Below are 56,485 nucleotides of genomic sequence, written 5' to 3'. Positions count from 1 at the left end.
TTTTTTTTTTAGATCTGAAGCAGTCTTATTTCCAAAATATAAGTCACTGTATTTTACTGTATGACTTTTCTGTCACAACCTACCCATGGCATGGAACATCTCTGATGCAGTCAGTTCATCCTTACTGCCTTTCCACAGATCATCAGATGGTTTTGGAGAAAGAACACATCTCTCTGTTACTGTAATCCCTTTCTCCATTCTCATTCTTAATCCTTAATGTGTTTCCAAATTAGAAAATTCTTTTTATCTCGCCCTTTCAGAATGTGATTTAACAGCAGGTCAAAATTTTAACATCTTTGCCATGGATAGCAACTATGAGGAGCATTTTGGAGGCACATGTCTAAGCTGTCTCCTTCCATTTATATAAAGTAAAAAATCTGGCCAGGCATGGTGGATTACACGCATGTAATCCCAGCACTCTTGGAGGCGAAGGCAGGAAGATCTCCTGATATCGGGAGTTCAAGACCAGCCTGGCCAACATGGTAAAACCCCATCTTTACTAAAAATACATAAATTAGACTGGCATGGTGGTGGGCGCCTGTATCCCCAGCTCCTTGGGAAGCTGAGGCAGGAGAATTGCTTGAACCGGGGAGGTGGCGGTCGCACTGAGCCAAGACTGTGCCAATGCGTTCCAGCCTGAGACTTCATCTTGGAAAAATAAAATAAAATAAACAGATGTCATGTTACCTGTGAACAAAGGCAGTATATTTCTTCCCTCCCAATCTCTCTCCGTGTGTGTGTGTGTGTGTGTGTGTGTGTGTGTGTATTGGCGTACACACACATTTTTTTGTTCTTTCGAGACAGGATCTCACTGTCACCCAGGCTGGAGTGCAGTGGCGTGATCATGGCTCACTGCAGCCTCGAACTCCTGGACTCAAGCCGTTCTTCCACCTCAGGCACTGCCCCTGTCTAATGGTTTTTAATTTGCTTTTTTGTAGAGATGGGGTCTCACTCTGTTGCCCAGTTTGGCCTGTAACGCCTGGGCTCAAGCAATCCTCCCACCTCAGCCTCCCAAAGTGCTGGGATTACACATAGGAGCCACCACAACCAGCTAATTTCTGTAACTTTTTTAGAGAGGTGCAGTTTTGCCATGTTCTTGGCCTCCCAAGAACAATTCTTTTTACTCTGAGATGTTTCAAACACAGAGAAAAGTACAGAGGGTAGTATCACAGACCCCACATGGCCAGTACCCAGCACTGTCAAATCATCTTCTGAATGCTAACCCTTCAAGCTGACTTGCCTGCTCCAGAGAGGTTAAAAGTCAGACTGCCTGGGCTCAAATCCTAAATCCACTTACTTAGCTTCCTGTGCCTGTTTCCTCTTCTGTCAAAAGACAGACATGAGTGTGCCCATCTCATAGGGCTGGGAGCAGTGAATGAACTCATAAGCGCAGACGATTTCGAGCAGTGCCCAGCATGCAGTGAGCACTCAGTGAATGCCAGCTCTTATCGGTTCATCTTCTCTCTTGACTCAACGGAAGAGATCATAATCTGCTTATAAGACCAACCCCTTTGGAGGGGTTCCAGATCCTTCCCTTCCCATCTACTCCAGGATTGCGCTCGTGATTAACCCCTCTCCACTGGAGGTAATAATTGGCATCTAAACAGGTTTGCTCCCATTTCAAACACACTCACACGCACCTCCCAATACGCCAAACACCTTCCAGCTTCCGCCCTCTGCCTCCTTCCACCTCTTACAGCCATCGGGACCAAGTGGCCGGCACGTGCTCTCTCCATTGCCTCCCATCCCACTGGCCCCTCAGCCAGTTGTGAACCCCTTCCAGCTCCCCACTCCCCTTACCCGCTCTTCCTGATGTCATTAACCTCCTCCCTGAGACGCTGCACAGTGGGGATGCCTCAGTCCTCACCCTGCCCTGACCACAAGTCACAGCAAGATTTGACCTTGCTGACCCCTCTCTCCTCCTTGAACACCCCCCTAGCTCTCCCCCTACCCAACTCAGGGTACACTCCCTCTGCACTGCCTCCCACCCCACTCTGACCCCTCTCTCACTGGTACTGCCGGGAACTTTGCCCCGTGTCCTCTCCCTCCTTTCCTGGACCATTTCACCCATGCCAGTGGCTCTGCTTACCACAAGAAGCCAAAATCTCACAATTTACATCTTCAACCCCAGCTTCTCTACTGATGTTCCAGATCCATGTAGCTAACTGCAGTTAGGACTGCTCTTCCTAGATGTCTCAAAGACACTCAAACTCAGCGCGATCACAAGTAAGCTGATGGCACAGTCACTTTGCAGAACTGCCTGGCAGCCCCTCCTAAAGCCAAACATGTACCCACCGGGGGCACACAATTCCACCCGTAGGTACCCAACAACAGCACAGATGCAGGCACCAACAGACATATACAAGAATGCTCACAGCAGCACTGCTCATGATAGCCCCAAACCGGAAAGTACCCACATGCCCATCAACAGTAGAACAGAAAAATAAATCATGATATATTCGTATGAGAAAATATCCACATTACAGCAATGAAAATGAACAATCAAAAAAAAAAAAGAAAGAAAATGAACAATCTATAAGTATAGCCAACAATATGGATAAATCTCACAACATAAGGCTGAGCAAAAGAAGCCAAACAGAAAAGGCCACAGCCCTCCCTTGTTCCTGGGAGACTGGCTCCAAGACCTTCCTCAGATACCAAAACCTGTGGACGCTCAAGTCCCTGATATAAAAGGGAGCAGTATTTGCAGATAACCTATGCACATCTTTTCCCAGATACTTTAAATTATCCCTAGATTATTTACAATATTAAATAAAATATAATTGTTATATCAGTAATTGTTATGTTATATTATTTAGGAAATAATGACAATAAAAAAATAGTCTGTATGTGTCCAAGCACAGAGGCAATTATTTTGCTGAAGAATTTCGATCCAAGATTAGATGAATCCATGGATTCAGAGCCCGTGGCTATGGAAGAGGGCCAACTGGATATACTATATGCTTTCATTCATATAGAAGTCAAAAATATGCAAGCCCGATCTACCGTGCTAGGAGTGGAGACAGTGTTTACTCTCAGGGTGTAGGAACTGAACGGGAGGGCAAGGGGGCTTCTGAGGGTTGGCTGTCGTTTCTTAACCTGCTGCTCAGCCTTGGTGCTGCTGTACAGCTATGTTGATTCATGCCAAGTCTTTAATTAGGATTTGTGCACTTTTCTGCAGGTGTGTTAGACTCCAGAGGGGAAAACAAACAAACTGACACATTCTTTTTCCTAACAAGCATCCCCTCTTTCTGATGTTCCCTTTCTTTCATAGAACAGCCCCAGCTTTCCACCCAGTTGCCCAAACAAGAAACTCAGGGGTCATTCCCCTCCACCCCACCATTCCCTTCTCCCTGCCATTCATGTCCAGCCCACCCCCAGCCCTGCCCCTCTTACCTCCTCACTGGCTCTCAAATCCACGCACGGCTCTCCACTTCCACCCACGTCTCTTCTCTCTGGCACTGGCTCTTCCTTGACCCAGACTCGATTCCCTTTGCTTGAGCTTCTGCAGTAGCCTCAGACCTGGGCCCCTCGCCTCCAATCTTATCACTTCCGTCTCCACACAGCAGCCAGAGGGATCTTTCTAGAATGAAAACCCAATCATGACTCTCCCCTGGTTAAAATCTTTCAGCGGTTCCCTGCAGCCTCTAAATAAAGCCCATTCTCCTGCTTCAGGCTTCCAAGTGCTCTGAGTCCTGGATCCCTGCTTCACCTTTAGGTACCCCCCAGCCACCCCCACAAATGCTATGCTTCACCCTTGAGAGACAAGAGTCTCAAAATTTACAATCGCGAGCAGCAGAGGCCATCTAAGAATCCACTTTTTGATTTACATGTGAGAAACCCAAGGGAAAGCGCCATTGGCTGGTGGGTGGGGGAAGGGGGAGGTGGCAGTCCCATGAGCCTTCCCAGGAACTTTTCCAGGGCCTGGGAACCCTCTCCTTCCCCTCATCCCTGTTTATCCAGCCAAGTCCCACACATCCTTCACGTCTCACTTCAGCTATCCTCCTGCCCCCTGAAGGGTTCGGCCTCCCTTAGGCTGACATGGCGGCAGATGCTGGCCCATCACGGCACACATCACATGATGGCGAAGCTGTCACTAAGTGTCCACACCCAAAGCTGGCATGTGGGCTCCACTGAGAGGGGCCTGGTGTCTGTCTTGTGCATCAGTACATCCCCAGCACCTACAGGAGATCAGATACATGGCAGAGGTTCAGCAAAGATCTGTTGAATGAATGAAGGACTCTGGAAGGAAGTTCAGGCTGCAAAGTGCCGGAAGCCTTAGGTGTATCTCAAAGGGAGTTGGTGGAAAGTCGAGTTCACCCTTGAGAGACAAGAGTCCTAGAATTTACAATCACAGAACATCAGAGCTTGGACGGACCTCAGAGGCCACCTAAGAATCCGGTTTTTGATTTACAAATGAGAAGCCCAAGGGTAAGAGCCACTGGCTGTTCAAAGATGGGTGGGAGGAGGGGGAGGTGGCAGCCAAGGAGCAACACAAGGTGATGATGAAAAGTGAATATATAATGCCAGTAGGGCTCCTCAAATAAGCAAATTCCTCCTGAGCATGATGGCCCTGCTCCTTCAGGTGACCCACTTCCGGGTCTCCCCAGGGGAGCTAGGCACGCTCTTTCTTATAATTACCACTAGATGGCGCCACTCCCCAAGGCAAGGGAGAAAGCAGGGTCAGCCCACTAGGGCTCGGTGCTCCTTCCTGAGTTCCTCCCGAGGCCTCCCTGTGAGCTTCTCTGCTATGCCAGTGCCCAGGTGGCATGATGCCTGGGTTCCAAGAAATAGCTTGCTTCAACCGGGTACCTTTTCTCAGTGCCAGAGACAGGGTGGGCAATGGGCTGTGACCTTGGCATTGGCCGGCACTGCCCTTTCACCCTCCTACCAGACTCCCAGAGGCCCCTGACACAGGCTGCCCCACGTCACCCCTCCACCAGGGGCAGGACCTGGCCAGGCGGACACCTGCTTGTTTTGTTATCCCTGGCGACGTGGGGTGGGTGGCACTGGTCCCACTGCATCCTCCCGCTACCTCGCCATCCTAAGCTTACAGATGTCCGCCCAGCAGTTGGTGGCTCCAGTCCTGCCGGCCTGACAAGACCCTTGGGGCCTGCCCCTACCCTGCAACCCAGCGCCTGCCCCATGCTTCCGACTGTCCTGACTCTGCTCAGCATGCATGAGCCTCAGCCAGGCGTCCACGGGAGCTGGAGCAAGATGATCCAGCCCCTCTTCAGCATCAGGAAGCTTCATTTATTCATTCAACAAGCATCCACTGAGCATGGTCCTGGGTATCTGGAAGGTAGTGGTGAAATGGATGGACCCACTCCCTGGCATCTTGGGGCATGTAATATAATGGGCGTAGGGGAAACGTGCTAACCTCACATTAGCAAGCGGTGGTTTAATTGCTTATCTAAGTTTCTACTGTTGCAGTTTCTATGAACTATGAACCATTTCCAGAACTCTTAGAATTTCAGAGCAGAGTGGAGCTTAGAAATTCTCCTAGTATAATCCTCCACCACTGCCCTTTCAAGATTCCAGGATTCCAGAATTCACCCTAGGGCTCATTCTCTTTACTAAGGAGACAGGGCTAGGGGTGGGAGTGAGGAAAGAAGAGTGAGGCTTCTGTGAGGGCCTGCGGAGGGAGGGAGGTAGACTCCCAGCTCTGAGTCGCCTGCCACTTCTTGATCTCGGTTGATGAATGAATGAATGAATGAACCCCTGAGAAGGGCTCGCCCCACGCTGTCTGTTCTCTGTGGGGAGCTACAGTTAGCGAAAACAGGGCACCGTCTGCAGGGCAGGGCAGGGGAGCTCCAAAGCAGGCCCTGAACGCCTCCCCCGCTCCCATCCTGGGAGGGAGCCGGCCCGCCCAGTGCCCTTCCTGCCCCCAACGCCGCAGGCTCTCTTGGCGCCCTCTTGGCAGCAGAACAGAGGGCACCCGGAGCGGGTGGCAACTCGCCTCGCCACGGGCTCGTAGCGGCGGGCGCTGGGCGCTGGGGGGACGCGGAGATAGACAGACAGATAGCGCTCCCCTCGCTCGCCCCCGCCCCCACCTTTCCCACGCGGCGGCCTCCGGGAGCGGCCCAGACCCAGAGGGCATCCACCCCTGCCCCTCGGCCCTTGGACCGTGCCCTCTATTTCTGCGAACCGCAGCTCTCAAAACCCTTTGGACCCCCACCCCACCCCCCGGCAGCCTGCTGCGCGAGTCTGACTTTGGAAAGAGGCACACTGCTCGGCCGGGCATGGTCTTCGGAGGTGACCCCTCCCCGGGGCTCGGCAGGGCGCCGGGAGCTGCAGAGCCCGCCGGAACCACGAGGTGGCGCGCTAGCACTGAGTTTGCCCCGCGAGGCAGGGCCTGGGGTCGCGGGGGAGCCAGCGGGGCAGGCTGGGAACTGAGACTTGGATTGTCTCCCCCAGAGAAGGGCGAAGACCAAAGTAGGGTGTGGGAGAGAGGAATGAGCTAGACTTTGGGAACAGCTAGCATGACCTAGAGGGCCAGACAGGACTAGGAGCGAGGGGTACCCACGGAGGGGAGCCATTCTTCAGGGCTTGTCTGGTGGGGGAGGAGTTGGGTGGAGCAGCCCAGCTCCCAGCTACTGGGGATTCGGAAGGTACTGAGAGGTCTAGACACGTCTGCAAACAACCACACATCCACACGCGGATGGCCCTCCGCTCACGCCTACACCGCGTACACACGGCCACGCGTCCTCACACACACTCCTGCACGCGTGTACATCCATGGATACTGTGGAACACATGAAGTCCTCACAGCACACACCCCAAGTACACGCGTCTCACGCACCCGATGCCTAAAAGGGTCCCCAGTCCCAGCGCCATCCCATGATACACAGAATCTGCCCTCAGACTTATCACAGAGCTAGGCTGTGTCCACCCAACGTCATGCGGACCCCAGGTCCCTTGCTCCCTTCAGCAAGACCGGGCTATCTCTGAAACTGCACACACATAGCTTTGGAGACAGCTCTGGTATCACCAGACAGGCTGTACATACCCATCAACCCCTAAATCCACGCAGGCCTGATTCCCCTTCTCCAATCCCCTCTCCTTCTCCCAGGGCTAAATTATGTCTCTTGTAGGCTCAAGTCACTTTTGCCTGGTGGGCCCCTTCCTCCATAAAAAGAAAATTTTAAAAATTACTTTTTGTAATTATGTAATACAATAATACAATAGCAATGACTGCATTGACATTAAGATATTAATATCATACATTCAAACATTCTCTTCCACCTAAAAGGTGTTTTTCTTTTCTTCTGATTTTAAGATAAATTAAACCATTTTCAGGGGCCCTGAGTCCTCACCACTTTGGGCACGTTGGTGTGCCTGTCACTCGCACAGTGTATGCACACACACACACACACAACCATACCCCACCTTAGACCACCTCCTTCCACAAACACCCAATGGGCAAATTCCCCTCCTTCCCCACCTCCCCCAAGCCCATCTCTCACCTGCCAGCCAGAGAAACAGACTGGCAGGTCCTGGGGGCTCCGCAGAACGACCCTTCCCCTCCACCTCCACCCCCTCCTTCAGAGAACTTATCTGAGCTGGAGCTACTAGAGTAGCAAGGAGAGTGTGTGTGTGTGTGTGTGTGTGTGTGTGTGTGTGTATGTTAACAACAAAGACTGGGGGAAAGAGGAGAGAGAGAGGGAAGAGAGAAGGGAAAGAGAGAGAGAGAAGAGCACAGGAGCGAGAGAGCAAGAGCGTGTTTTGCCTGGAAGGCAAGACTTGCAGCCAATCAGCGCGTAGGAGCCTCCCTCGGCGACTCCAAAATTGAGTCTATAACCGGCTGGCCGGGCGGAGCTGGCAGCATTTGACTGTGGCTTGGGACGCGAGGAGAGGCGCGCAGCGACCGCCTGACGGCCGGCAATGGTGTAAGCGCCTCTCGGCCTCCCCCTCCCCCAGACGCAGCCGGATCCTCCCCTCGCCCTCTGGACACACACCCCTGCCTCGTCTCCTCCGCCTTTCCTGCTCTCGGGTCAGCTCCTGTCCTCCGCGGAGGTCAGCGCTGGGGAGGTGCAGCGCCCGCCAGGATGAGTGGCTCCTTCGATCGCAAGCTCAGCAGTATCCTCACCGACATCTCCAGCTCCCTTAGCTGCCATGCGGGCTCCAAGGACTCGCCCACCCTGCCCGAGTCTTCTGTCACTGACCTGGGCTACTACAGCGCTCCCCAGCACGATTACTACTCGGGCCAGCCCTATGGTCAGACGGTGAACCCCTACACCTACCACCACCAGTTCAATCTCAATGGGCTTGCAGGCACCGGCGCTTACTCGCCCAAGTCGGAATATACCTACGGAGCCTCCTACCGGCAATACGGGGCGTACAGGGAACAGCCGCTGCCAGCCCAGGATCCAGGTGAGGACCACGGGGTCACCAGGACAGTGGGAGACACTGGAAGGTTCCCGAGGGAGGAAAAGGCATGGACTGGAACCCAAAGTCTAGGAAAACGTCTAAGAAAAGTACGGCCTGGAGTTAGAGAAGTTGGCCTAGATGACCCCCAGAGGGACCAGGCGACCTTCCAGCCCCGGGTCTGCGAGCATTTGGGGCGCGATGAGCGCGGTGCGCCGCGGTCCCAGATGAGGATCGGGGTGAGCTGAGAGAGGAAGGGAAAGGCTGTGTGTTGTCAGGGAACCTCCGAATCGAGCTGATTTCCTGGGCATTTCAGCAGGAGATCCTCGATCAGGTCTCAGAGGGGTTGGGGGTAGGCGGCGGGGGGCTGGAAGCTCTAGGGTCCTCCTTTGGATAAGAGATGAGGAGACCGGGAGTCGTGAGGGGGCAATTTGAGCGACCCACGGAAGTTGTGGGAAAGCGGAGGGAAGCAGCGACTGAGAAGCAGAGAAGCTGAAAAAGGGAAAAGTGAAGGCAGCAAGAGAGAAGTGTGGAAAGACAGTGAAACAGGAAAGACGGCGGGCGGGGAGGAAGGGGGACAGGGAAAGAAAGAAAGAAAGTCTGCACTATTCTCGCAACTCTTCGGAAAATCTAAATTGATTCTAAACTGAAACGTTTTTTAAAGGGCGGGGGGTGGACGGGAAGGAGCCAGAGAAACAACCGACGGCAATGGGGCTGGGCAGGGGGCGGCCAGCAGCCGGGCGGCGAGGAGCCCTGAGGCCGGGAAGCGAGCCGGGAAGGCGTCGTGAGCGAAGCCGTGGCGGTCCTCGCCCAGGAGGCGGGTGACGCCGGGGACAGTGCTCCTGGGGCCGCGCGCGGAGCTGGGAGCGCCGCGTCGTGGGCGGCGGCCGGGTCCGGCTGTGTGGCCGCGGCTTCCTCCCGGGCCGCGGGCGGCTGAGCGCGCGGCCGGGAATCCCGCAACGAGTCGGTGGGCGGAAGGGAGGGGCGTCCCGCGGGGCCCTGGAGGGTGGTAGGAGTAGCAGGCCGAGGCTGAGCCGCCCCTCTCCCGCCCGTGCGTTCCCCGCAGTGTCTGTGAAGGAGGAGCCGGAAGCCGAGGTGCGCATGGTGAATGGGAAGCCCAAGAAGGTCCGAAAGCCGCGCACGATCTACTCCAGCTACCAGCTGGCAGCCCTGCAGCGCCGCTTCCAGAAGGCCCAGTACCTGGCGCTGCCCGAGCGCGCCGAGCTGGCCGCGCAGCTGGGCCTCACGCAGACACAGGTTGGTGTTTGGCCGTCTAGGGCCATGTGGGCCCGCGGGACCCGGTAGTTCCCCAGGCGCCGCCGAGCCTGGCTCGCCATTAAGGACCCTGCAGGCTCCTGGGACTCTTGCCTGTGGGATGGGGGCCTGCGAGGTTCAACTGCGGTCGGAAAGTTCTGCGTTAGCACGTGTACAAGTGAGCGTAGTTGCGAACCCGTGCAGCTGTGTGTATCCGTCCCGCGGAGAGGTGCCCTCCTTCCTCTACTCCACAATTCCCAGCTCCCAGTCTCCCAGCAGTGCTAGTCACTTAGTAGGAGTCCACATCATGTTTTCCCTCCACACTAGGTACGTGTGCAGGGTGTCTGTGTGCACGTCGGCGAGTGTGTTCGCACACGTACTGTGTGGATCTGCACCACGGGGGGAGAATGCTCACATAAGGAGTGCGATCCTGCCAGGGTCATTGTGCGTCAGGATGGGCCACGTGTGTGTGGTTGTGTGCCTGGGTGAATGCAGGTACAGAAATACATGCTTGCATCAAAACACCACGTTCCTGCTCAGCACCTCAACACTCGACCCCTACCTCTGCCAAGAGCAGAGACGCGAGAAATTCCCTACCAGGAGGAGATGGGGACTTAAAATGAGTGCCACACCCCCACCCCCAGCCAGTCCCTGAAGCCCCCAGCAGCCTGTCACGGCTCAGGGGAGGGGCAGTGGATGCCTGGCTCGCTCCAGGTGTTGACAGGCGGGCCTAGGTTGCGGCTGTGGCTGCGTGGGGCCCTGTCCGCCGGGAATCTGGGTCACCTGGTGAGGAGCTGATTCATTGTTTGTACCAGTCATGGAGTGGGGAGTGGCAGGGGGAGGGGGAGATACCCCAGGGGAAATTTGGGGAATCATGGCTCACCTGCTCCTGAGTCCCCAGGTCACCCCCATTACCCAGCCTGAGCCCAGGAGGAGTTCCCCACGCCTGAGTGCGTGAATGTGGGTGCTCATGTTGTGGGGTGCTTATCTGGGTGTATGTGTGTCTGTGTGTATTTTTATAGAATGGTGTCTGTGTGTGCGGCTGTGAGTGGGAATGTGGCTGGGTATGGAGATGCGTATGTGGGTGTGTTTGTCTGTGTGTATCTGTGCACCTCTGCTTATGGGTGTCTAATGTGAACTAATGCCACCAAACCAACCATCTCCCACCTCAGCTGCCTTTTTTTTTTTTTTCCAAAATGAAGTCTTGCTTTGTTGTGGAGACTGGACTGCAGTGGTGTATCTTGGCTCACTGCAACCTGTGCTTCCCAGGTTGAAGCCATTCTCCTGTCTTAGCCTCCGGAGTATCTGGGATTACAGGCGCCCGTCACTGCACCCAGCTAATTTTTGTATTTTTAGTAGAGACAGTTTCACCATCTTGGCCAGGCTGGTCTCGAACCCCTGACCTCATGATCCACCCACCTCAGCCTCCCAAAGTGCTGGGATTACAGGCGTGAGCCACCACGCCAGGCTCGACTGCCTTTTATTGAGTGCTTACTACATACTGGGCTCCCCAAGTTTTTTATACGTCGTACCTTATTTGAGCCTCAGAGTTACCCTATGAGGCAGGTAATAGTGCTGTCCTCGTCCCCATTTTGCAGACAAGAGGAAGGCAAGAACCAGAGAGGTTAAGTAACTTGCCCAAGGTCACCCTTAGTAAGGGGCAGAGCAGAATTTGGACCCAGGCAGCTGAATGTTCCTAGCCACAATTCTACCCCAGGCCGAAGAAACGATTGGTGTCCTGGGAGTCAGGGGGCCGGTTTTTGCCTGACTCTTATGTGAAATTGGGTGCTGGCTTTGCTTGCTCTTATCTGGGTTCCTCCCAGGGTTTTTTGTTTTAGCATTTTGAGAGGCTAACTAGCTACCCCTTTTTTCTCTTGCCCAGGTGAAAATCTGGTTCCAGAACCGCCGTTCCAAGTTCAAGAAACTCTACAAGAACGGGGAGGTGCCACTGGAGCACAGTCCCAATAACAGTGATTCCATGGCCTGCAACTCACCACCATCACCTGCCCTCTGGGACACCTCCTCCCACTCCACTCCGGCCCCTGCCCGCACTCAGCTGCCCCCGCCGCTCCCGTACAGTGCCTCCCCCAGCTACCTGGACGACCCCACCAACTCCTGGTACCACGCACAGAACCTGAGTGGACCCCACTTACAGCAGCAGCCGCCTCAGCCAGCCACCCTGCACCATGCCTCCCCCGGGCCCCCGCCCAACCCTGGGGCTGTGTACTGAGCACCCACCTGGCCTGCACAAAGGACCCCAGGACCAGGCAGAAGGCGCCTCCGTCCTAGCGACTCAGGAATCATCGAGGAGCACAGGGGAAAGGAGCTCCCTTTCCCCCTCCCTTGCCTTTTCCTCCATGGACCGAAGCGCTTCCAGATGACATTTGCATGGACTAAGGATGCCCCCTGAACCTCCCTCCCGTGCCTAGACACTGGGGTGCCCCTCCAGATGTGGGGGCATTCACCCCAGTGGGGACAGCCGTTCCCCTGCCTGCTCCAGGAGCCTGGATTGGCTTTAAATGGCTCGTCACCTTCCAGCTTCTTAAACTTAGTGCCTGTTCCAAGACTGGAGACCTTGGGATGTGGGAGACTGGAGGGTTTGCAGGTCCCACCTGTGCTGGGGCACCTGGCACCATGGATCCTAAAACTCACCAGGCCTAGTTCCTCCTGAGCTGCAGTTGGTCTCCCCCTGCTCCAGCAGCCCCTCTGCTGAAAAGACAGTGGACACGATGACTAGGACTCTCAGTGGGGACCTGAACTGCTCCCCGCCCTGCACTTCTAGCCCTCATTTAAGATTTGAGGGTGAAACCAAAGAAAACCCCCAAAGTGAGGGAATCTTTTAAGACTGGTGGCTTTAGAGGAAAGAACGAAAGGAGCGATCCCTCTCCCGTCTCCTCCGTTCCAAGAGGAGGTGTGGGTCTCAGACATTTGTTCCCAAGGACCTCTTTCTTCTTCTGTGTACAGGACTTTGCACAACTTTGGTTTTAAAAGCTGTTGAAAAATAGGAAAACAAAGGGCATTGTTCACAGATAGGGCCAAGCCTCCCCTTGCATGGGCGCCTCCGTTCCATCCCTGCCCCCACCTCACCTCCTCTATTCCTCCAGTAAGTTGGCAGTTTTGGTGCCAAACCCCAAATCTCCAAGGAGACATACCAAGCAAGACAAACCCCCAAACACCCGCTTTCCGGTGGCCTTGGAAACAGATTGCTCTGAGCTGGGGAATGTCTGGTGAGGTGCACGGGAGATGAGGGGAGAGTTAGAACTTGTGCCTTTAGGGGTAATGGGTGGCTGCCTGGGGGGCTGGTGGCATTGCCCCTCCCTGACCCAGACAGCCCCCCAAAGCTAACTATCCTCCACCCCTGATGCAGTAAAACATGGAAAAAAAGGTGAGGTAGAAGACTGTAGCTATATATTTAAATATATAGTATTTTTTTTTTTTCAAGAGCAACAGAGAGAAGCAGCCTCCTCCCTGCTGTGGTTTCCTATTTATGTGAGCGTGTTCCTCCTGGACGGATCTCCCTGTGTGTTTCAAGCTGAGAGATGTGGGCTCTGGCTGGATTTGGGTTTTGTGGGAGGTGCAGGGGCCGAGAGAGAGATGGTAGGTCTCCAAGAGTCCCACCGGAGGGGGGCGGGGAAGAAGCAAAGCCAACTCCCACCCCTCCCAGCCTTCTCATTTCTGCTTTCTTACTGGACCCATCTTTATATATAATGTTAATAAAAAAGAAGAAAATAACCGCTGAGCTCTTTGAACTGGAGGCTGGAGGCAGCTCTTGCGGGGAGGGTCTGGGAGTCAGAGAAGGTGTCCGGTGGGGAGGGACTTCTGAGCTCTGAGGGAGATGGAGCTCCCAGGAAACCATTGCTAAGATGCTGGGCTGGGCCTGGCCCCTGGTGGCAGGTGCCCCTGACCCCGTGGCTGTTCCCAGCCTGGGCAGGTCTTGAGGGAAGGCGCCCAGCAGCGGCTTCCCTGGCTCCACGCTGCTTGGTGCCTTGGTGCTCAGAATCAGACAGTTTACTCTGCAGGGCCGCCGCCAGGTCACCCCAGGGCTGCTCTTTGATGTGGAGCTCACATGCAGACTTGCTTGCACATGTGTGTAACTCCCCCCCCACCTCCACACCCAGGCACTCCTGGCCCCTCACCCTCCTGTCTATCCCTTTCAGCTTGGGGTGAGGGTGGGGCCTCAGACAGGGGATGCCACTGCTCCCTTACTGGGAGGGAGCTAGCACTGAGACCCAGTGTGCCGGGGACGGGTCTGCGTTTACCTTCTCCAGGAGGGCACAGGCCCTGACTCAGAGCCTTCTCACTGCCACCACCCTCCTCTTCTAGGTACCTAACTCCAAGGCTTTGGAGACAGAGAGCTGGAGGTGGTAGAATGAAGGGAGGTGTGCATGACACATCTTGGCACAAGCAGGAGACAGCGTGAATGCATGCACACGCCTGTGAAGCCACCTCTCTGTCACATGCACGCATCCAGACACACGATGACATCGGAGAGACACCTCCACAACACACACCTGAGACATGCTGGCATCACACGAAGCACAAAACCAAAGCCATAACACTCCAAGAGACGCGGGCTGCCAACACACAGGTGCACAGACACTCATCACTCAGTCACCCCAGCATCACACACACACACACACACACACACACAGGCGGAGCAGCTCTCTGTAATGGAAAAAGTCAGATAGAAAATCAGCAGTATGGCCAGGCGTGGTGGTTCACATCTATAATCCTAGCACTTTGAGAGGCCAAGGTGGGCAGATTGCTTGAGCCTAGGTGTTGGAGACCAGCCTGGGCAACAAGGTGAAACCCCATCTCTACAAAAAATACAAAAATTAGCCAGGTATGGTGGCATGCACCTGTAGTTCCAGCTACTCAGGAGGTGCAGGAGGGAGGATTGCTTAAGCATGGGAGGTCGAGGCTGCAGTGAGAAGTGATCATACCACTGCACCCCAGCCTGGCCTATTGAATGAGACCCTGTCTCAGAAAAAAAAAAAAAAAAAAAAAAAAAGGAAGAGAAAAGAGAAAAGAAAAAGAAAGGAAACCACCACCCAACACTACCCAACAGCCAAGGTGACCCAGCTCAGATAGGAATCTCCTTGTCTAGGACCTCACTTTCCTCATCTGTCAAATGGGGATAACAATCCCCATCTCTTTAGACTATGGATGAGGCAGAAGTAGTGAGTCTCAAGCTCACAGAAGGAATTTGTTGGAGGCTTGCAGCCACACAGATGAGGGGTTCTCCTGCAGGGCTCCAGAGCTGGGGAAACCCAGCCCCCATCCAGTCCCCTCCCTCTCAGAAGGCAGGCTCTTCCCTCCCCCATGCCCGCAGGAGGCGGAAGGGAGGAGGGCCTCCAGCCCACGGACGCCAGCCGGGCTGGCAAGGGTTAAGGTGGCAGCTGCCAGGCAGGGCTGAGCTGAGCAGTTTGGTTTGAGGGCTGCGTGCAGGCGGGAGCAGCGAGGCGGCAGCCGGGCAGACTTGCTGGAGACACTGCATTTTATTAGGGCTGGGCTGCCAGCAAAGGGAGGCAGAGAGAAGGAAAGGGCAGAGAGAGAGGAAGGAAGGAGGGAGGCAGGGCAGGCAGGCGGGCGGCTCCAGGATGAAAGGATGTTGTAAGCTCCCTAATTCCTCCCTGCTCATCCCGGCTGGCTCGGCTCTGTCAGGCTGGATTAACTGCCCAGGTGACCTCCTGCGGGGGTCAGCCCCACCCCGACCTCGCCTTCCTCCTCTCCTCACCTCTAGGCCAGTCAGGTTGCCCTCTTCATCAGCCCTTGTGGGGGCCCCCACAGGCACAGGGGCTGGGGTGGGGGCCCTGGCAGGGTTCCAGGGTAAGACTGCTGAGCCCATCTTCTACCAGGTGCTTCTCAACTGTACCCGTGGCCTCGTGACAACCTTCATGAGGCGAGGAAGAAGCAGGGCGGGCTAGGGAACCCCAGGCTGCCCCAAGGGTCACTGTTCTGCAAAACTTAGACACAGCTGGCATTTGCTAAACTCCTACTCTGTGCCAGGCACTTTGCGTGTGACCTTCACAACAGCTTGGGAGGTAGGTGGTATAGTGCCCATTTACCAGATGGGAAACGGAGGCAAGAGAAATGTAGGTTCTGCCAAGGTCACATAACTAATACTTGGCATGCTAGAATTTGAACCCAGGTCTGGAGAATGGGTGCTCTTAGTGGGCTTTTCAGAATCTCTGGGCATCCCAGGGCAGAGTGCCTGAAAGCTGGAGCCACTGCGGCCGCACCCAACCCAGCTGGCCAGCTGGCTTCCCTGGGAGGAGAAATGGAGAGGGGAGGGCTGGCCCTGGAACACCTTAATGTTGAGGTCAGGAATGTGCACGCTGGAGTCAGCTGACCTGGATTCGAATCCTGCCTCCAGCACTTTATCGGTTGTGTGACCTTGGGCAAGTCACTTAACCTTTCTAAGCCTCAGTTTCCTCAGCTGTCATATAGCGATAATACTACCTACCTGGCAGGGTGGTTGAGAGGATTAAATGAGATAATGTGAGTAAAATACTTAACAAGGTCCCCAGCAGATAGTGAGTACTACTCAGTTAATGGAAGTGGCTGCTGCTCATGGTGACTGTGGAGATGGGGCCTGCCCCCTAACCTGCCTCCTGCCGCACCCAGCACTCCACACCCCAGTTCAGACCCAGCCCACTGGCTGCACTTGCCACATTGGCTGACCTACCCATCTCTAGGTGCACTCCAAAAAGGAATAAATCAACCAATATTTGTTGAGTACCTGCTATATCCCGGGCACTGTTCCAGGAGGTGGTCTGACTGATGACAGAAGCCTGGAAAAGGAAGGCACAGACCCTGTGCTAGGAGCTCCAGAGCCAGAAGCAGACCCACCCTGGAGAGGGCTGAAGCTGGGTGCACCTGACACAGACCAGGGAGGACAGGATGGACTGTCAGAGGAAAGGGCAGGGCAGTTGGCGGTGAGTGGGAGGGAAGCCTGAGAAGACTGCTTGGAGGAGGAGGCATTTGAAGGAAGCCTTGAAAGAAGATGGAAACATGATAGGCAAAGATGAAGGTTTGGGAACATACTCCCCGTCCAGGACTCCATGGGGTCAAGAGGAATGAGGCTTGTAGAGCCTGATCACAGCTGTCCTGTGAACCATGCTGGGGCCAGTGCTGCAGGGAGGGAAGGTGCAGACCCAGAGGGTCCCCAGATCCTTCCCTGGATGTCAGGCTAGGAGGAGGGTAAGGGTCTTGCTGCTCCCAGAGCCCTCAGCTTTGCTGGAAGGTGCCCCAGCCCTTGAGCTTGGGGAAAGGAAGCTCCTGTGTCTCTTTTGGGAGGAGACAGCTTCTGCCCTTCTCACTTGAGGATGTGGATAAGAAGAATGGTCTCGCCCGGCGCGGTGGCTCACGCCTGTAATCCCAGCACTTTGGGAGGCCGAGGCAGGTGGATCACGAGGTCAAGAGATCGAGACCATCCTGATCAACATAGTGAAACCCCGTCTCTACTAAAAAATACAAAAAATCAGCTGGGCATGGTGGCGCATGCCTGTAATCCTAGCTACTCAGGAGGCTGAGGCAGGAGAATTGCCTGAACCCAGGAGACGGAGGTTGCGGTGAGCCGAGATCGCGCCATTGCACTCCAGCCTGGGCAACAAGAGCGAAACTCCGTCTCAAAAAAGAAAAGAAAAAAAAAGAAAAAAGAAGAATGGTCTCTAACTCTTTCCCTGAGGACCCGTCCCTCAAGGGGGTCCCAGAGACCCCACCCAATTCAGCCTCCATATGCCACGCCCCCTTGGCACCACACCACACCTACTGCTTGTTCCCTAGTCCAGCAGAGCCACCACACAGCCACTGGGATAATGTGAGCAAAGTGAAGATTCTAGACAGCTAGCAAAGACCCTTCACGCTCAGCCTCCCAGCCCCTGACTTCCGTGACCCTGGATGAGAGCTCTAGGTGGCTACATTGGCTGAATTACATTAACTAAGCCTGGAGGGGATTGGAGGGGAAGGGGAGAACAGAGTGGGGAGGAAAAGGGGAAGCAGCCAGCACCCTGGCCTCTGTTTTTCCAGCCTTAATTGCAGTGTTAATCACCTTAATAAGCTGTTTACCAACTACCCAGCAGCCTGAGACTGGGAGACTTCGAAGCCAAAAAGTGCTTGGAGATGAGTTTCCGAGGCCCCAGGCGGGCAGGAGGATGATGTTGATGAGGCCCTCCTGGGGCTGGGGGCAGAGGGAGCAGGTTGGGGGATTTCGGGAGGAGGCTGGGGCCAGGAAGTCAGGAAGGGCAGCCTCCAGCTCTTCCAAGGAGCCCAGCAATCTCTCCACCAGAGGCCCCTTAGGTCCCTTCCTCAGGGAAACCTTCCCCAATCTCCAACATGGGTGCCCAGCCCCTGCCTTTTTGTCACTGGGCTGTGCTTGTCACCACTAACTCAGTGACTCTCTGCAGGCTCCCATCCTAGCTCTGTGGAGGCAGAGCCTGCATGGCGCCTTCCTTATTGCTCTGTCCCCAGCTCATAGCATGGGCATGAACCACGTGGAGTATTTTTGTTTCCCTTGGGGAGGGTTGCTGGGCTGGAAGGCAAGGGCCCTGGAAATGCCTTTTTATACCAAAGTCCCTAGGGGCAGAACTGGGGAAGGATCTGAATTGGGGACATCAGGAATGAAGTCAGGGACCTGGGCATGTTCTTCTGGACATCCCCCACTGTCACCTCATGTCTAGCACAGGCTAGAATAGCAGGATGCTCAGTGAACGCAGAATGCATGCATGCATGAATGAATGAATACATGAAATGATAGCTCTTGGGACCCCTCTCCTGGTCCCTCTGTGAGCATTGAAGGTGAGAGGCTGTGAGGCTGAGGGGCACATGATAACTGCCCCCTCCCCAGGCTGATGGGGTTAAATGAGATGACAAGAGGAAAGCCCAGCCCCCACTTGCTACTGCTGAGCAGATGCAGAAGTTGACAGTGATCACGCTCTCGCTAGGCACTGTCTCATCTATTCATCAGGAAGTAGGCCCAGAGAGATTGTGTGACTTGCCCAAGATCACACAGCAGGTGAGTGCCAGGGCTTTTCTGCCTACACCAGGCTACATCTGGACAGGTACTCCTGAGTGGGCTCTCAAACGCTTGCAGAACCCAGAGTCCGATCACAAGCAGGTGGTCCCAATGATCTGACACCCTTGCATGCTTTTCTTCAATTGGTCCATTTGGCTGGGGAATCTAGCCGACTTCCTGGGAGTGGGAGAGAGTATGGACCAGGCCTGTTAAGCTCCAGGAATGCCCTGGGAAGCTCAGAGGCCTGGGAAGCATTAAGGAAGGGCCAGAAGTCTCCTGGATGCCTCTGCCCAAGATGAGGAGTCAAGAGAAGGAGGGGCTTAGGGGTCAAGCAGCCGGGATAGGCACCCTGGAAGGAGACAAACCTGGGGATGGGGACAGAGGGTGGGGCCTCAAGGCCCAAATTCCTGGGTTGTCTCCTGGGGCAAATCAGAGCAGGATTGGAAGTGTCTGCTGAGTCAGCAGGGAACAGAGACTCCACACCCTGGAGGATTAGCTGGAGCGGGGGAGGGGTGTCCCCCACCCCAGGCAGTTCACCTCGCACCTGGCAGCAGCATGCCCTTCCCTGCACACTGAGGATGCCTGACCACGTCATGCAATGTGTGTGGCACTGTCCCACACCCACCCCCCCAGGTCAATCAGGCCTGCCCCGAGCTCAGGAACCACTGATGGTGAGTTGGGGAGGATGATGTGCCTTCAGCCGGGGGAGAGTGGGCAGCTGAAGAAGTCAGAAGGCCAGAGGGAGCAGGAGGCGTGCTGGAAAGGAAGGCAGGCGGAAGACAATGGCTCCCAAGAGCAGAGAGAGCCTCCCAAGTTCTGGGCAGGGATGGTGCTAACAGAAGACCTACTGTGTGCTAAGCCCTATGCCAGGAGCTTCTACAGGCACTGTCTCGTGTCATCCTTACAGCTACCTAGCCAGGTCATTGGCATTATCATCCCATTTTGTCGGTGAGATCAATGAGACTGTAACCTCAGGTTAGTCACTTGACCTCTCTGAGCCTGACTTTCTCTCATCTATAAAATGGAGATAACCATGTCTTTCTTGCAGGGCTGCAGAGGAAATTACATGAGATAACACATATAAAGGGCTTAGCACAATGATGGGAGTTCAAGAAACTGTACTGTCAGGTTTTTGTTTGTTTTATTTTGTCTTTTGGAGATGGAGGTTTCATCTTTGTTGCCCACACTGGAGTGCAGTGGTGTGATCTTGGCTCACTACAACCTCTGCCTCCCGGGTTAAAGGGATTCTCATGCCTCAGCTTCCCGAGGAGCTGAGATTACAGATGCCTGCCATCACATCTGGCTAATTTTTGTATTTTTAGTAGAGACGGGGTTTCATCATGTTGGCCAAGCTGGTCTTGAACTCCTGACCTCAGGTGATCCGCCTGCCTTGGCCTCCCAAATTGCTGAGATTACAGCCGTGAGCCACCATGCCCAGCCTGTACTGTCTGTTTTAGATTAAATCAGCCATGGGCGGGTAGGACACTCCTCAGTGTCCCTTCTCAGTTGGCCCAGGGCATTTCATGTACCCTCCATGAGTCCAAAGTTGACCCCCTTTCTTCTCTGTCGGGTAGGTCACCTACAAAATTCCTTCCTTTTTTTTTTGAGACAGAGTCTTGCTTTGTTGCCCAGGCAGGAATGTAGTAGTTCAATCTCAGCTCACTGCAACCTCCGTCTCCTGGGCTCAAGGGATTCTCCTGCCTCAGCCTCCCAAGTAGCTGGGGCTACAGGCATGTGCCACCACGCCCAGCTAATTTTTGTATTTTTAGTACAGACTGGGTTTCACCATGTTGGCTGGGATGTTCTCGATCTCTTGACCTCACGATCCATCCACCTTGGCCTCCCAAAGTGCTGGGATTATAGGCGTGAGCCACCTCGACCAGCCAATAAAATTCCTTCCTCTACTGGGAAAATGCTTTCTTGATCTCATGGTTCAGATAATAGAAGGATGATCACCCAGGAAATAATCATGTGCCTAGCACCAGCAGAAGGGAGGATTACAGGGGTTCATGTATCTCAGTTACTGATCAGTTAAGGATCTGGTCTCCACATCTATGTGCCTACAGATTTTGTTTTGCATTTTCATTTTAAAAGAAATATGTTTTCTTATTTATTGCTATACTAGAGAACAGATACTGATGTTTTATATTTGTCTTGTATCTAGCCACTATGCCAAAAATCTCTTAATTCTGGAAGACTTTTTCCTCTAGAGTTTCTTGAGTTTTCTAAGTATACAATCAAGTATCAGTAAAAGGAGATAGGTTTTTTTTTGTTTTTTTTTTTGGGTTTTTTTGTTGTTTTTGTTTTTATTTTTTTTGAGACAGAGTCTCCCTCTGTCACTAGGCTGGAGTGCAGTGGTACAATCTCAGTGTACTGCAACCTTCACCTCCCAGGTTCAAGCAATTCTACTGCCTCAGCCTCCAGAGTAGCTGGAACGACAGGCACCTGCCACCATGTCCAGCTAAGTTCTGTATTTTTAGTAGAGACAGGGTTTCACCATGTTGGCCAGGACGGTCTCGATCTCTTGACCTCATGATCTGCCTGCCTTGGCCTCCCAAAGTGCTATGATTACAGGCGTGAGTCACCACGCCCAGCCAAAGACACTTTTATCTCTTCTTTTTTGCCTAGTTGGAGGGATCTGGGGTTATAGGAAAGGACAATGTTTCATGTATGAAGAAGTCAGGGGCCTTGTCTGCCTCTGCATTAGCTCTGACTCAGGCAGGCACTGGATGGCCTTCCCTCAGGTGCCCTCCCACCTGAGGTGTTCAGAGGGCTGCCTGGGGAGCACAGTCAGGCATCTTCAGTCTTTAGCCAGCCTCCTGCACAACCTCCTCCACTACTCTCAAAGCAGCTTCTGTCCAGCCCGTCACCCACGCTACAGGGTGGCTGAAGAAGATAGCCCACACCAGAGCTTTATTCACAGGTGGTTCCAATCCAAAAAGATGCCTGGTGGAAACGGAGACTTCTGAGCAGAGAAGAGCAATAGAGGAACTGGTACTTGGGCAAGATTCCTCGTGGACACAGAATGTTTTCATTTTCCTTGCTTGGCAGTCAGAGATACTAATAATTATGAATCCTTGCTGAATGTTACTGTATTATTGTGACTTTTTTTTTTTTTTTTTTTTTTTTTTTTTTTGAGATGGAGGCTTGCTCTGTTGCTTAGGCTGGAGTGCAGTGGTGCGATCTCGGCTCACTGCAACCTCTGCCTCCCAGATTCAAGCAATTCTCCTGTCTCAGCCTCCCAAGTAGCTGGGATTACAGGCATGCGCCACCACACCCGGCCAGTTTTTCTGTATTTTTAGCAGAGACGGGGTTTTACTATGTTGGCCAGGCTGGTCTCGAACGCCTGACCTCACGTGATCTGTCTGCCTTGGCCTCCCAAAGTGCTGAGATTACAGGCGTGAGCCACGATGACCAGCCAACTTTTGTCTTTCAAATTCTTTAGTCCTCACAAAAACTCTATGAAGCACAACCTGTAATCTTCACTTTCTAGGTAAGAAAAGTGCAGTACATAGGGGTTAAGAAACGTGCCCAAGCTCATAGAGTTGGACTCGAATCAGGAATCTGGCTCTTTATTATTTTGTGTTCCTGGGGGTAGAACTCTACTCTTCTCCATTACATGGTGAAGTGGTGGGTCAGAGGAGAAGTTAGTGAGATGGAAAAGAGAGACACTTGAGCACCAAATTGGTCTAGCCAGGGTGAAGGAATAAGCCACCATATCTTCTAGCTTACCTGGTATTTTCACAACTTACTAAGGGTGCACTCTCCCAGTCTCCATGACCTTTGGAGGCATCATTTGATCATTAGCCCTACTGAGGACATGAGGAAATAAAGATCCAGAGATGTGAAGTGACTTGCACAAGGCCTCTCGACTGAGCGCCTGCATCTCGGAGTGCAAATCCGTGAAGACTTTATGAAGGCTCTATGGAGGAGGAGGTGAAGCTTATTTCAAGGGGGATCGGGGGATAACAATTATTGCTCGGATAGGGCTGCCCAGGGCCTGGGAGCGGGAGGGATCCAAAGTCAGAGATGAGTCCCAAGACAGAATTCGAGGTTTGGAAAGGTGAGTAGGAGGATTTCAGGAGGTAAGACAAAGACCTGGGTCACAAGGGGTGGAAGAAGCCTGCACTGGTGGGTCCAGCTGATCCCCCTGGGCTTGGGGAATGTGACAGGGGCTGGGCAGAGGCATGTCAGGAGCCTCCTGCAGTCTGGCTTCCCCCAGGATCTGTTGGAGCAAAGAATTCCCGGCGGCTCCAGGGCTGGGAGGAGGAGTTTGCAGCAGGCCCCAGCTTGCAGAGACAGAAAAAGCAGCTCCTGGGTCCAGCCGGAGAGGAGTGGTCTCCTGGCTCTGTGGCAGGCAGGGCGGGCAGTGGGAAGGGCGTGGCCTGGCAAGTGCCACGTGCCCGCATCCCCTCTTAGGCCTCTACCCAACCCCATGTGCTGAGCCTCTCCACCCCAAAGAGAGCGGGAGCATCAGGGTTGAGGGAGGGGTGAGCAGGGAGAGGAAGAAGCCAGGGAGCCCAGGAGCCCGCAGTCCAGGAGGGGAGGCACGTGCTGTGCTCTCTGGCAACCTCCAGTCTGAAGAAGGAGTACAAGTCTAAATGGGTCAGGCTAAGGTGCAAACCAGGACAGAGAAGATAATCATGGGGTGGGCTTGTAGGTGAAGGAGATGCCCAGGGAACCTCTTGATCGAAGTGGGATAATCCAGACTCGTGCTCTAACCTCATGATGTGGCCTCTATGTTACATCAGCTGGAGGTGGGGAGGACGAGAGAGTGGGGGCCACAGGCCGCAGTGAAATCTCCTCATGCGGCAACATGATCTTCCTTAGGCTTAACCCCAAGCTCAGCTAAACCCTGAAAGGAATGGTTCATACAGATCTGAGAGGAATCTATTCCACATGCACTCCACAGAGAGGGGCACCTTCCCCTGGAAATGAAGTCATCTCTCCATTTTTGGGCCAGAGAGGCTGAAGGCCTGGCACTGTAAGGCATGAATCAGAAAGCTTGATGTTTGGAGGAAGCTTGGGGCCGACTCCTTTCCCCTTCCTGGGCTGGCCAGACATTTCCCCCAGGGTCCCAGTGGGGCTGAGTACCTCCGTGTCATCAAACTAGGGGGCTGGGATGAGCCAGCTGGAGGAGACATCCCACCTGAGGCACAGGGGACCTTAGTCTGATGGTGGAGACAGGGTCTGCCTTACAAAGCTCCAGAATAGAGTGGAAAGTGGTGGTAGACACACATTAGCCCGCCCTGGCCCCTGCACCCAGAGCATAGCAAGAGAAATGATCTGAGCTTCAGAGAGGGTATGTAACTTGCCCAAGGTCACACAACAAGTAGTATCAGATCCAGATGTTTAGTTCACAGAGCTGTGCCTTCCTCACCACTCTGTGATCCCAAGTCCCCCCCCCCACCCCCGCTTCCCTGGATTGGAGTCAGCATCAGGGAAAAGGGGCAGAGGGCTCAGTGGAGACTTCTGAGGGAAAGGCCACTTAAGCCCCCCTTAACTAGCCTCTTGGGTTCCCGAGGCAGAGCTGGACTCCAAGGCCATGTCCAGGAGCCATGGGTTGTACCAGGAAGGGCTGGGGACAGAAGCTCTTCTTGCTAGAGCTCAGGAAAAGAAGTAGGCAAAGCTTCAGGGAACACAAACAATCAAGTCAGAATAAAATTATCAGCTTTCTGTGGCTGTTCAGCCTCTCTCCTCAACCACTCACCAGGGAAATACTCCCAGAAAAGAGATGGAGAGCTAGGAAAGGGACAGAGAAAGGGAAGGGGGCAGGAGAATAAAGAGATAGAGACTGCCCCGCCTCCACACATGTGCTTGCACACAAGGAAGCTAATCTGTATATTTCTGGGCGTGCGTGTCTGTTTCTGCCCACGGTCAAGTCGCTGGGCATCTCCCTTGTGGTGCATCGCGGTGTTGTGCTCCTCTCTGTGAGTATATAAGCTGTGCATGCATCTCTCTGTGTATGTCCGTGCACAACCATGGGAATGCTTCAGGCACACATGTGTCTCTATGTGTGGCTCTGCCCCCTCCCCATACTCTCTGCGTCCCATTGTGTGCGCCTGCCTGCCTGTGTGCAAATCTTCTGTGGGTTCACGTGTGCACGTGCAGTGTCTGTGTGCCTGGCTCCCTGGGCCTACCTGGTCTCCAAGCATTTCTCTGGGGCCTTTGTATTCTGAGGTTTGGAGTAGGAGGGACTTTTATTCCCCCTTTTTAAGCAATCTGCACAGGCCGGGAAATGGGAAATGCATGGCCAGGAGGCCACTTGTCCTTCTCAAAGTGTCTTCATCTTGGAGGGAGAGACAGCAGCAGTCACCCAAGGGCTGACTGATGCAATTTCTCCCAGCTCCCCAAGTCCAGTAGCCATGCTGCTCAGAGAAGGGGCAGGGGCACAAGGTGGGGTGGGGTGAGGCGAGGAGAGACAAGAGCTGAAGGAACTCTTCCTCTTTATCCTGCCTTGAAATGAGACGGGAAGATACGAAAGAGAAACACTTTGGGGTCGGTGCCTTTTTCTTTTCAACCATAATTCTTAGAACATTGCTCACCTTTTAGAATGGGGCTCCCGGGTCAAGGGGAACTCTAGTCTCTTGAAAACCAGCTCCTTCATGGGCGGGGTCGAGAGGGTCTTTGCAGAGGCCTGAAGCTCATCCCCACACCTCGTTTTAACCCCCTGCCTCCCAGCATCTACCTCCAGCTCCCTCTCAGCTCCATCACATCCCTTTCCTGCCTCCTCCTGGCCAAGGGAGGCCTGGGAAGGAAAGGGTTATCCCAGGGGCAGTGGGGATGGGAAATACCTATAGGATGCTTTTTGGAAGGAAGAAGCCTCTGCACGTTCAGCTGAGAGGAGCTTTGCCGTCACTACCATGGGAGGAATCAAGATTAGATACCAGGCAGAAACTAGAAAGACTTCGAGCAGGGGAGGAGAGAAATGAGAAGGAGGAAATCATTGCCCACCTTCTCTGACTTTCCTCTCTCTTCGCACATCCCTTATACATTCTGGGGAGGTCCTTGATCTCCAAGGCCCCGTCTACACAGGCCTCAGCTACCTGGATCACATTCCATTGACTTTCTGGATACAATCCCAGAGGCAAGTCCAGGCATCCAAACCCAAATGAGGTTTGGAGCTGAGTAATCAGCTGCTATGGCTTTGCAGACATTGTGTCGGGGAACAGCCAGCTCCCCACCCCCATCTCAGATTTGGGGGTGGAGGAGGGGCGGCCTGTCACTGGGTGTCTTCCCCCTCAACCACCACCACCATGTTCTCCCTCTTCCCACCTGCAAGTAATTTGGCCAATGGGAGGGCAGTTAAGATTGCAGTGTGGAATCCCTCAAGAGCGGTGTGTGTTTGGTGAGGAGGGGGCTACCTCCCTTCCCCAAAGACCCCATGTGCCCTTTTCCTCTTCACAGCAGCAAATTACTTGTAATTATCTCACATTGAAAGCCTTCAGGAGCTGCTCCCAAAATTGCTTTAATTGAATTAATTAAATCTCATTTTGTTGTGGGAGAGCATGGAGCATGACTTAAAATAGTACATGGGGAGAGGAAAGGTAAGGGACCCGGACAGGAGGGGACACCCAAGTCAGCTTTCCTGTTGCTGAGGCCCTTGGAGATGGCAACATGTGCCCTGGAAGTTCTCTGGACACATTTTTTCCCGTCTTCCAGTTTCAGCTGACTTCAGATGCACTGCGCTGCGCCTTCTTCGTTTGGGACCTTGCCTGGATCCAGCTCTCAGATGGTGGTGACCAGCGATGCTTTGAGTTCTCCAGCCTCATTCCTCCTCCGCCCCCTTAGGAGGCAATTCTCCCAGAGGCAGAAGGTGAATGGAGGGCAGTAGGAATTCCCCCTGGCTGTAACACCTCCCCTTTCTCCCCCCCTCCCCGATAATCACAGCAGTTGTAAATGCCATTTATTAAATGCTTACTATGTTCCAGGCACCGTGTCAAGCATGTTACAAGCACTATCTCATTTTGTCATCACAACCACACTGCAAAGCAAGTCCTATTAGTATTTTCATTTGAGCGGGGGTGGGGGATGGGAACAAGCAAGGCTCAGAGAGAGGGTAAGTAACTCACCAAAAGTCATACCGCTAGCAGGTGACAGAGCTGGGACTCTGTAGCCTAAAGCCCCTGTTCTTAACCACCCAGTCTCAGTACCCGGCCATTACTGACCCAATTTTCCCATTACGGCTTTTTGGGGAAAGGAACATGGGCTCTCCTTCTACAGCCTTGATAGCTTGGAGGGAACGGGCACCTCCTCCACCTGGGCTGCAGGGCCATCACCACCCAGGAGCTCAGGGAAACTGGACCAGCTCCCAAATGGAAAAGAAATTCCCATTTCCCCTGAAAAGGAGGGATGGGGGAAGGAGGTGGGGGGGACACTGTCAGCTCAGCTGGCCTCTGGCTGAGAGTGTAATTACACTCCTTCTGCTACTTAACTTTACAACCTGGGCTGTTGTTTTAACAATGTGACTTGTGTTGGGCTGTCCAATTAATCTCGCCTTTGGAGGCTTTCCTAGATGAGGCGGTAGATCTTATCTTGGGTCTGTGGAAAGAGGTGTGTGCAACCTGCAGTGGGCGGGAACAGCTGCCCGGAGGGCCTGTGGCCTCAGAGGAGACCCAGAGGAGAGAACCCGGGCTGGGGTGACTGAGCCGGTGGAGCCTGGGGTCTGGAGCAGGGAAGGCAGTGGAGGAAGAGAAAGAGGTTTCTCCTCCTGGCACTCCCCTTCCTCACCAAGCTTGGATCTTGGCTTTGGCCTACCTGTGCTTCGTGCCACCTCAAGAGAATCCTCTGGGTGTGTTTTGTGGAATGAGGGTAGTCGCTGACCCAGACAGGGTGAGGAACTGCAGCATCGGGAGCTGGGGGGTTTCACATCCCTCTGCCCTACATATGACTCCAATATGGGCTTCCCTCTGGCCTGCAGAGTTGGCTGGAAGTGTCTGAGTGGGCTTTTCAGATGGGGCAGGCACCGACTTTGCAGTGTCCTGGAACAGGTCTAGGCAGTAAGAGGGAAGCTCAACTTGGAAGCGTTTGGCCTGGATTTGGAGGCCCCTCCCCCAACCCCTCGGGCCATGCTGGGCTGGATTCCCTGAATTATTCTGCCACCTTTGTCCTTAGCCCCCTCCCACAGGCGTTCCTTATCCTGCTGATCCTGGTGGGAGCGAGTGTGGTGCTATGTAGTTCGGTGGGGTGTGGTGGCCAGAAGTCTGCAGTGTTCTGCTGCTCCCAGGCTGCCTGCCCTTCTCACCCAGCACTGACCCCCAGGCCCAGGCTAGATCGGAGCCCCTTGACAAGACCCATGCTGCTATCTGTGCTCCCTTCGCCTGGAACTCACCACAGCAGTGTCTGGTCATTTGTTTGCCTCGGTCACCATGGTATCCCTAGGATCCGGCAGAGCACAGGCTCTTCAAATGTTTGTTGCATGGAAGAGAATTCCAGTTTTTTTTTGTGTTTTCCTTCTCAGAACTGCCCCTCCTCCTTCCCCAAGGTGAGCTGAGGCCATCCTGCCCCCAAGCAGCACACCTCTCCAGGTAGGACTGGACCGGATCTGTGGATGTGCCCTCTCTCAAGGTGAACTGGGCCTCTCCCCGGGCCAAAGGTGAGGCACAGGGGCTGGAAGGTGCCTGGCTCCCTCCAGAACGGGGCCAGGAGAGCGTCTGCTGGGGAGGAGCACTCAGACCTTGCATGAGCATCTCCTGGGTTCACACAGGAGCATATGAAAACGGTGGACATTGTTAGAACATTCCAGAGACAGAATCACAGGGCTACTTAGTGGCAAGGCAAATCTAGAGTCCAGTGCCTCTGATTCCTGTAATTCCATGGCAGAAGAGTCAGCTGGACAAGAAGAGATGCTTGACCAGCCCCTACCCTTGAGAAGTCAGGAAACAAACACGCCTTACAGCCAGCGTGCAAAGTTTTGTACAAAGTTTAATCTCTGGAAGCTCATGGTGTGAAGCTCAAGCTCCGATTGGTTCTAAATCTGCACAGTTCCTTTGAACAGAGACAGCTTCGATGAGCTGAATCAATGGGCCTATCCATCTATTTAGGGGTGTCTACACCTGCACTAATCTAGAGAGCTAGTTTGTCCCCATTTTTCCCCCGAGTATTTCCTTACCACGTTTTCAAAAGTGTGTGCCTGTGGGTTCATGGGAATAGGAGAGAGCCTTTCAATAAATACCTATTGAATTATATGAAAAATTGGACCCATTAGCTATTCAAAGGGGGAGACTGGGGAAAGAGGGCTTTTTTAAGGAGGAGAGCATAAATTACCCATAGGTCCATGAACTCTACATTTTTCTGCATCTCTTCTACCTCCCAGGATGGTAAGTACATAAGTCAATTATGGGGGTAATGGGTTGACCTCAGGGAAAAAATGCTGGGTGGGTGGGAGCTGACGGTAGCCCCTGTTGAGGTCCGCTTCTGCTTTCACTAACAAATGGGTTGGGCAAGGCCCAAGGCACACAAAGAAAAAATACTCCATGTTTCTTGCTGGTTTTGCACCCAGGCTGTCGTGGGGGGAGTGGCAAGACCAAGGGTCCTGGGGACAGTCTCAACTCCAGCCAATGGCTCTCTCTCCAGAGCCTCTGTCCTGCTGGAGTGAAGGTGTCCAGTCCTTGGTAGTGGTAGGGACAACAGTTATGGCCAAGGTCCTTGATTTAGGGGCACAGGCTCCTCTCTTTCTCTCCTCTAGCTCCTTGTCCTCCAGAGAAAACCCATCTGGAGCTGGTTTCCTCCCAGCCCAGAGAAGGTGCAGGCAGACGGCCTGGGTCCTGGGCTTTGCAGGAGGGCTGGGGGCCTGATCAGCCCTTCCCCAGACTCACATCATCCAAGACGAAGCCAGGACATCTGAGGAGTGATGCTGCTACCAGGCTCCAAAGCTGTTGCCATAGCCACTGGTGGGCAGGGTCCCTGCCTTGGGTAGATCCCAGAGGGAGGGGAGGGGTGGGGAGCAGGGAGACACGGAGAAGGTCCTCCCAGGGAAGTCTCTTTCTGGCCCCCCAGGATTCTGCTTCAGGAGCTTCTTATACTTAGAGCGTTTGTTTTGAAACCAGATCTTTACCTTTGGGGAGAAAAGGGAAAAGAATGAAAGATCAGGGGGAAGAGATGTGTGAAAAGTGTCAAGGAAGGGAAAGGGATCCAGGTGTCGGAGCAGCAGCAGCCGTGGGAGCCCAGCCGAGTCTGGGAACATTTGCTCCAGGCCTCCACAGCCCCAGAAGTCGCCTGAGTTCCTGCCTCTGAGCTAGTATCCATGTCTCCCTGCCTGCTGTACCCTCCTCTTCCTGACCCCCTCCACCCCACCCGCACATACATGCACGCCTTTCAACAAACGTTCCCGTCAGCGCTTGCTAATAGCCAGCTCCAAACATTCCCCAGAGAACTGTGACAACAGGGCCACAGCACCAAGCCATCAGTCATTCACACCTGGGGCTGGGGAATGAGTTCCCAGAGAACACGTGTGGGGAAGGTGAGAGCTCGGGAAGGATGACACTGGCCCCACCTGGGTCTGCGTGAGGCCGAGCTGCGCTGCCAGCTGGGCCCTCTCGGGCAGCGCCAAGTACTGAGTGTGCTGGAAACGCTGGTTTAGGTGCTGCAGCTGCAGACTGGAGTAGATGGTTCTCGGCTTGCGGAGCTTTTTGGTCGGGGCCTGCGGGCGCCGCTCTGAGGGTTCCGGGGACAGCTGCGGCTTCTCCGAGTCTGGTGGGTAGCGCAACACGGTGTTGGGGGCGAGGAGGTGAGCGAAGGGGTAGGACAGGCGATTTCATAGGCTTATTTGCAACTCGTCTGCGGGACCGTGGGCGGCAATTAGCAAAAACCACAGCCACGGGGATCGCCCCCTTGCCCCTGCCCTCTACCTTCCGAGTGGAGCGTTTCAACCCCCACGTTCACCGCGCCAGGTGATACAAGGCGCAGTTCTGCTCTCAGGAAGCTCCCACTCCTATGGGTTCTGTGACCGCAGGAAGAAAGCGCCGAGGGCCACAGCCCAGGTACGGCAGCGCCTGCAGTGGAAGGTCAGAGTTCAGCCCCGGGCGGTGGAGCCGGCTAGGGGTAGGGAGGGGCAGAAAGGCTAGTCAAGGGTTAAGCCGAGGCCTAGAGATGACAGAGGAAGGACATTGCAGGCGGAGGGAACTCAAGAGCAAGGCTCAGAGGCTTCAGATGGTGTCCTCATGGCAACCTCTGGCTGCGACCAGAGGGGTGGGTGACAGGCCCGGCTGATAGGACCTTGAGTCCCAGCCTCACAGCGCAGACAGTGACCCCGGTTTTGCCCTGGTCTCGCCTACTGTAACCGGTGCCCCTCTGCCCAGGTGCACCCCACAGGAAAAGTGATCATCTCTCCCCTCCGGCTGTGGCCGGATGGGTTTTCAGGGGTCCCAGAAGGTGGGTCTGCGTGAGGCAGCCCCTTCCTACGTGGGGCAGCGCAGGCAGAGCGGTTCCCGCGGCAGGGAAAGTGAACTGGCTTCCGAGAGAGCGCAGCGCAGCCCGGCCGGGCCACTCTTGGATCGCGCTGCGGTGCCGCCGCGGGGAATCTGGTCAGTTGTGGCCCGCCTAGCTCTCCAGAAATCTCGGCCGTGGAACAGCCAGGCCCTAAAATGCTAAGGTGCGGGGAAGGGTTAGGACAGGGATTTTCGTTCTTCCGAGCCAGCCACCCTAACCCGCAAGGCTCTACGGGGATGCTGGAGAGTTCCCAGGCAATGGGAGGAGTAGGGCGGATGGAGCAGCCTCAGTGCCCGCAGGCTTAGGGCAGCGTCCGCCGCATTCCCTGGGGGTCTGTCCAGCTGATCTGAGCCGAAAGAGAGTGGCTTGTGTCCGCCCGCGTCCCCCCACCTTCTTCCCCTAGTCAGGCTCACCCTCCACACGTCAGCGTACCCGCCCTCGGCCAGCCAGCGGTCACCAGCTGCCGTCACCTCCCCCGCATCCCTCACCCGTGGCCTCGGGCGCTGCGGGCTTCTGAGATCCTCCCTCCTCGACCCTGCCTCAACCAATTCCCAGAAAAACCGTTGGGTTTCCGCTCCCGCCCGCGCCTGTCCTGCCTCGATCCCACTGCTGGCAGCTCTGGGCTGGCAGCCCAGAGCCCACCCGCGCCTCTCTGGCTGCGTGGACTGCGCAATTCGAGCGGGAACGCAGGGAGTCTCTGAGGCCGACCCGGTTGCTGAACTCGCGCAGCCCTCGATGCCCCAACTCTCCCAACAGACCCCCTCCAAGTTCCTTCCCTGACAGCTGCCTTTCTCTACCCCAGTTCCAGCAAGTTGCAACTGGATCTGCCTGGGTTGTGATCACGGAGCTCCAGGGCCTCCCTCCAGGCTCAACGGCCAAACCTCTTCTGGAGGCAGGGGGTGGACATAGAGTGGAAGCAAAAGGAGGACCCCAAGCTCTTGATCACATGCCCTTCACTCTAGAGTGCCCAAACCCACCAGTTCCAGTAGAGAAATCCTAGAAATGTATTCTAAGGAAATCTGGGTGTGTGTGGTTTTTCGTTGGATTGGGGAAAGTCCTTAAAGAAAATGAACTCTCTGTTATCCTTAGATCAAACGAAAGAAACACAAGTGATGTGGCAGACAAGACTGACACCACCAGCCTACTGCCAGTAACTCTCCTGAGGACAAGGTCAAGGTATTCCCCTCCCCCAGAAACACACACACAAACATAGCCTATTAGCATACACTGAAGGATTCATTTGTAAAAACTAGAACTGCTCCTCGAAACTGCCCCTACTCCAACCACACCCGCAGCCTGGGAGAGACAGCCTCAGTTCTGCCACAGACGGCAGTTAACCTTTGGGGGTTTGGAGGAAGCTCCCTAAAATCAATGCCCCTGGCCACACGCTTTACCCATCTATACATCAAAGAAGTTGAGCTCCCAAATCCTAGGGTCACATCTGGCTCTGATGGTTTGTGAGCTGATGTCAGAGCCACAGGAGAAGGGAGGAAGATGTCTTGGTCCTGAGCTGATGCCAGTGAAGTCACCTAGTGGCTGCGCCTCCTTGGAAGAGACTGTGCCAAAGACAATTGCAGGGGGAGCAGGTGGCCAGTTAGATGGAGGCAGAGAGTCCAGGGACCTGGAGGCTAAGCTGGAGCCAGTGCAGATGGGATTGTGGGCAGTGCCCATACCCAGATTTTATGTCAGCTCAGCTGCAAGGCCCAGGATCCTGAAGATGGGCCAGCTTCTCCGCTTCCAGGCCTTCCAGTGAGCACTTTTTCAGGAGTTCAGCGTTGCTCCAGGCAACGGGCCTAACCTACCCCAAAGTCAAAGGGTGGCGATGACAGCGATGGCCTGCCCCTTTGGCTGGAAGGCTGAGGTAGTCAGGGAGAGATGAGGGACTTTCTGACCAGTCTTTGGCCACATTCTCAGAACAATGGATGGAGGGGTCCTAGTCCCAGACTCTGCCAGGCCAGCTTCCAGTCAAGGTCCGGCCTGGTCTGAGGAGAGCGGGTAAGGCCACGGAAAGGAAAGGACAGAGCCCGGAATCAGCCTCGATGGCTACAGCCCTCCAACCAGGACTTGATTTGTTTCTCAGGGTTTGGCTTAATTACCAGTTTCTGAGACAAGACTGAAGCAGAGAGGGGCGACATGGGGCAGGAAGGGAGTGCAGGATGGGGGGGAATTCTGAGGAAGGGGCTAGGCCCCCATCCTCACATCTGGATTGCTTCAGTTTTCCCTTACTAATAGGTACACATAGCCCCCCTGCTCCAGTGGGTGGGGTGAGAGCCCTCCCGCTGTCTTTATACAACTGCAAATCGAAACCAGGTCGGTTTTGAAAGGAGACCTAGATCTACTCTCCCTCTCCCCTCCCCCTCTTGTCTCCCGCCCCATCCCCTCGCCCTCCTCCCCACCCCCACAACCCAGGGAATCCGAGGAAGGTTTGAATCCAACCAGGCGAGGGAGAAGTTTAGGGGCACGCAGGAGCCGTACCAGAAGTGGGAAGAGCGGCCACGGCTGAACTTACCTGCCTCGAGTTCCTGAGGGTGCTCTGCGGGGCCGCAGAGGGGCTGAGGGAGAGCCGCTGGTTGCTGGCAGGGCAGGTAGGAGTCTCCGGGGTTCGCTGGCCCGGTGTAGGGGCAGGACAGGAGGTGGCCATACGGCCTGGAGTAAGACAAATCGGGGGAGGCTGCGGTTGTAGGGGACAGGCCAAGAGGGTAGGCAGCCACTACCGACGGGACGGGAGCAAGGTCTGGGAAGAGAGCTTTGGAGGCGTCCCGGCCCGCGAGCGGGCAGGGCAAAGAGGTCATTGTGGCCAGGGCCCGGGCTGAAGGGCCATGACCTGGCACGTAGTCCGCTCCCTCTGCCAACTCTCTTTTCCAAGCCAGACGGGCACCCCAGCCAGCAGCACCCACACTTAAGATCCCAGGGAAAGTATCTCTTTGCGCTTCTTTCAGCGGAGAACTCGAGCCTGGGAAAGGGGTTCTGGGGGGTGCCCCTCATGGCTTTCCCCTCCCCCCTAAATCCATGGGGACCCCCCTCCTCTCCATCGAGTTTGGTTCCAGGGACCCGACGGGGGCCCCGCCCTCTTAGACGCCCCGGATTGGCTACCGCCCGCAGTGACCTCACGGAGACTTGGAGCCGGGCCCCGTCCCCCGGGGGCGTTCCGCGGTAAAGAAGTGGGAAATGCGAGCTGGCGGTGCGCACTCCCAGGTCGGTCTGTCTCGGAGTCTTCTCTAAGAGGTGCTGGGGTTGCAGGGCAGTTGGTGCACTCCGGGAACCGCGGTTATAATGGCAAAAATGCTAGAGAGGTGGTAAGCCTGGATGCCCAAGGTACGGGAAGCTGGGCAGTGGGCAGAGGCCCTGGGGCTGCGGGACGCAGGGAATCTGCATTCGCAGCCTCCAGATCTCGGGGGTCTGCAGGCCAAAAGCCGCCGTGGACCTGCAGGAGAGTCAAGTGCAGACCGCCAGCGCCAGCCGCTTAGTCAGTGCATCGGAATGCGTGGCTGCTGAGCACCGGCAGTTTGTTGGTAAACAGACGCCGGGGCTGGGAGGGTGCCGCCCGGCGCCCAGCCTGCCTCGCACGTGTGTGGCGCGCACGCCCCCGCGGGGCGCCCTCTGCCTGGCATGCCGCGACCCGCCGCCACTGTACCCCACTGTCCCCCATGCTGGCTTCCGCTTCCGGTAGGGGCCTGGGTTTGGTGGTGACACCGCAGCTCCTCGCAGGCCCCCGAAGCTGCAGAAGGGATCCTCCCTCTGAGCTTTAGCCCATGCGGTGCCCAGCCTTTCCTGGCTCCACAGGAGGCTGAAGTGTTGCTTGAATCCGGACAAAATCTGGGAGTGGAGGATGAGTCCAGTTGGATGGCTTCTGGGAGGGCGCAGGAACTACTGCAGGCCAGTCTCCGTGGCGCATTTTCCAGGCTGTGTTCAAGACTTGCCTCTAAACATTAGTGTCCATGGCCTTGATGGACAGGTGTCCACATATACAAGCATTTATTGGCACGTGTACACAACTACACAGGGACTGCATTCAAATACAACATATATACTCACATATACCAATGTGCAGGTGCCTACACTGATGTTCACACTAGCATTCGTTCATTTATGGATCTGCAAACAGAGTTCAGGCTGTGATGTATATACACATCTATATACCTAAAGATGAATTAGCACTATCCCTGAATAAAAGCACTATCCAGTACTTGTCTCTTACATAGATTCGATATGCAAGTCAAATCACTGGTGTGTGTACTCAAAAATACAGAAGATCTAAGCATATAACATTTATACTTGTGTTCCTACCGCATGAGAAATACATGTCCACACACATCTAAGATGCCTCACATTAGGGGAGAGATAGTTCCATCCCTAAACCCACCTGTCTTCATAAATTCCCCAGCACAAAAACCCACACACGTGTTCCCACTTTATATAACTTGGCAGGCATATTCATGTTTGTACACACACGCATGCTTTCACTGTTAGGGATCAGCGTGAAGGTAGCAGTCACAGATTTGGGAGATGGAAGAGCATGGTGATAAGAAAAAGAGATGAGGCGAGGTGGCTCAGGCTGGTAATCCCAGCATTTGGGGAGGCTGAGGCAGGCAGATCAGTTGAGCTCAGGAGTTTGAGACCAGCCTGGACAACATAGTGAGACCCATCTCTACAAAAAGTACAAAAATTAGCCAGTCAATGTGATGCATGCCTGTAGTCCCAGCTACTCAGGAGACTGAGGCAAGGAGGATCACTTGAGCTCAGGAAGTCAAGGCAGCAGTGAGCTGAGATTGTGCCACTTCACTCCAGCCTGACTGACAGAGTGAGTCCCTGTCTCAAAAAAGGAGAAAGAAGAAAGAAAGAGGGGGAGGAGGAGAAAGAAAGAACAAGAGGAGGAGGTGGAAGAGGAAGAAGGAGGAAGCCTAGAAGAATAGAACACACTGGGGAATTGCTGGGCTCAGGCCTCCTTAGAGAGACAAAATCAACCAAATGGGTGTGCAGGGGTGACTGAAGCTCACAGTCAGGAGTCCTGCAGGGAGGAAGGGCAAGTCTATTTCAAACTGGACTCCCCAGTGGAATAGATAGAGGCGAGTTTTTCCAAGGAGAGACTCCTCTAGCTTGGGGCTCTCCATCTTGAAGCCTTGGAGCTGGGAAGAAAAGGGCTCTGGCAGGAGAGCTTCCTTCTCCAGACAACTGGAGATCCCACTCCCCTCTCATCTAACAAGGTGTGGAGGGTTTGCTCAGTAGAGAAATGCTTATTCTTTTTTTTTTTTTTTTTTTTTTTTTGAGACGGAGTTTCACGCTTGTCACCCAGGCTGGGGTGCAATGGTGTGATCTTGGCTCACTGCAACCTCTGCCTCCTGGGTTCAAGTGATTCTCCTACCTCAGCCTCCTGAGTAGCTGGGATTACAGGCATGCACCACCACGCCTGGCTAATTTTTGTGTTATTGGTAGAGTGGGGTTTCACCAAGTTGACCAGGCTGGTCTCGACCTCCCGACCTCAGGTGATCCACCCACCTCAGCCTCCCAAAGTGCTGGGATTATAGGCGTGAGCCACCATGCCTGGCTGAGAAATGCTCATTGTATGTGGGACTACCTTTCTCCCTTTCTTCCTTGATTCTAGCCATGCCACCCTCTCCTTTGAGGTGGGGCTGTGAACCTGTGAGGATATGTCCTTCCAAACCTTCCTTTCTACCATCACCATTTTTCTCCAGAGGGAGGGAGGCAGCCTTACAGCAGTGCTGAGGAGAGGTTCCAGGGATGGCATCAAAGGTGTGCATCAAAGGAAGGGAACGTTTTTGGGGTGAGGTTGGCTGTGAGGGAGGGTTTCCTAAAGGAAGTGCTTTTGAGCTGGAATTGACAGGATGAGTGGAAAGATATTTCCTCTTAGAGCCATATGCACAGAATCGTTTCTTGTCGGACCTAGGAAGGAAGGGCAGGCATGGGTTTTCTGGCAGAGCTCTGCCACAGCTGACTTTGGGCATCCTCCAAAGCCAGGAGATCCCCAGCGAATACCTGTCTTAAGTTCTAAAGCCCTCAGGGCTTCGCTGAACTCAGAGGATTTTCACCTCTACGAGACAGCAGGACATAACTCTGCAGCCCTTTAGAATTTATCAAGCATCTACACACACACACACACACACACACACACACACACGCATGCATACACGCACGCTCAAACCCCAGGTACTATTATCCCCATTTTACAAATGAAAAAACACCTCCTTCAAGGCTCCCTTCTCTCATATTCCAGAGGGTGTGGGGCTGGGGCACCTGCTTAGGATACCCTGGGGTCTCCTCAGATGCAGGATACCCAGGGAGGGATCCTCTCCAATTGGAATCCCATCTCACCAACGTCAGGAAAGGTGGAGATGGTGAGGATGTGGGCTGGGAAGCACAGTAATCTCATATTGGATCACTAGGGAGAGAAAATGCTTGCTTAGGAAAAAAGTTGGACCAATACAGAGAAGATTAGCATGGCTCCTGTACCAGGACGTCACACAAATTTATGAAGCATTCCCTATATTTTTAAAAAATTTTAAACAGAGAGGGCTGACCAGGCACATTGGCTCACGCCTGTAATCCCAACACTTTTCGGAGGCTGAGGGGGGCAGATCATGAGATCAAAGAATTGAGACCATCCTGGCAAACATGGTAAAATCCCATCTCTACTAAAAATGCAAAAATTAGCTGGGTGTGGTGCTGCGTGCCTGTAGTCCTAGCTACTTGGGAGGCTAAGGCAGGAGAATTGCTTGAACCCAGCAGGTGGAAGTTGCAGTGAGCCCAGATGGTGCCACTGCACTCGGGCCTCACAACAGAGCAATACTCTGTCTCAAAAAGAAAGAAAAAAAACAAACAAACAAGAGGGGGACGCCCTTGAGACGCCCACCTGAGGCCTGGGTTGGGTTCTGGTCCAATTCAGACATGAAGCTGCTGGTTGGGATATTTTGTGTCAGTCATTTGCCTTCTCTGAGACTGGTTTACCAGAAGGGATAAAAGAACTGAGCTGGACTAAGAACTCCAAGCCTTTGTCATTGCTTCATGACAAGTTGCAAAAACTAAAATCCCAAACCATAATGACCAAGAAGAAGTGGGGAGGAGGAGGGATGGAAAGAAGGAAGAAAAAAAAAAAAACAAAACCTCTTTCCTGTCACTACCAATATCTCAGGCCCCTAGGTCGTCACAAAAGCCGGAAGTGGCTCTCCCAAATCTCCCTCACAGATCCTCTCGCTTAGAGCCAGCAGACCGCTCGGAAAATTCCAGCACCCTGGCGATGCGGTGGAGCCAAACTGCGGGGCCCAGAGTTTGGGGTTGGGGGGATAAACTGCGCCGCGGGGGTCTCGGGATTCCGCCGAGTTGCGGGTATTGGACCTAATCCACTAGATGCACGGTTTGCTTACTCTTCTTGGGTTGCCAGGCAAACGCCATCGCACCCGCTCTGGTACTGATTCCTTAGGCAGCATAAGCACCCACGGCAGTGGGATGCATTCCTTGCTTGATCACCCTGAGTTCCGACCCTCCCGGTAGCAGGAACTCCCTCCGAACCCATCCCCTTCCCTGGCGTCCAACGCGGGCACTCCTAACACTTGGTGAGTGCGCAGAGCTCTCCGCACTGTCGCTGGGCTGGGTAGGGTGCCTACTGCACGGCCCCAGGAGCAGAGCTCTGTGTCTGCGCCGAAGTGTGTAACCCCGAGCCTGCTCTCAGGGCAGCACCTGCGTGGATCTGCCCAGGGGAACAGAGATTCAACCGCGACCACAGTCCTCAGCAATCCACGGCCCTTCCGGGATTATGCGTGCCCTTTTTCCTCTATCCCACCCACCAGCCCCAAAACGAACTTTTAGTTTAGCATTGCCATTCTCAGCGGATTTTACGTTTTATTTGGAAGTACCTTTCTCTCTTAGTAACTCAGGTTGGAGAAACTGGATAATTCGGTTTGGCGCCAGGAGAAAAGGAATCAGATCTTCACCCCAGCCTTCCTGAGCTCGGCCCTGCGTGCTGTGAATAGAGCCCCCGTATTCAGCGAGGGCCGGCGAAAGGGCAGTCTGGAGAGGTCTGCGTCCTCCACTCTGATTGGACCTTTCCTGAAATTTGGAATGATTGCGCCTCTTTTTCTCTTTCTGATCGAGCATTTAGTGCTGGTAAGCTGGGCAGCCGACCGGTTACTGAGGCTACTGCCAGCCCGGCCGTGAGTTTCCATTTGCTCTCACCCCCAAGCTCCCTGAGCGCTTTCTCAGGGATTGGAGTTCCCGTCTCATTTTCCAAATAACCCTGGAGAAGCTCCCAGAGGAGAAGGAGGGAAGAGGCCTTGGGGTCAGCACCACCTTGATCCCAGCACCTTGCGCTCGGCAGTGGGGCTCCCACGCCCGTCTCCCGCTCCGCCCTCGGAGACTCTCTCCCAGAGCCTTCTTCGAATTGCTTGCAAATTTCAGCCTCTGCTCAGGAAGTCTTTTCTTTGAGATTGGCTGGGATGTTTTATGTATACACTAAACATGTTAAAAATAAAACCAGGAACAATTCTTGGACCTGGATATCCCCGCCACCACACACACACACACACATGCACACACACACAAACACACGGGGGGGGGGTGGAGAAAGAAAACGGTTAACAAAAAATGGGGCGATTTTGAGGGTGTCTTGGAACTACACTGCACCGCTGGGAAGCCACGAGATGCTGAACTTCGCTGGGTGCTGGAGGAAGAAATACCCCGGGACTGGGGACGCGTGGGCTGGGGGAAGCATAAGTTTCAGGCTCGGTGGCCCGGAGCTCTGTAGTTTTCCTTTGGGTGTCCCACCCCGGCCCTGGTGGACCGAAGGGAAGTGGCCGCACTGGCAGCTGGGCTGACACCACCAAGTGGCCTGCCAGGGCGCCCCGGGGGAACGGGGAACGTAGGGAGCCGGCTCAGAAGCCCTGAGGCCAACCCGGCTGCAATGAAATCGCCGGCCTGAACGAAGGCAGCTCCTCCAGGCTCTTCAGACCTTCCCAGACCTAGCCATGGAAACTAGGCGTTTTGCCGACGTTCATCGCCGGGTGCCGGGTGAAAGCTGGAGGTGAGAGTAGTGGGAGTTGGAAGGTTCCTCTAGCGGCAACATCAAAGACAATGCATGCACCGGCACACACAATATAACACACAGCGCGTACACATACACACCACAAACACACATACACAGACGGCTACTTCCACAATAGCCTCAGCACACACTCCAGAGGCAGACACAGCCACATCACACATACACAACACACACAGCATGCGGCCACCACACATCCACATACTACCCCCCCCACACACACACACAAACACTCATGCCTGCCCTCTGGACCCCGTGGAGTTGATGGAGGGTCTACAAGGGTGAGAGGTTATTGGTTTAAGTTTTTGACCAGTGACCCCCACCCAGACCAGACCCTTTGGAGGTCCAGACTGCTTTTCTTTCATAACAAAAAGTCTGGTGCCTAAATCCTGATTACAGCACCTCAGCCTGGAAGGAGACAGCCTTACCTCTGCTGGTTTGGGCCTGGGAGAAGGAGGGCAATATCGCCTTGGGCAGGAGAGGAGAGTAGCCGCTTGGGCACACAGACACACCATACCCCTTCCCTTCAATGTGAGAGAAATTACCACAACTACAAAAAATCTCAAACTCAGCCTTTCCCTCTGTGTACCCCCTTGTTGGGCTCTTGGGCCCCCCACCAGGCCTGGGGTGGGGGAGGGTAGACAGAAGTAAGGTGGAAGGTAACTCAGTCCCACCCTCTCCTCTCTCTCCCCAAACCTCCCCCTCACCTTGCCCAGCTGTGGGGGTGGGGTGGGAGTGGTTGGCGGAGACAAGGATCCTGGACCCACTCTCATCCATTGTCAGAGGGGGTGGTGCATCATGCACCTCCTCCAGCCTGGCTTCCACCCTCCACTGTCAATCACCCTCATTAATTCTCTTTGGAAAACGATCTGGGCCCGGCTCTGTGGCTCACGCCTGTAATCCCAGCACTTTGGGAGGCCGAGGCGGGTGGATCACGAGATCAAGAGATCGAGACCATCCTGGTCAACATGGTGAAACCCCGTCTCTACTAAAAATACAAAAAAATTAGCTGGGCATGGTGGTACCTGCCTGTAGTCCCAGCTACTCAGGAGGCTGAGGCAGGAGAACTGCCTGAACCCAGGAGGTGGAGGTTGTGGTGAGCCGAGATTGTGCCATTGCACTCCAGCCTGGGTAACAAGAGGGAAACTCCGTCTCAGAAAAAAAAAAAAGAAAAACGATCCCACAGTGGAAGTTCGACAACTGCTGCCTGGAAAAGGCTGGAAGACATGGTGAGGGGAAGGGAAATGGGCAGAGAAGTGGGGAGAGTGAGCGCCGGCTGCATGGGGTGAGGGCGGTGCCAGCTGGTTGGGGAACCCAGCCCCCAAAGACTTTCCATCTCTCAAGTCAGTTTTCCTCTCCCCTCCCCTGGAAGCCCCTCCCAGACTCTGAGCTGACTGTCACCTGTCCAGGCTGGACCTTGGGGCGAAATAGCTCTTTGAAGCCCAAATTCTGGCATAAGCCCCAAAACTAGTGAGCAAGGGAGCTCAGCCCCCCACTCCCAACTACCAGTCAACCCAATGGGGCACTGCTGCCTCAGGTGCTTTCCCCAGGAAAGGGAGGGAAGGCAGGGTAGTAGACCTCTGGATATGTAGGCAAGAGGATCCAGATGAAGGCTCAATTCCTGGAGGCCCCTCTAAGGAACCTTGCAGAGCCTGTCCCAGAGCCTCTGAGGGAGACACAGAGCAGTGGCGACCTGAGGGCTTGTGCCATGAGTAACACAATATTAATAATACTAGCAAACACTTAAGTGTTGTCTGTGCTCCAGCCCCTTTGCTAAGCCCTTACTTGGTTCGTTTTATTGAATCATCACAATAATTCTATGTGGTATTCTCTCTATATAAAAATATAAGACAGCCTGGGCACAGTGGCTCATACCTGTAATCCCAGCACTTTGGGAGGCCAAGGTGGGCAGATCACCTGAGGGTTGGAAGTTCGAGACCTGCCTGACCTACATGGAGAAACCCCATCTCTACTAATGATACAAAAATTAGCCAGGCGTGATGGCACATGCCTGTAATCCTAGCTACACTGGAGGCTGAGGCACGAGGATCACTCGAACCTGAGAGGTGGAGGGAATGAAACTCCATTTCAAAAAAATAAAGAATATAAAACATATTCTATCAATAGTACCCTCATTTTATAGATGAGAAAATTGAGGCACAGAAAGGTCAAATAACTTGCCTAAAAGCTGGAACTGGCCGGGCGCGGTGGCTCACCTCTGTAATCCCAGCATTTTGAGAGGCTGAGGCGGGTGGATCACCTGAGGTCAGGAGTTTGGGACCAGCCTGGACAACATGGTAAAACCCCAGTTCTACTAAATACAAAAAATTAGCCCGGTGTGGTGCCTCATGCCTATAATCCCAGCTACTTGGGAGGCTGAGGCAGAAGAATCGCTTGAACCAGGGAGGTGGATGTTGCAGTGAGCTAAGATTGTGCCATTGCACTCCAGCCTGGTTGACGAGAGTGAAACAAAACTGTCTCAAAAGGAAAAAAAGAAAAAAAAAGCTGGAACTGGAACCCAGGCCAGCTGGCCCTCTTAACTACCACGGGGTTGTCTTTCCTGGAGAAGTACCACTCAGCAAGGGCAGAGGATGGGCTGAAGGTGGCTGAGGAGAGGAGAGGACCCCAGGAGAGGAATGCCCTCTACAGAATGGCAGTAGGAGAAGTAATAATATTAATACTGGCTAATATTGTGGGCTTGTGTACTAGACATACTTTACATGCATTTTCTTAGAAATCTTCACAAAATCCTGCAAAGAGAGTCCTATTTTTTTTTTTTTTTTTTTTTTTAGATAGGGTTGCCAAGGCTGCAGTGCAGTGGTGAGAACATGACTCACTGCAGCTTCGACCTTGTGGGCTCAAGCGATCCTCCTGCCTCATCCTCCCAAGCAGCTGGGAGGATGTGCCACCATGCCTGGCTAATTTTTAAATTTTTGTAGAGACAAGATCTCACTATGTTGCCCAGGCTGGTCTCAAACTCCTATGCTCAATCCAGAATGCTACTCTTGGGGTTTTTTGTTTGTTTGTTTTTTTCTTTTGACTTTTGAGATGGAGTCTCACTCTGTTGCCCAGGCTGGAGTGCAGTGGCACGATCTTGGCTCACTGCAGCCTCCACCCTGGGTTCCAGTGATTTCTGGCTAATTTTTGTATTTTGAGTAGAGACCGGGTTTCACCATATTGGCCAGGCTGGTCTCGAACTCCTGACCTCAAGTGATCTGCCTGCCTTGGCCTCCCAAAGTGTTAGGATTACAAGTGTGAACCACTGTGCCAGGCCGTGAGAATCCTATTCTTATCCCCATTTTACAGATGAGGAGACTGAGGCACAGAAAAGGTGTCTTCAGGGCCCACATCCACTTGGCTGAAAGGCAAGAAAGTGAGGAAAGGGCTGAGACTGAGAGTCAGGGGGCTGCACACCAATCAAGAGCTTCACGTGGGGCCCATGGGCAGTGGAGAAGACCACGATGGGAGTGGAGAGGCTTCCCAGGGACATCTTGGGTACCAGGGTGGGTTGGGGAGGGAAGTGAGAAGGAAAGGTTTAAGGGGGTAGTGGCAAAGGCAATGGAAAGGAAGGGAAGCAAGAGAACGGTGGCTCAAAGACAAACCCTACTGGGCCTGGTAAACTACCAGACCCGGTAGAAGCAAAAAGGACTGTGATGTTCCTGGCCTGAACAACCAGAGGAGCCATTTGGTTCACAGATTCAGGCATTTGATGGTGGGGAGGAACCATGAACCAAGATCCTGGGTTAGGTGTTCCAGCCGGCAGCCAGCCACACTGACTAGTTTGCCCTTGCACAGGTGTCTTTCCCAGTTTGCCAGTATGCACAGGTGAAACTTGCATATATGCAGATGTATGCAAATGAGAGTAGCCTCACCTGGGCCCTGAGCCAGGAGCCAGTGAGGCAGGCCCTCCTCTCCCACCTCCAGGGAGGAGGAGGACTGCCCCAGCCCTGACTCACTTGCTGACACGCCGCCTGGAATGCCACCTCCCCAGCTGCCTTCCTCCAACTTGGGGAACTCGCTCCTGAAAGCACCATGAAGCTCAAGCCCAGAAGACCGCAAGCAGGGAAGACCTGGCACTGGGGCTGAGAACTTTCTAAATCTAAGTAAGGATGTGTTTTGAGTCCTGGCAAATCAGCAGCAGGCAGGGGACCGGAGGAGGCAGGGAAAATGCCTAGGGAATATGACATTTATAGGTAAACAACATACGTGGCCTTCCCCAAAGCATTTGGACATTTATAACTACAGTGGGGCCTCATGATAACTTGGGAAGTAGGTGGTTATTTGCCCCATTTTACAGATGAAGACACTGAGGCCCATGTCTTAAAGTGCCTTGCTAGGGAAAACCTCACTCATGTGTATAGAGCCGGATTTTCAATCCAGGCCTCTGACTCAGTGCCTTTTGTACTTTATGGTTTGGTGCTGGGCTGAGGGAATGAGCAGCTAATTTTGGAGTCTGGGGCTCAGTTTGGAGAAACTGTGTACCCTCAGGTATCCAGTTATAAGAAAGAAACCACTAGTCTTCTCAGTCCTTAAGGACTTCAGCAAATAAGTGAACTCTTGTCTCTAGACCTAAGACCATACCTCTCAAGTGGGGTGCTAAACCATGCACCCCACTTCCGGCTTCTTCAGTGCTTTTTTTTTTTTTTTTTTTGACGGAGTTTCACTCATGTTACCCAGGCTGGAGTGCAATGGCACAATCTCGGCTCACCGCAACCTCCGCCTCCTGGGTTCAGGCAATTCTCCTGCCTCAACCTCCTGAGTAGCTGGGATTACAGGCACGTGCCGCCATGCCCAGCTAATTTTTTGTATTTTTAGTAGAGACGGGGTTTCACCATGTTGACCAGGATGGTCTCGATCTCTTGATCTCATGATCCACCCGCCTCGGCCTCCCAAAGTGCTGGGATTACAGGCTTGAGCCACCGCACCCGGCGTTCAGTGCTTTTTAAAACACCAACTAGATATAGAGTCTACGTGGGGTGCCATGGAGACTCATCCCACCCAATAGCAAATTTAGCAATTTGTGTATATGAAAACTATAAAAAATAAACAGTCCGGGTGCAGTAGCTCACACCTGTAATCCCAGCACTTGGGGAGGGCAAAGCAGATGGATCACCTAAGGTCAGAAGTTCGAGACCAGCCTGGCCAACATGGCAAAACCTCATCTCCACTAAAAATAAAAATTAGCCAGGTGTGATGGTACATGCCTGTAGTCCCATTTACTCAGGAGGCTGAGGCAGGAGAATCACTTGAACCTGGGTGGCAGAAGTTGCAGTGAGCTGAGATTGTGCCGATGCACTCCAGCCTGGGAGACAGAGCAAGACTCTGCCTCAAAAAATAAAAAATAAAAATAATAGATATGAGTGTATGATTAAAATGCAGGCACATAATAAATGCTCAGTAAACAGGCATTAAATGAATGAATGAGGATGAGTGAAAGGGCGTATCACTGTTTACATTTATCAGAAATCCCAAGGCAAGGGTAACATTCAAGAGGCTTGCCAAAGGCCCCTTCTCCCTCCCTGCTGCTGTTCCTCAGGACAGGCTGTGAATGATAGTGACTCCCTTGATCTGGCCCTTGCCACAGCACAGCAATGTGCCATGGAAAGTACACCAGCTTGGGAATCGGGCAGATCTGAATCTTTTGTTGTTGTTGTTGTTGTGATGAAGTCTTGCTCTTGTCCCCCAGGCTGGAGTGCAATGGTGCGATCTCGACTCACTGCAACCTCCGCCCCCCGGGCTCAAGCCATTCTCCTGCCTCAGCCTCCCAAGGAGTTGGGATTACAGGTGTCCGCCACCACACCCGGCTAATTTTGCATTTTTAGTGCAGACAGAGTTTTCCATGTTGGCCAGGCTGGTCTCAAACCCCTGACCTCAAGTGATCCACCTGCCTCAGCCTCCCAGAGTGCTGGGATTATAGGCGTGAGCCACAGCGCTCGCTGGAGTGCAGTGCTGTGGTCATAGCTCACTGCAGTCTCAATCTCCCAAGCTCAAGCAATCTTCCCACCTCAGCCTCCCAAGTAGCTGGGACTACAGGCGCATGCATGCCACTATGCCCAGCAATTTTTAAAAAATTTTTTGTGGAGATGGGGTCTCAGAATTTTGCTCAGTCTGGTCTCAAACTCCGAAGCTCAAGTGATCCTCCTGCGTGGCCTCCCAAAGTGCTGGGACTACAGGCATGACCTATCACATCTGGCCCAGATCTGAATTCTAATCCCACCTGCATCACCTACTGACTTGGGCAAATAAAACTTCCCTGTGTCTCAATTTCCCCATCTGTGAAATGGACATAATAAGCCCAACCTCACAGGGTTGTGAAGATTCAGTAAATAACTCTACGTGACCATGCAGAGCAGACATTTCACACACGTTAACTCCCCTTCCTCTTGTTGGCTCCTTTAGTCCACCCACAAGGGTGCCTTCTCCACCACTCAATCTACTTGGAGGGGTGGAGTGAGATGCACACCCAACTTGGTTAAGAAGCTTTTGTCCCCAAGGATTTGGTGATGGTGGGAGGTGTCACTCCCATGGTACAAAACTCCTGCAGGGCAGAGATGCTGGCTTCTTTAGCATCTCATCCACGCAGCACCTGGCACTGTGCCTTGCATGCTGAGGCGTTCAGGGCAGCCTTTATTCTCCAGCTAATCCTGAAGCCACCCTCAGCTTCTAAGCACCGGGACACTTGTGAGGGTCAGTCCCCCGCTGGTGGCATACGGAATACTTTCACACTCGGGATCTCAGCTAATCCTTACCTCCCAGTCAGGTGGGGCAAGTATTGCTGTCCCCATTTCACAGATGAAGAAACCGATGCTCAGAGCAGCTCAGGGCCTTGCCCAATGTTGCACAACCAGTAAGTGACAGAGCTGGGATTGGAACCCCAACCTCCTGACTCTGGGATTGCCTGGGTTTTTCCAGAGCAGCCTGACTCTCTGAATGGGTGGGTGAAGGAGGAGACGGGGACAGGGCTTTCAGAAACTGGATGTTGCATGAACGTGAAGGAGTCTCTGTGCTCTGTGGGGGGTTGGCATTGGCGGGAGTGAAGCCCCAATTTCTGCAGCTGGGTTGTACGGTGGCAAGAGCCAAGACTGAAAGAGCAGTAAGGCAATTGGCAGTGGGGATGCAAAAGTGTGAAGGGCTTCAGACTAATTCTTCGTGATGTTTGAGGCCAAAGGGAAGCTGCTGGAACGTTGATTTATGCTCAATATAAGGAAGACATTTTTAATAACAAGACCTTTCAAAAGCAGCACATTCTGCGCCTCTATCTTAGGTACAAACTCCTTCTACCTTAAACAGGGTGGTGATTTCACATCTTGTTTCCTCTGCTGGAATAAGACATTCCGGAGACAGGTTCACCTCTCCTTGAGCTTTGCTTCCCCCAATGTGGTGTTTATCATCTGTCCTCATTAGGTGTCTGTGAGCCCCTGTCGCTGAAGGGGTTCAAGCAGAGGCTTGCTGTGGGATCTCAGGGATGCTATGAGATGGGGCTGAGAGCCTGGACCCGGGAGCAGTAGGTTTGAGTCTAGTACTGCTGCTTACTAGCTAAGGGACCTGGCACAGGCGACTCAGAATTTCCGAGCCTCATTTTTCTCATCTCTAAGGTGGAGTTAATAACACCCACTCCATAAAATTGCTGTGAGGACCGTGAGGCACTCTATGTGACTAGGTGGGTGCCCAGCACACAGACAGCCAATAAAGAGCTTTTTGGATGATATACGTAGTTGAGGGGCTATGTCATAGACTAAAGAAATGGGCTAGGTACCCACTAATATCCCTCTGGTTCTGACATATGATCCTATTCCATAACCACCAGGAAAGGAGCTAAGCAGAAACCAGGAAGCAGATTGACTCAACATAGGAAACTGAGTGAAAATAAACAACCCTCATTCAAGTCCCTCGATACCTGAGACTCTCACATGGACTTTTTGATTTTGGGCCCTGCCCCCACTTAGATAATCCCTTCAGTTCTGGGCTTGGGATCAGGGACTCTCCTGGTTCCTGGGCATCATTAGCCCTGGAAAAGGTACCAGGAGTCCCAAGTACCCCGCCCTGGCCTGGAAGCCTAGCCTTAGCCCAGAACAGGACCCGAAAGTTCAGATCTGGCCATCACCTGCTCTAACCACAAGCCCTTAACCAGCCCAAGCCTCTAAACCAGAAAGATGACGTGGCACCTCCTGGAGGGTGGCAGTGGCTCCTGACTGCCAAGTGCCCAGGGCTGGGAGGGGCCTCCAGCAGGGCTGCTCCTCAATGTTTCATGGCCCTTCTTAGAGATGGAAAGCACCTCAGAGGCCCAGAGCCAGTGGGTCTCAAATTCTGGTATGAAGGAGGTGTGGGTGGGGCCGGGTGTGGTGGCTCGTGCTTGTAATCCTAGCACCTGAGGAGGCTGAGACAGGAGGATCGCTTGAAGCCAGGAGTTCCAGGCCAGCGTGGGCAACATAGTGAGACCTCATCTCTACCCAAAAAATTAAAATTATTTTACAAATATATAAAATATTAATTATTAAATTTATTTACTTATTTATTTATTTTGAGATGAAGTCTTGCTCTGTTGCCCAGGCTGGAGTGCAGTGGCGCAATCTCAGCTCACAGCAACCTCTGCCTCTCAGGTTCTATTGATTTTCCTGCCTCAGACTCCCTAGTAGCTGGGATTATAGGTGCACGCCACCACGCCCAGCTAATTTTTGTATTTTTAGTAGAGACAGGGTTGTACCATGCTGGTCAGGCTGGTCTCGAACTCCCGACCTTGTGAGTCGCCCGCCTCGGCCTCCCTCCCAAAGTGCTGGGATTACAGTCATGAGCCACCACGCCTGGCCTAAATTAATTTTTAAAATAAAGAAGCTCTGGGTGTGCCTGGAGACCTGCATGATAACAGGCACTAAAGGTGAGAAGCTGATGTGGCTCAGCACCCCTAGCGTTAACACATGAAGAAGAGGGATAAGACTGGCCCATGAGGACATGCTGGAACTGGACAGGAGCCCAGCTCTCCAGACCCTAGCACAGACTGTTTTCAACCCAGCTGCCTCTGGAGACTCACCCACCCAGAAAAGGGAAGGCCAAGTTCACAGGGAAGTTTTTCCTGAGTCTACGCCCCATGCCTCCATCAGAGGTTGTATCGATCGCATGAGAACCATTCACCGTCCTGGAACTGGCCTCCAAACAAAATGAGACTGAAGTATTGGTCCTGTCGGGAGGCACTCCAAGGTGGGGGCATGGGAACCAGGAGGTATTTGGGGCTAGATCTGTGGAGGGTCACACAGGCATGTGTTTGGAAATAGCCATGGCACTGGTGGAAATTTTTTGGTCTGATTTAGAATAATCTCTCTATTACTGTTTGCACCTAGCAAAATGGGGGTTGGGCTCAACCATCTTTAAGGCAAAGGGTGCAGAGTCTCAGCAGAGCCTGGAGAATGCCAAATAGTGGATGGCCAGAATGCAGGATGGCCAGAGAGGTGCAGCCAAGATGAGAGGGGGAGGTGGGCAGGTGGCTGGGAATCATCTTATCCCCCCACCCCCCGTCCCCACCCCAGGGTCAATTGCCATTGAGTCTCAGCCCCAGAGGTTCCATTATCAGCACAGGCTTGGGTGATTGAGTAATCGTGTGGCTATTGTGTTTGTGACCATGACCACGTGACGAGTGTGTAACTGTGTATATGGTGGGTGTGTAATGAGACTGCATGTGTGTGACTGTTTGTGGCTTGGGTGCGGCTCTGTGTATTGTATGGGAGCTATGTGCTCGTGGCTGCATGTGACTGTGTGGTTGTGTGTGTGACTGTGTGCGTAGAAATGGGCGTTGCCTGTGTGATGCGTGCGACTCAGAAACTGGTTCTCAGAGTGGCTGGGAGTTGGGCATTTGGATGCGGCGATCTGTGTGGCTGTGTGTGGCTCTGTGTGATGTGGCTGCAGCTCTGCGTGGAGACAGCTGTCGTGGATGATGTGACCGTATGGGACTCTGATATGGTCTCCAGGAGGGCCTGGAAGAACCTGGCTGGGCTCTGCTCTGACTGTATCTACGAAACTGCCTGGTGGGTTACTGGCTTTGCATGTTGAGTGCATAGCTGGGCGTCGCACCCTCCTGTGTGTGTCACTGTGTGCTCCTCTGAAGGACTCGGTTGTGTCACTGTGTGTGACTGTGACTGTGTGTGTGACCCAGCATCCCTCTCAAACCACCTTCCTTGTGGGTGACTTTGATGTGGTTGAGTTTCTAGGGGCCACAAGGATGCCTACCTCACTCTGGAGGACTTCAAAAGATGGCGACTCTTTCTGCCCAGCAGGGGGAAAACCTATCTCCCCCTCCCTCCTCCAACTCCCCCTGCCTGGAGGAGAAGCCTGTTTTCCTATTTTTACTGCCTAGGATGAGTTCATGGCCACAACTGACTCACCACTCTTTCCAAAAGACTTGGGGAAGGAAATAGGGGTTGCTTGGTTGGGACCTCTGCCCAGGAGCCCAGAACGTTCAGGGCAGAACCGGGGAAGATATCTGGGTCTGCTGTGGGCTGTGTGAGCACCTCAAGCCCCTCATCTACCATGAGCTTGGAAGGTCAAAGGGACTTCTCTAGAGGTCACTGTCTGGCCTCCAGCCTCTTACACCAAAAGATGGGCCTCTGATCTTCTCTAAAATTTCTCCCCTCCCATTAGTCCAGTTGAAAAGTTAGGCCGAGCCAACGCCAATTGAAAAGTAGGCTGGAGCTCTGGAGGTGCATTTGACACATCACCCACAACCTGGCCCTGCAGGTGGTTCAGTGGCAAGGATGCCTGGGCTCAACAACACTGTTTGCGCGCCCCCTATGGGCAGAGCCTGCCCAAGTCGAAGGAGGCACAGCAAGAGGAAGGAGGCTTGCGCAGTTTGACGGGGGAGACACAGTCCTCGTCCCCAGGGACTCTTAGCTTTATGGGGACTCTCAGCCTTCACCCCCCTACCCAACACACAGACCCTGACATAAAGAATCAAGAGGATTCAAACTATATTTTCCTAGGCTTGGAAAAGCGTCACGTCCAGAACCTGAGGAACAATTAGAGAGGGCTTCTGGTGGGGCTTCGGGGACTGCGGTGCCTGCTAGGAGGGAGAGTCCATCCTGGAGGGTGGGTGACTGGGAGGAGCCTTGGATGGAACAAATGCTTGGGAGATATATAGGAGGTGAGGACAGGTGGGAAGGCCAAGTGGCATCGTCCTTGTGTGAGATGGCAAGGTAGGACTTGGGCTGGACCTGGTTCACATTGCACAGGAGCTCTGCCTAAGCAAAGAGTCTGTGGATGGAAGTCCCCTTTGGTATCTACCTAGCGCCTCTCATACAGTCGCCATAGAGTCCCCTATGTCTGGTTGCCCAGGAGGGAGCTCCGAGGCTAGAGCTTTGCCCCCTTTCCCCTGCTCTACCCTGGGGAGCCAGACACCCCAACTGTGCTCCCAGCTAGCTTGTCCAGCCTGCTGGCCCTCCTCCCCCCCAACTCCACCCTAAGAAGACCCTGCCAGGCTCTCACCCAGCCAGTGGCTAGAGCCATAAAAACTTCCCTCCACCCCCGCTGTCCTGGCTCACTGCCTGGGAGGCTCCTTCCAGCTCCTGTGACAGCCTAACTCACCAGATCCTTCACTTCCGTCTGCCTGAAACTCCCTGACTTTGAATTTGGGGTGTTTGGGCCACCCTGCTAGAAGAACTCAGAAGAGCTTCAAACTAAGAAGTTAGGAGGCTGGGCCTTGGGGAACCCACTGGACGGGGCACTTAGCCTCAGTTTCCCCATCTGCAAAATGGAGCTAATGGTGTTGCCTGCTGGGTTTCCAGGGTGGGTAGGGAAGGCTCCAGTGAGCTCATGGGTGTGAAGGCCCTGGTGAGTTGTAAATAGTCCAGTGCCCGTGGGAAGGAGGAGGGAGGGGAGCCATGTTATTCCAGCTGGGCCTGGCTGCCTGCATGGAGGGCTGGGGCAGAGGGGTCTAGGGGAACTGTGAGGGTGTCTGTGCCAAGTGCTGGAAACAGGGGATTTGAGGCTGGCACCCCACTGAGAGCTGGGTGTAGATAAGGCCCTGCAGGGGCCAAACCTGGAGATGACAGCAGCAGGGTCTGTGACATGAAGGCTTGGGGTCAGTCACTTGGACAAGTGGTTCCGAAGAAGCTGCTTTTTGGAAGAAGGGTGGTGAGAAACCTGAGGTCACCAGGTGACATCACTCTCAGCCTCTCTGACATCCTTGCCTCTGCAGGGAGGGGACGCAGATGCCATCTTCTCTGCTCCCTCTGCCCCTGGGCTCTGGGGAGAGGAGGCTGAGCTCCTGGTATGGACTCAGGAAACCGACTGCAGCTTTTTCTGACGGGAGAATTCTGAAGTCCTAGTCAGCTCACCAGGAAGGGCATCTGGCTGCATTTTTCTTCACCCTGTCAGAGAGGCAGGTCCAGAGCCCTCTCCCCTCTTCTTCAAATGAGCAAACCGGTCAGTGCCTTCCCACAGGTACCCCCCACCCCCTCCAGCGTACCTGCCCACTCTCTCCCTCCACACACTCACCTTGGCTTTCCCTCAGAGCCTTTGAACAGGCTGCTTCCCCTCTGAAATGCCCTTCCCCAGACCACACCCGCCCCCAGCCTCAGATCAAATCCTGCCCCTGCCAATCTCTAGCCACGTGACCCTGGGCAAGTCACTGCCTGAACCTCAGTCTTCCCATCAGTAAAATGGAGTTAATACTACCTCCCACACTGGTAAGACTGAGGAGACAACACATGAAGCACTGAGCCCCGTTCCTGTCACAAGGGAGAGGTTCAACACCCTCACCCCTTCTAGAACCCCTTCCAAAACCTATTTGCTGTTTACTGATTTGCCTTATTTATTGCTTCATAATAAATCAAAAGACAGATTCATTGAGTACTCACTATATGTTTAACACTGTGGAAAGTTCTGGGGAGACCCAAGGGGGTTCTTTGCCCACCTGGAAACAGCTGCCAGCCTGGATGGGCAGGTGACATCTGTAAAAATGGAACACCCAACAGCTCTACCAGTGCAGCTTCACACTGGGCTGGGTGAGTAGCCAGCTCCCGGAGGAGCCAGAGAATGGGCAAGGGAGGCGTGGCTTGGGGAGCGCTTCCTAGAGAAGGGGGCCTTGGCTTGCAAGTAGGATAGGCAGAGGGGACAAGAAGGGCAGTGTGGAGAGAAGGCATGGCAGAGGCATGGTCATGGAGACACAGGAGTAAAGACAGAGTGTGGCACGTTTTCAGGGTAAAGACTGGATGGAAAAGACCAGACCACACACTGGAGACCCTTGAGAACCAGGCAGAGGAATTTACATCAGACATGGGAAGAAACAGGGAGCCACAGCACGTTCTTGAGCAGGGGGAGAAATACAGGTTGAAAGGGAAGGGATGAACTTCTCATTTATTGATATCAGCTGCATTTCAAAATCTTGCTGGGTGCTTTTTATATGTTTTTCCACATAATCACCACGCAACCTGGTAAAATGTATCTCTTTTTTTTTTTTTTTTTTTTTTTTTTTTTTTTTTTTTTTTTTTTCCTTGAGACGGGGTTTCACTCTTGTTACCCAGGCTGGAGTGCAATGGCGTGATCTCAGCTCACCGCAACCTCCGCCTCCTGGGTTCAGGCAATTCTCCTGCCTCAGCCTCCTGAGTAGCTGGGATTACAGGCACGTGCCACCATGCCCAGCTAATTTTTTGTATTTTTTTTTTAGTAGAGACGGGGTTTCACCATGTTGACCAGGATGGTCTCGATCTCTTGACCTCGTGATCCGCCCGCCTCGGCCTCCCAAAGTGCTGGGATTACAGGCTTGAGCCACCGCGCCTGGCCAAAATATATCTCTTTATCTTCATTTTAGAGATGGAGAATCAAACAGAGAAGTTGAATAACACCCCAAGGCATAGAGTAAGCAGAAAATGAGACAACTGAAGTTCATCTAACTCCAGAGCCCACTTCCAACACACCTGGTTTCCCTCACAGAGGCTGTGGGGCAGGCTTCGGCAGGATCCTTCTTCCCCTCTCCACCTCCACCGACCCCTTGGTAGAATTTGCTTCAGAGGCTGTAGGAGTCTTGGGCTGCTGGAGGTAAAACTGCCTCGGACGGTTGCCTTTCCAGCTGCTTTATACGAAGGAGAGGCCCGGGATGGCTGGAAGCCTGGTCTCCGCTCACTGCACAGGGAGGGTCTACGGGGCAAGGGGTAAGTGAGAGGGGGTGGCAGAGGCGATGCTGGGTTTTGGGGCCTGCCTGCCTGGGAGGAGCAAGAGGTTGTTGGCGGAGCCTGAGAAGCCAGAACAAGTTGCAGGAAGAATGAGGCGCTGGGTTTGGAACGCGCTGAGCCTGACGCAGTGGGCCAAGCAGAACGGTCCCCGGCTTTGGAAACCCAGGCTCAGAGCTGGGTAGGCAGGTCTGACCCCGAGGACTTTCCGAGCACTCTTTCCTGTCCCTTCCAGACTGGGGATGCCCAAGAATGGGTCTGTGGTGCCTCCTTCCTCAGCCTCCCCACTGGCAGCCGTAGCTGTGTTCTCAGCCTGGGGTGGGGACATTTGAGGACAGTACTACCTGGCCACCTCCCGTCCCGCTCCTCCCCCCACCCCCCTCAGCCTTGAGGCCTGAGAGCCCCTTCCCACATCCTGTAAGGACTGCTGCCCCATCCTTGCTTGTACCCACCCCACCAGTCCCTGGGGTATCTGTGTGTCTCTCTCCCTCTGAAGGGCACTCGTTCATTCAACAGATGTCTCTGGAGCACCCACTACGCTAGCCCTGTGCCAGGCAATGAAGACGATACAGCCGCACCCTCATGCAGCTTACAATAACCAAGTGATTAAAATAAACCCATTGACAAGTGCTGGGAGGAAGAACGAGGCCAGGGCAGTAGAGGGGGAAGGGATTGAGCGCCCGGAGACATGGCAGTGTTCCAGATGTGGTCAGCTAGGAAGGCCTCCAGAAGAAGTCTCTCAAGTTTTGAAGAACAAGAATAAGGAAAAGTTGTAGGGAACAGTATTCTAGGTGGAAGGAACCACCAGTACAAAAGCTCTGAGGCTGCTGGGCACGGGGACTCATGCCTGTAATCTGAGCACTTTGGGAGGCCAAGGCAGGAGAATCAGGAGGTCAAGAGTTTGAGACCAGCGTGGGCAACATGGTGAAACTCCACCTCTACTAAAAATACAAAAATTAGCCAGGCATGGTGGTGGGCACCTGTAGAGGCAGGAGGATTGCTTGAACCCGGGAGGTGGAGGTTGCCTTGAGCCGAGATCTCGACACTGCACTCCAGCCTAGGTGACAGAGCCAGACTCCATCTGGAGGGGCGGGGTGGCGGGAAGCCCTGGGGCTGGGTGAGCCTGGAGTGTGTGAGAATCAGCAGCCTAGAGAGGAATGGGTGGGGGGAGAGGCAGGATATGAGGCTGAGGGGACAGGATCCTGACAGGGAAGGGCCTTGTTATCCAGAGCGAGAAAGGACGCTGTTGGCGGGCTGGAGGTGGGAAGCAGGAGAGGACACACTGATTTCCGTTTCTGAAGCTCCCTTCAGCTGAGGAGGTGAGATCAGGCAGGGGCACCTCTCGCCCTGCCTCTCCATCCCCCCAGCTCTCAGACTCCGCTGCAAACCTAGACCCCGGGATCTGGGGAGCGCTCATTTACTTTCTCCTTGTGAGAAGGTTCTGGGGTGATTGAGTCACTACCTTGAGGGGTCTCCTGTCATGGAAGAACTGCCTTGTTTGCGTTTGGGGATGCCCTTGTCCCAGCCTCTGTGTCGGGGACTCTGTGAGGAGGTGGGAAGGGGTGGGGGTGGTGAAGTGAGGGGCCTGGCAGATGACCTTTGCCCTCTGCTGTCCCCTTCAATTCCCATGGAGCCCCTGGTGACCCCAGTGTGGTTTGGGGGTAGTGGCCTCTAACTGGGTGGGGCCTGTGGAATGTGGCAGCCTCCTGGGGCTGACCCTGGGGATGGACGCCCAGCAGCAGCCCCGGGAAGGTTCTGAGTCAGATCCGGAGGGCAGCCCCAGGCGGCCCTGCTGAGGTCACGGTCTGGTGTCTGGAGGTGCTGACCTGAGTCCTCCACCCCCAGCTGGTGTTTGTCCAAAGGCCCTCCAGTGAGTGCCTGGCGCCTTCCTGGCCTCCCCATAGCACTCCTGGGATGAAAGACACTCAGAGCTCAGACAGGGTGTGGCTGGGCTCTAGTTTCCACCCTTCCTGTGTGCCCAAGTCTGAGGGGAAATATGACCCTGCTCTCAGGGAGCCTCCAGTCTGACGGGAGAGGCAGGATCCTGGACTCACAGAGCCCCCGGTCTGACGGGAGAGGCAGGATCCCGGACTTACAGAGCCCCCGGTCTGAGGGAGAGGCAGAGTTCTGGCTTCACAGAGCTTCTAGTCTGTTGGGAGAGGCAGGATCCTGGCCTCACAGCCCCCAGTCTGAGGGAGAGGCAGGGTCCTGGACTCA

The 56,485-nt window shown here is 53.9% G+C and overlaps 2 protein-coding genes and 1 non-coding gene across 3 annotated transcripts; 2 read left to right on the top strand and 1 right to left on the bottom strand.

Moving 5' to 3' along the window:
- The first annotated feature begins 7,760 nt into the window (after positions 1-7,760).
- Positions 7,761-13,353, top strand: DLX3 (distal-less homeobox 3). The gene is made up of 3 exons (XM_017540104.2): positions 7,761-8,373; positions 9,434-9,624; positions 11,504-13,353. The coding sequence occupies exons 1-3, from the start codon at positions 8,049-8,051 to the stop codon at positions 11,849-11,851; spliced, it is 864 nt and encodes a 287-aa protein (XP_017395593.1). The 5' UTR covers positions 7,761-8,048; the 3' UTR covers positions 11,852-13,353.
- A 15,530-nt stretch (positions 13,354-28,883) lies between these two features.
- Positions 28,884-34,121, bottom strand: DLX4 (distal-less homeobox 4). Its single transcript, XM_017540103.2, has 3 exons — positions 33,576-34,121; positions 30,132-30,328; positions 28,884-29,693 (listed from the first exon to the last, which is right to left on the bottom strand). Exons 1-3 carry the CDS (start codon positions 33,856-33,858, stop codon positions 29,496-29,498), a joined length of 678 nt encoding a protein of 225 aa, XP_017395592.1. The 5' UTR covers positions 33,859-34,121; the 3' UTR covers positions 28,884-29,495.
- Positions 34,122-37,469: 3,348 nt separating this feature from the next.
- On the top strand, positions 37,470-37,573 carry LOC119472915. The gene has a single exon (XR_005202091.1). It is a non-coding gene; the product is annotated as a U6 spliceosomal RNA (small nuclear RNA).
- The last annotated feature ends 18,912 nt before the right edge of the window (positions 37,574-56,485 follow it).

The sequence above is a fragment of the Cebus imitator genome, unplaced genomic scaffold (assembly GCF_001604975.1).
Source record: "Cebus imitator isolate Cc_AM_T3 unplaced genomic scaffold, Cebus_imitator-1.0 Scaffold123, whole genome shotgun sequence".
Lineage (NCBI taxonomy): Eukaryota > Metazoa > Chordata > Mammalia > Primates > Cebidae > Cebus > Cebus imitator.
This window is presented reverse-complemented; position numbering and strand designations above follow the sequence as displayed.

Bases quoted from the DNA above. Each gene is read 5' to 3' on its own strand.
- DLX3 (XM_017540104.2), top strand. From the start codon at position 8,049: ATGAGTGGCTCCTTCGATCGCAAGCTCAGCAGTATCCTCACCGACATC. The intron at 8,374-9,433 runs GTGAGGACCACG...CGTTCCCCGCAG, and splicing joins GCTGCCAGCCCAGGATCCAG to TGTCTGTGAAGGAGGAGCCG. The intron at 9,625-11,503 runs GTTGGTGTTTGG...TCTCTTGCCCAG, and splicing joins TGGGCCTCACGCAGACACAG to GTGAAAATCTGGTTCCAGAA.
- DLX4 (XM_017540103.2), bottom strand. From the start codon at position 33,858: ATGACCTCTTTGCCCTGCCCGCTCGCGGGCCGGGACGCCTCCAAAGCT. The intron at 30,329-33,575 runs GTAAGTTCAGCC...GCTACCCACCAG, and splicing joins CCCTCAGGAACTCGAGGCAG to ACTCGGAGAAGCCGCAGCTG. The intron at 29,694-30,131 runs GTGGGGCCAGTG...TTCTCCCCAAAG, and splicing joins TCGGCCTCACGCAGACCCAG to GTAAAGATCTGGTTTCAAAA.